This window comes from Fulmarus glacialis, unplaced genomic scaffold, assembly GCF_000690835.1.
Source record: "Fulmarus glacialis isolate BGI_N327 unplaced genomic scaffold, ASM69083v1 scaffold3770, whole genome shotgun sequence".
NCBI lineage: Eukaryota > Metazoa > Chordata > Aves > Procellariiformes > Procellariidae > Fulmarus > Fulmarus glacialis.
This window is the reverse complement of record NW_009186902.1, coordinates 1-64,884: the sequence shown is the minus strand read 5'-3', so window position 1 is coordinate 64,884 and position 64,884 is coordinate 1. Positions and strand designations below refer to the sequence as shown.

At 44.5% G+C, this 64,884-nt stretch overlaps 2 protein-coding genes across 2 annotated transcripts; one reads left to right on the top strand and one right to left on the bottom strand.

Moving 5' to 3' along the window:
• The first annotated feature begins 9,252 nt into the window (after nt 1–9,252).
• FAM179A (family with sequence similarity 179, member A) lies at nt 9,253–41,677 on the top strand. The gene is made up of 19 exons (XM_009573016.1): nt 9,253–9,280; nt 10,268–10,402; nt 11,257–11,466; nt 11,937–12,172; nt 13,750–13,922; nt 15,155–15,201; nt 17,079–17,269; nt 18,211–18,370; nt 19,580–19,744; nt 21,843–21,984; nt 23,621–23,726; nt 26,137–26,372; nt 27,600–27,758; nt 29,380–29,497; nt 30,439–30,542; nt 31,882–32,080; nt 33,300–33,516; nt 39,106–39,192; nt 41,433–41,677. The coding sequence occupies exons 1-19, from the start codon at nt 9,253–9,255 to the stop codon at nt 41,675–41,677; spliced, it is 2,958 nt and encodes a 985-aa protein (XP_009571311.1).
• Nucleotides 41,678–54,335: 12,658 nt separating this feature from the next.
• Nucleotides 54,336–62,400, bottom strand: LOC104069769 (chromosome unknown open reading frame, human C2orf71). Its single transcript, XM_009573005.1, has 2 exons — nt 58,616–62,400; nt 54,336–54,465 (listed from the first exon to the last, which is right to left on the bottom strand). The coding sequence occupies exons 1-2, from the start codon at nt 62,398–62,400 to the stop codon at nt 54,336–54,338; spliced, it is 3,915 nt and encodes a 1,304-aa protein (XP_009571300.1).
• Between the last annotated feature and the right edge of the window lie 2,484 nt (nt 62,401–64,884).

The following is a 64,884-nucleotide window of genomic DNA, read 5'->3' as shown; positions in this document are numbered from 1 at the left end:
GAATACAAAAGTTTAGCCAAATAAGTCCAAAAGGTGTTTCTTGAAATAGAGGCCATTCTTCATGTCTAGAGAAAAGGGATTTCAAGGCAATTTTTTCTGTTAACTTGTGAGAGATGATTGGATTGTTCTGTCGGGGGGACTGGCGGAGGTGTTTGGGGTGCTATGGATTGACAAGAGAGAGAGTTTGACCTCATAGTAAGGTTTATCCCATGGCTGTCTGAAGGAACGGCGTGATAGCTGTCACCAGGTTCACTTCCAGGATGCATGTGAGCACATGGACACTGCCCCTTCCCCGTGTAATGTAATGCGTCATTACAGGGTGTGCAGGTGACATAAGAGCACGGCCACATGGGTGACACTGCTGGAGGTGAAATGGATCTGACACAAGTTAGGCTCAGGAGGGAAGGGACTCTGTTCCCCAATTATGGCTGCAACTTTTTTCTTCTTTTTAGAAAGGATGAAACAAAACTTTGGCTTACTGTTTTTAAGGCTAAGCATGTAGGCTTTCAAGTTTCTCTTCGGTTGATCCTGTCCCATCAGCTTCAGTATTACTGAGCCAAAAGAAAAGAGTGTAAGCAGGTGCTCAGGGAGGGAAACTGAACATTAGATGCTCCTGGGTGGTCTTAGTCTGACCAGCTGACCATCTCTGCTCTACTTTTATCACTTTTGGTGATTTAACGAGGGTCACACTTTTCAGTGCTGCTAATGCTGTTTCCCTGTAGAAGTGCTCGTTTTGAGACACCCAGGAGCTTAACTTTTTCACTAGAGCTGAGCTGGTAGCTCATTGCTGGCCCCTTAATTAAAGGGAACGACTGAACACTGTATCGGGGAAAGTCCTTTGAAGAGCTGCTGCCACTACTATTTTATGGTAATGTCCCTACCTGATGGCTGGACCAGCTCTGTTAGATGTTGCACAAATGTGTAGGAAGAGACAATTCCCTACCTTAAAGGGTTTATTGCCTTAAAAGAAAATACGGAGAAAGGTGAACAAGCAGCATTTCTGCTATGCTTACTTTGCAGACAGGAGCTGGATTAAGTCTTGCCTGAAGCCTGCAATGAGGCTGAGGCAGATTTTTCCTTGTGTCTTCTAAGGTCTAAAGCAGTGCTGGAGTTTAAGGGCAGTCCTCTGCCTCTTGTTTGTAGCAAAAGGGAGAAGCCTTTTGGGAGAATTCTCCTGTTTCGTGCAGGAGGTGTCACATTTGGAGACCCATTTGCTGCAGTCAGCTCATTTTCTGCCATTCTGCGATATATAGGGTTGTTATTTTCTCACATATCTGATTACTCAGCCTTGGAGAAGCTGAGAGAATTGCGTGGTTTAAGGTGACTCATTGTAAGGCTGAATCCTTTACTCCTACAGAGCCAGTACCAACAGGGTGGCTCAACAGCAACAGGAAGATGCTTTCCTTTGGCTTTGCTGCTGCTTTTACCAAGCGAGGTGACAGTCACCTCCCCAAATTGCAACAGGGTGCGTGTGCTGCTTTTGCTAGTTGGAGAGGATTGCTAACTCCTGCAGATGGTTTTCTGTGTTTTTTTCACCTGTAGGAGCTGAATTACAGCTAAAAAGCCCCTTCCTACTTATCTGTTGACTTGCAGGTTGGGTACAATGGCTCAGGACTCGCTGCTTAGTGTCTGAATTCCTTTTTTCATAATACTTATGTGGACACTCTCCATCCAAATCATTGTAAAGACAGGTTGAGCTGCTGTTCCTCATGGTTAACAGAGAACCTCATGTAAGCCCTTGCACCTCTGCACAAAATTTCTCTCTCTTTTTGTGTGCATGGGTGTTTATAAAATAAGCCAGCAGTGACCTTGTTATGGAAGGTTTCAAAACTAGACATGGACATGATGAAAATATTATTATTTTTACATTATTATTTTTACAAAAGTAGCTTTTGAGTGAGCATAACAACAACAAAACACATGCAGTAACAAAACTGAATTTCTGCTCTGTGTTGCATATTGCATAATTATCCACAGCACAGGGGAGAGATATAAAATATTTGTAATGGGGGTGGTGGAGGATTGCAGTTTGGCAGCATTTAGTGGAGATTGCAGCGACTGTGGCCATGCCATGTTGGAGAGGACCAGGCTGAAGGAATTAGTTCTCCTTTTTTCCTAATCTTGCCCGAATGTGGCGCTTTCTACAGGGCTGGTATGGATGTACACCGATCTAACTGAGAGGGGCTCCAGGCTGACACTGCCCAGCTAAGCAGTTTACCGTGCAGAGATGTCATCAAATCCTGCAGCGAAGGGGGTGGAAACTTTCCCCTCCCTTTTATCAGTTTCCAGCAGATGCGTACTTTGCTGCTTGCTTGCACATTGTACACAGCTTTAGGGATGATTCTCAGGCAGTGGCTGCAAGCAGGCAGGGAGGGACCAGAAGCATGTTACAGTTCAGAGTGTGTCCCTGCTTGAACGTCTGGGTGCTGCTGAGGTCCCTCGGGTGCTTGCGGCTGCAGCACCCAGGGAGCTACCGCCAGCCCTGCAGGCAAAAGATACTCCTTGCATCTCGCGCTCAAGATTTCTTCAGAGAAGTGGTTGCTATGCAGCCTTGTTTATTCCTGGTATGTGACACTGTTTGCTTGCTGAGCTCGTACACCTGGACGGGGGAGCCTGCTGTCCTCCTGGAGAAGGGGTCCGGCTTGACAAATGGCTGTCCCTGCTTCCAGTTTTGGAAACACAGGGTCTGGAGCAGAAGAAATCCTCGTTCTCTTGTGGGAGGCAGCCCACAGTGGGGCTTCACAGCTCCTGGGGGGATTACAAGCTTAACAACATGGACCTAGATTTCCAAAGTGAAGGACACGCGTGTTTGTGAAGGAGGTTGGTGGATAACCCTGTCTTGTGCGCTGTTGCTTTCTCAGCAAGGTGGTGCTCCGGCAGGGGCTGGCGGGAGCCAGGCAGAGGGGTTGTTTTTACTGTGCTCTGGTGGAGGTTGCTTGGTGCCAGCGTCTCTCCCAGAAGGCAACAAAATCTGGGAGAAAGATTTGATGATTTTTCCTTTTGTCTTTCTCTTTTCAAAAAGTTGTTTTGAAAAGTCTTAAAGCCACACGAGGGAAGCTTCTGCTGGGTTACTCCAGCTGTGTGCTGGAGAGTTTGGGTGTCATTTGAAAGAGACACAGTCCTGGGAGGTGTGGAAGAAGAGCAGTGCTTGGGGTGGCAGACGGAAGGAGGGGAGAGGAGGACAGGTGGGAGCTGGGGTGGTTTGTTGGCAGGGAAGCTCCTTTTCATAATAAGAGCGACAGCCTGGCCTCTGCCATGCCATGGGAGGCAGAGCGAGAGCTCCCGCGTTGGCTCAGGTGCTGCCCTCGGGCTCCCGGGGCTCCCTTTGCTGCTGTGTGTGGGCAAACGGGGAAGTCCCCGCTCAGCTCCTGCTCAAACTCCCCTTGCTCTGACTGGGGCCAAAAAGCAAAAACTACACCTTTGCTCCTTCCTGGGCTCACGCTGTTATTTTCCAGGTAGAATCAAGGAAGGTTGAACTCAAATCAACTTTCTGAATCGTCCCCTGCTGAGGTTTAGGTCAGTGTTATATGGCTCCTGGGGGTGACAGTTCACCCCTGCAGGATGGTAATCAAGTCTGCTTTTGCCAGTGGTTTAAATTGCTGTGTTTCACTAAGTTTAACCTTGGCATCTCACTCCAAAGGATGTGGGCGACAAGTGGAATCATTTTACTCCGAGCAAAGAGAGGAGAAGTGAACTTTAGAGAGCTCACAGGCTCTCTGATACGTGAATACCTGGTCCCAAAACAATATCACTCTGACGAACAAACTTGCCTGCAGGTTAGCCTCTGTTTTCAAAGGGGTTTCTTACTAAAAGTACAAGTCTCTGAAAATTGAATCTGGGAAAGATGTAGGAGGATGAGGAGGGAAGATCCACAGTCTAACGCATCTTGAATTTCTTTTGGGGTGCGGAGATGCCAGTCTGCCACAGCAGCAGAGGGAGGACAAACTGAACTCTCTGAAGGACTGAGATACAGGGACTCTGCTCATTATCAGAGGTGTTTGCTGGTTACTTTCTCCCTCTGTTTCTCTCTTTCTGTCTCTGGAGAGAATGCCTTTGCTTCACTTTTTTTTCATTCCCTTTCTTCCTGGTAATATCCATGCTCCCTCACCCCTAACAATTTAGCAAGCTGGGCTCTGCTGCAGAGACCGCTGCAGTAATGACAATGGTAACTGCTTGTATTTGTGTAATATCTGTCATCCAGGGGCCTTTGAGAGCTTTGCAAAGCTTCCAAGCATCATTTGGGGTTTTTCAGTTAGAGATATTGACCTGTAAGAAACTAAAGTTGACTTATTCAAAATCTGTGGCCTGCAGAGGCCACATTTATATGCTCCTAACTTTTTTCTGGCCTTAAGATTTATATTTTTGGCCTAAAGATTTATATTTCTATTTCTCTGCAGGCCAGGCAATGAATCGGCAGCAGAGCTAGCCCTGCTTCTGCAGTCTTCCACTTTTCATGCTGTTCTTCGGCTTTGTTCACTTTCGGACCTTGGAAGTGATGGCAGCTGGGAAACGTGATGTTTTCTGTCAGGTCAGTGAGCCAAACCATTGCAAGGTTTCGTCAGCCAGCTCTACTGTGTTGCGTGTTCATATCTGGCAGGTCTTTTTTGTCCCCCTCCTTGTATGCATTGCAGTTTGTTGCAGAGACGGAGTATTACTCCTTTACCTCTTAGTGGCCTCCAGCTCACCCAAGGTAGATGTTGCCAGATGGTAGGTATTGGAAAATAAGCATTTGTCCACCTTGACTGAAGATCCTGCATTGGGTCCTCTGGGCACCACAGTGTGAGGCTCTGAGCAGCGGGTCAGATGCAAGACAGCCCCTGTGTTTAGCAGGCATCAGCCCATGGGCACTTGGGCACCCTAGGGATTTAAATGCCTGTGGAGTTAGGTGATACCTTGTAGGTCAGGTGAACGGAGGCTTTAAATATTTCAGTGATGCTTGAATGGTGGACTTAGGCCCTGAACAAGACAGAGGTGTTTAAATACTGTAAAGACCAGGGAATAAATTCTGAGCAGTGGGAACTGTTGTATTTCAAGGTTCATACAGCACTAAGAACAGTACTGGGACTTTAGTGGAATGGATATAAAAGTAATAAAATGGACAATTAAACTGGTGTCGTTAGAGGATATGCTTCTGCTTTTGCCTGTCAGCCCTGCACCTCATGCTCCCAATGCTTGTTACTCATAATGAAAAATTTCAATACAAAACTGGGATACCATGTTGCAGCTGAATGAAATTGCTTCAGATCATTGAGAATTTCCCTGCCTGATGATTACACAGGAACAGGACAGAGCCCTTAGGATGCTCACTTGGAGTTATCTTGGATTTATGCAGCTGTTTGTGGAAAGCTGCTGTAGTCAGAGTGCTTGGAGTTGGTTTGTGCCTTTATGAAAAATGCGTGGAACGGTATGCAGGGCCCTACCAGGAGAAAACTACTGGCCAGGGAACATATTTTAGTAGCCCTCTGGGATGGCTTCACACAGGAATATGGGGTGGGAAACCCCTTTCTCCAAAGCAGCCGAGGGAGACGAGCCAAATATTTCTAAGGAAAATGCTTTTACAAGAAACTGTAGTGAGCCGACAAACAGCTGGCCTAACATTTCAAGACACGGGCCACTGGTTGGACTTAATTTGAGGATATATTAGTTCAAGGTGCTGATTGTGACTGCTTCTGTACCCAAGCCCTGAGTGTCGGGTATCTAGAGCCTTTCCTGGAGTCCTTCATGGCAAAAATCCTACGTGCCATGAAGACCTGCTCTCAGAAGAGAAGCAGCAGCTGATTATTGCATGCTTTTTCTAGCACTAGCCCCCACACCGTTACTACTATCAGCTAATTTATGTTCATACAGTGTTAGCACTTGGAGGCCCCTCAGGGCAAGGACCTCTCTGCATGAGGTGTTCTGCAAACCCCAGCATGGGCTCAGGATCTTGCAGTTTCAGGGTCTTCTTCAAAGTGCCTCGATAAGGAGGGGAAACCTTTCAGTGTTTTTCGTCGAGGAGGCTGCGTTATGCTCTAGGCAAAGGTGTGTCAGTGTACTTGGCTCCTTCTCATCTCATTGTGTCCAGCAGTCACAGGAGCCCACAGAGCAATCAATCACCCACCTTTGGGGAATCACCTCCCTTGGCCGCAGCTCCAACGGAGACTGTCGCAGCGCTCAGTGGGAGCAAACTTGTGTACAGTACTCAAATAACCATGGTGTCCAGCACAACACCTCATTAGAGCTGGAATGAGGGATTGTTCAAGTGCTTTTTGAAGGAGATAATGAGGTTTGGCATTCAGATCAGCTTATTCCTAACTCTTGATTTGCTGCCCTGAGTAAGCTGCTGCTTGTGGTAACTCTTGTTTCATGGTTGAGCAGCCCTGCTCTTTTGAGAAGCAGTCATTGCAGGAGCTTTTGATAGGGGCATTGAACTTTTAAGATCTTCCAAATGAAAGCTCAGAGCAGAACTTGTAAAAAGAGCATCACGTGGGTGATGCTTTTCATGTTACATCTTTTGTCTGTTCTCCTTGCCATGCACAGTAAATATTTGAGGAAGCAAGTTTGCTGGTTCAGAAATTCCTCAAAACAGTAAGTTCAATGGCAAGAGAAAACAGATTTTGGATGTGTAATCTCACTTGGATCATTGTGCACTTCTTGTGAGCTGTGTGTCTAACCTAAGTGGCTTTGACACCAAGAACTTAGAAAAGTGGGGAGAGATGCAATTAGTAGCACAGGCAACTGCCTCGTGATTCTCCCACAGGCCTGGGGAAACTGCCCAGTTCCACTGGGCGATGGCTTTTTACTCTACATAAAAACGTCATACAGATGCATGAAGCTGTAAGCTGAAATCCACTGGCCAAAAAAACCCCAAACAACTGTCATCCCTCCAATGTCATTTTATCCTCACAACAAGCTTCTGGCTGGTGAGATATTGGGTTCAACCTCCACAGTGGCTCCAATCCTGATGGGTTCTGTAGGGTTGTTGGCATCAGCATGTTTCACATAACGATACTGTATGTTTGCTATGTTGGGAAGCCACCAGAGAAATAGCTTGTTAGTTGGGAAAGAAAGTAATGATAGCATTAAATAATCCCTGTTTTCATTTACTGAGTGCTAATGATCCAAAGGAGCTGAAAATCCCAGAGGATGCATTTCTTTTCGATTAACCCAGCAGAAGGATGACAAGGAGTACAGTTACTGTCTACTGAAACATCACCAGGGCCTGGAGCTATTCAAATGCAGCTGTGTTCCATTTTTTCCTCTTCAGAAAGCCATTTTCTAACGCTTTTTTTCACTCAGCAGTGAACCACTGCCACTGTTCTCCTCTGTACAGAGAATGGCACCAGCTTGTTTTCCATGCTCCTATCAGCAGTGGCAGAAGACGAATCCTCCATGCCCAGCGCTTCCCCCAGGCTGCAGGCAAATTGCTCTGCCATTATTTTTCCAGTTACAGTGGTTTCGGTGGAAGGGAGAAAGGGGTGGCCTTACATAGCTGTACATCTGGGGTTTTCCATATCATGTAGCTGGCCTGAATTAGGAACTATGCCCTGAATTTAGGCAATTAAGGCTTTAGGGGCCATGGAGGTGCCATAAGTAATGCCCTTCCTAACTACACTTTACAGCATGCTAGCATTTAGGTAGGACGGCCTGGCAGAGGAACAAAACTGAGACATGGAGACCCTGGCTTTGTGTTACAGGGTAAGTCAGTGGCAGAGGCAGCCTTCTATCCTAGCTACAGGATACACTCATTTCTGGTTCTTACTGCTTTCTCTCAGGCATTTTTAATACCTTAAGCAATGGGGCATGCTCAGCTTCATTTAGGAGGTGATCTTAACCAGCCAAAATTGCCACTGGCATATTTCTTAGATATTCATCCTATACAATGAGACTAAAGAAAATATACCTTAATCCCTGCTTTATGGCCTAGTCCCACTCACAATGATACCTCCATTCCTTGTTTTAAAGTACACAGTCCAAACAGACTTTGTATTTGTATTTTTAAGGGTATTTAGCGCCTGTCTTTCATTGAAAGTAATGGGAATTAGGCTCTAAAAACCCTCTAAGCACCTTCATTCCTTGACCTTAAGCTGTCTCTGTGGATTTATCTAGACTAACAAAAAGGGTGAAAGCCAGAAGTGGGTTAACTGTCTCAGCTAACTCCAGCCTTTCTGAAATCACTTACTTTACTCCAGATGAATGCTTTGACAGCTCTTGAGCAGAGTTAAATCTCTTGGGCAGGGGGTGGAGCAGTACAGGGCCTTGCTGCAATATGAACAATTTCTATTGAAATTTGCTTGAGGATACCATTTTATCTGATTGTAAGTTTGATTGATAGTAGGGTACCTAAAGTCCTTGTACAGGCATTCTTTGTTATTTGTTTTAAGCTTGCAGAACACATTAATAGGGACCTGCCTTTGCTTCTTCCATCGAGTGCAGAGGCATTTTTCCTTCCGTAATAATTTAACTAACTGAACTGTGTCTGTGATTGATCCTTCTGGCTGCACTTTGCTACCATGTGATAGTCACTCTGTTTGCAGAGCTTTAGAGGCACCTATGAATGGATTTTCAAAAGCAGTTCACATTGACATCCTTCTGTACTCACTGACGTTTATAGGAATTCTACTGCTGGCTTACTATCCTGACCTCTTATCCTAAGGTGTGCTCTGCAAAATCCCCTCTTACCTCTCACTTAGGCCATAAGAAATGGGCTAATAAGATTAAGGAACCCTTCATTTTTTCGGTTGTTCTTGGGGCAAGTCCAGTGTGACATTACAGCTCTTTGTTATCAAATGTGTGAAACGATGCTCCTGCTGCAGCGGCAGCGCTGAGTTCGGTGGGAACAACTCCAACGCACTGCGCTGGGTCCAACAGCAGTGGGTGCGGCAAGATACTTGCCTCTGCTGCTGTTTCCATACAGCCATGGGGAGAGCAGCTGCTGGGGTGGAGTTACCTTCCCCCATTATGCCAACAGCAGTCTTCCTCCAGCATTTGGACTTCGTGGCCATGATTTTGACAGAATGTGGAAAATGCATAGCTTGAATATATTTTTACGGTTTTTTACACCACCTGACTTGAGCAGTTTTGTACGCAGGAGCCCCTGTAGGCAGGGCAATGCCAGGGATTGCTGGCTGTCACTTGCACTAGCAGTGTTATTTTTCCATGCAGGTTCCTGATGCTGCAGGGGAACCCACCAGCAGCTGTATCAGGCCCAGCGACCGGCAGCACATCGAGTAGAGTCTCAAGAGGGGCAAAGAGCCCATCATCCCCCCCGCCATGGCAACACAAGATGATTTCACAGCAGGTAAAGGGCTGCAGCAGACTGGAGACTTCTTCAGCCAGGGCTTGTTGCAATCCCGTTCCTGCAGCCTTTGCCTGGAGGATGTTCGCCTGCAGCGGCAGTGCCGGTGCCCAGGAATGCTGCTCGGCTCAGGGAGGCAGAGCGTGTACAAAAGCTGCATTCAAAGCGCTGATCACGAGACCCCGGAGATGCCGGAGAGTGCAGCAGCTATTCTACATGCTGTAAAAGTGAGAGCCCAGCCTTAGAGGCTGGGTCATGGGGAAGATATTGGCCAGGACAAGGGGCAGGGAAACACACTGTGTGTAGTTTTGAATTTTCAGGAAGAGCCAAGATCAGAAATTTTTTGAGGCAGGCCATGTTTATGTTGGTTTTGGGTGTGTCTGCGGTAAAGAAAGCAGAGAATAAACCCCTGTCACAGTGAAGCAGAACAAAGGAGAAAATGTTTGGTTGGACAATTCTCATCCTACAGATACAGTAATCAAACAAGCCCACTGAATGTTGGGAACTTCCAATGCAGAGTGCAAACCTTCTTTTAGTTGTAACACCTGGTGATTAATTGTGTCCTAGTACTTTCTTTGTTGTGAAGAGAAATAAAAAACCCCAACAAAACCCAACCCAAAATTGAGTGGGAATTACAGAAACAAAGGACTTTCAAACTAGCTTTGGAAAGCATCTACTTACTAGACATTGTCAAATTCTAGAGACCATTGTGGGTTGCCTACCCTTTGAAAGGAGAGGAAAGAAATCCTGTAGTCGTGGATAGGCAATTAGCAAAACACATGCACTTTTGTAGAATGTTCAGCTGTCAAAGTGCTAGAATGCAAGTGCCTCACCAAGTGGAATAATGTGAGGTCCAACAGACCATTGCAGAGGCCAGGACTGCAGGTCACTACTGGTGTGTTAGTCTTCTGTGGAGAAGGGGTGTCTGTTTTTTCCTCACCATATCAAATGCTGCGAATCTGAGTCATTTGTATTGTCCTTATTTTAAAGCTAAGTACCATGCCTCAGTTGCTGTCTACTGTGGGAGCATTCCCAAATTCAAACCCAGATACACAGCTCTGCGAGGTGGGAGCATTGATTCAAACTTGCAGTTTTGTGGCAGCAGCTGGACCGCTGAAGAAGAAGGTGAGGATGGAAAGGGGTTGAATATGCAATGGTGGCCTCAGCCAAATGAAAAAAAAACCACCCTGATTTCAGGGAGAAATGGTCTTTGGAGGTCAGTCCTCATGTGCTGGCTCTGTGTCAGAGTAGGTGGCTGACAGAGAGCTGTAGATGATCCTGCCCTCCTCCAGTGGGGGCATGGCATCACATCTCTCTGTCATTAGTTCATTATGCTTTCTCCTTCATCAACAGTAGCCAAATCACTATTACTACCAGCCAGGACAGGGACTGTGGCCCAACATGGTAATGAGATGTGAGTTCTGTTTCTATCCTTGCTATCAATGTGTGGTCTTGCCATAGGTAAATTCCCAGTTCTTCCTCTGCTTGCCCATCAGATCTGACCTTAAGGATGGGATGGTGCTGTAGAAACACTGGCAAGGTCTGCTGTAGAAACACTGGCAAGGTCATCTCTTGCTGAGATGTCTTTCTGCTTTCCAGAAATACCACTAGCACCATGTGGGTCTTTTCTGGTAGTGTTCACAGAAGCCAAGTCCTGAAATGGGAATCTTTTTTCCCCTCTTACCAGTGGGGCCTTCAAGGTCTCTCTCCTGGCTTGCTATCTCAATCCTGTTCAGAAGAATTAAACTGATGCTAGTTTTATGAAAAATAAAAACAAACTGATCTTCTGAATGATTAAAAAAACCTTGAATGCCCTCACTCATTAAATGGGTTGATTGTAAAGGTGTGAGGTCAACTAACTCACTTCTTCCCTTTTACCTGATCTACAGCTTCTTTTCAGTCCATCTTAACAACCCACATGAAGAAGCAGTCTAGTTTATGGGATGGAGATGGAGTTGAGAAACCTCCATACCCAAAAGCCATCTCTCCCCTGGATGGCTGGGTCAGCAAGGCTAGTGTGCACGACCTCAGCGCTGGGGGTGGAGGTGATCTCTCCCACCTTTCTCACCAAGCCTTGACCCAGGACCCCCGAGAGAGGGAGGTGAGCAGCGCTGCCCCAGAGACCATTCAGAACAAGGACAAGCTGAAGACGAGGAGGATGTCTGAGGATCTGTTAGCCTCACAGAGAGGTAAGGTGGGAGCCTGCATGCTCTCCTGTGGGAAGAAGGGTCTTTTCCCAGCCTAGAGAGCTAGCGCACGTTCCCAGTGCACATTCTCCCTTGCATGTGCCCCCCCCCCCCCGCAATAACCTTCCCTGCTCTCAGTCCCCTGCGTAGCCCTCCTGTTGCTGTAGGGGTGTACAACTGCAGGGCAGGGAGAGGAGCAGGAGGGCATATGTGCAGGTGACATATTCTGGGTAAGCACACGTCTGTGGGCCTGTTGTCTGACAGGAGCCCAGAGGACCAGGGTGTTCCTCTGGTGGCTTTGTGGAAGTGGATAGGTTGTCCACTGGCCTGCTTCAAGTGGCTGCCAGCATGAGCATGTTTCCCCGTTCAGTTATTTAGACGTTTCCAAGAAATCTGTCCAATGAAATATGTAGCTTCAGGTGCTTTAAGTTTGCAGTGCTGCTTCTACTATGCTTTGTGTGTTTGCTTTGCAGGCCTGACTGACTGCAGTGACCCTGCGGGGGTGACCCTGAAGACAGTAGTTTCCAGGTCAGCTTCCCAGAGGCTCCTGGTAACCTCCAACCCTGTGCCTCCCATCCAGAACAGCCTTCCTTCCTCAGAGCCCAGCAGGGTGAGCGACGGAGAGCAGGAGCATGGGGAAGACGGCACAGGCTGTGATGACAGTGATGGGAATAACAAGGAGCTGATGTCAGAGGGAAAAGGATATAAAGTAAGGAAAACAAGCCAAACCACGTGTGATCCTCAGTTTACTTCCTGTAGGCAGAGCTCTGAGATCTTCTTTCCCTGTGGTGCAAGCCCAGGGAAGCAGCTGAGCCAAGGAAGAGCTCAGCTGGACATTGCGCTTCAGGCTTTCTTTGCAATGTGCGTACTGCAGACTTCATGTCCTCAGCATATATCAATAGGAGAAGAGGGCTTTAAATAGTTTCTGTGCTCTCTGGTGGCTCCTGCTTTGTTTTATGACTGAGAAAACACGAGCAACCAGTCGGAGCAACTAAATGTGTCTAATCTGGTCAAGCATATCCTTCTACAGTTAGTAAAATACACGTATCTGTGAACCATCTGTACGTTGTGGTTACTGTTGCAGACACACTGATGTCTTGGTGGCTTTTTATATCAGCTCTGTCTGGTTTAGGTGGAAAAAGATGTTTGCTGGAGCAGGCAGTCCTGCAAATTCAACTTTAGGTTGTCTCAGCTTTTGAGTTGTACAGCCATGTCCTTCTGCACAGTTGTCTCTAATAATATTTCCAGAGTTCAGCGGCCCCTGTGCAGCTTCATCCTCTTCCATGGGTGTGCCCAGGGGTAAGTGACGGGAAGTAGCAATTCTGGCCTTGGGGAATGGAGTCCAGACCCCATCCACTCAATTGCCTTTGCAGAAGGGACAGAAGCTGCAGTTGTTTTGGTTTTGCTGTGGCAGGCAGGAGAAGGCAGATGAATAACAGCTTTTGTAAACAGGATAATCAGTAAATAAAGTGTACTTGATTTCAGCCTTGCAGATACAGGGCCAAATGTATCCCTGACATTAACTTTGTTGGTTTCACTGGAGTTTGAACAGGTCCTGATTTGGCTCTTTAGCTATGACAAGAATGATGGGATACTAAGGAAGGGTGTGCATCTGCCCCCGTTCCCTCCATCCCCCTTCCTAGCTGTGGCATGGGGACCCTCAAGTAGTTTCAGCAGGCAGAGACCTTACACAGGGCAGCAGGGTAGGGAGCTCTGCTGAACTTAATACGTGACAGTGAGCCTGAAATGATGAACTGTGTGGGTCCTGGAGAGCACTGAGCATCCAGAGAGCACATTAGCATCTGGGCCGAAAGGCTGGTGGGGGAATGTAGGAAGGGCAGAAACAGAAAAAATTATGGGCTTGAGAAAAGCAGGTCTTGTCAGAGTACAAAATGACTTTGTGGAGACTTGGCTGGAGTTCAGCAATGGCTGGTAGGTGCTTTAGGGCCAGTGAGATGATAGTGATCTAAACCCATTCCCATACCATCAGAAAGGCTAATAGAGGCAATGGCACACCAGAACATCCTTATGCCAAGCAGACAGATGCCAGGTGGGAATGCAGCCACTGTCACAGAGGTGAGCGAGGGGAGGAAGTTGGCAACAGCGTGGGACACGGTCTCTCCCTCACCACTTCCGTTTCCATTGCCCATCCTAGACCAAGCTACTCCATCAGTTTGACTTTTCTTTTCCTGCCAAGTCCTAGCTAAGAGCATGGCTAAACTTCTCGTGGCATCAAAGGGGGAAGGCTGGATGCTCGAGCTGAGCACTGCATTTTACTGTTTCCAGGCTTCCCTGCTGCCCTTGTATTGCAGTGGTGGGGATGGGAAGAAGTCACTGGGAGTGGCTTTGATTCCCCCTATCCCCAAGTCAGCGAGACCATCTGATGGGGATCCTGGCAGCGCTGCAGTGCCTCTTGCAAACTCTCAGCACCTGGTTTTCCAAGAGGCCCTGGAGATGAGGTAAGCCAAGGTGTCTGTTTCTCCGATATGCCATTCACCTCGCACTTCTTGTCTCGTGAGATTATTTTCCACTGTCAGGTCTCCAATATATTCATGCAAACTTCTGTACATTCATCATTTTGCATATTTACAACGATCCAGCACAATGTCAAAACCAGCATCATACACTCTAAAAGCAGGGGTGGCGGGGGGAGGAGGAGGCAGGACTGAAGAGCACCTTAAAAGCAGGTCCTCTGCTCTACTCTGATACTGATTCATTCTGTAATCTTTGTGGTGCCATTTGGGAACTGTATTGCATGGATCTGAATACAGCATCTGGTTTTGCGCGTGATCTTTGGCTGCCAGTATCTGTACCTGCAAGAATATGTTAGGGCAATTATTGGCTATTGTAGAGCTGTCTACAAATTCAGTTGCTGCTGTCAGTCTTAAATTCTCTGTGTCCGGGCCTTCACTGTGAAATGAGAGCCCAGATAAATCTCGGTTTATAGATGTATAATCCTATAGATGTTTAATATTTACATATGGTTTTAAGATCAAAGGGGGCAAGGTGCTAGAGAACAGTTACAGAGCTGTAACTGATGGAAAGATATTTGCTTGGGTATGCGTGTGGAAATCTAGCTGTCAACCTTATCCTAGTTGTAACAATAAATAAGGAGTCATAGAAATACAGTTCCAATTTAAAAGCTTCAACATGGCTTTTAAAGTGCAATCTGAATATACTTACCTACCAGTTGAGTTGGACAAACCTTCTTTCTTCTTGAAAGAGCAGAGAGATGTAGTATTGTTCTCAGGAGACAGCAGTGGTATTACTGTGTGTAACAAGATACTGTCATCAGTTGAAGTCACGACCAGGCAAAGTTAGGCTTCTACAGCAGTATAAAGGCAGCTGCCCTCAGTACAGCCTTATGACTGGCTTAACATCTCTTGCTGATTCAGAAAGGATGTATCTAACAGTGAGAGCCACTTAGCTTCAAAAGGAGACAGCAGAATTGGATAGTTAAGGCCCAAATTGAGGAGTGACTCCTGTGTTTCATCTGGAGCTTGATGAGCTCTCTGTGACTCCAGCAACTGAAAGTTTAATGGCAATTAATCAGCTTTGCATATTGTTGGTTTTATGGGTTGCATCTCCTCCATCATCAAAATGACCATGCTAAGAAAGTTTGCCTCCTTTAATGCTATCCCCCTTCTCTTTCTATCTTCTCATATGTTCTTTTATCCTCAATTTTCTTAAGGCCAAGATCAGGCAGCAGAAGTGAAGAGAAGACCCTTAAATCTCTAGGTAGGTACAGGGCATGACTGCCCTAAAATGAACATAGGAGTCCTGACCATGGGTGCCATGGGTGGCACTGTGCAAGTTTGGTCGAAAACCATTCTGTAACTTTTTTCAATTCCTTGACATGCTCAGATGGCTCCCCCAGAGCCCAGTCACTGGGAAATGTGCTCTGGTGATCCAGCGTAAATGACTCCAGCATGGGGTTATGAATGGCAGGAACTGGAGGGGTACCTTGGGGCCCCGGAAATGCACAGCAGGAAAGGAAAACGTTCTTCTACCTCATGCTCATACCTTTTATCTCCCTCCACGCTCTTTAATGTCACAAAGATTAGAGAAAAACAAGTCATTTTGCATGAAATAAGAAACGTTCCCACTCCTTCCTCCTACACTTGAAGGAGAAAACCTTCCCTTGGAGCAGTTTCTGAACTGAACCCTTTGAGATCTGAAGTAGACTCATCAACATTGCCTGTTTTTGCACTGGGAGAGATAGTGAAACCTTATGTGATAGGAAGTCCTTGTGAATTTTCCATTTACAGAGAAAGAGACTTAAAAAAAAAGGATCCAGCCTGTGCAGGATCTGAGCTTTCTGTCCTCTTAAAGCACAAGACTAAATTAAATGCTGAGTAATGAACTGAGGTTCCCTTTTTGCAACTCATTTACCTCAAACCACATATGCTAGGTTTATGATTACAAATCTCTTCCCCTACTCTATCTGCATGTGTCAGTATTGCAAACTGAGGCTGGGGTAGGAGATGCCTACTGGCTTCTCCTCCCTCCCCCCCTTGCATTATCACTAGTAATAAGAGTTCCACAAGACAGAATGCGGTGTCTGGTGCATCTGTGTCAGCCAACACTTTTAAGCTGAAAACCTCGATGACACCGTTGCTGTCCCTTTGCCATCTGTGGGTTTGTAGCGATAGGAGAGATGAGAATTTAACAATAAATTTTGCTGATGCAGAAAAAGGGATAAGATCTGCTGGTCCCTCAGCTCAGCATTAGTTCTGCCAAATAATGCGCATGCCTCATTGGAATGATTCCTTTATTGCTGATATGTGGCTAGGATGCTGAATGCAACTAGGGAGAAGTATTGCTGAGTAAGTAAGGTGACATTTTTGCTGGATACATTCTGGACTAGAAATGAGCTATATCGTTAAACCATCTCTCTTTCTCTCTTTTGTTATTGACTTGACCATTCTGCAGGGGAAAAAATCCTGATTTAAGAAAATTATTCCTTTTTTACTGCTTGGCTATCACATGATTTTATCATCTCTGAAGCCATGTAAGGAATGATTAGTTCTCTGAGTTTTAACAACTCTGTTGGAGAGTATTTCAGAAAGAGCTGCACTGTGCTATTCCCATTAAGAAAATCAGCCTTTAGTCAGGCTGCCCAGAAAGTTGGCTGATCTGCTACAATTTAGAATGAAACTCCTTAGGGAAAATGAATTCTCTAGCTTCAAGAACACAATTCTGTTTCTGGTAACACTCTAACAATCCTAAGCTTTTCTTTAAATGCCCTCTAAAATATTCCAGCAAAGAGGAGGAAATGTTGATTCTTACCTCTACAAAGGCATATAGCTATTAAAAACCAGAAGTTCTTTTAGTAACTGGGAAGAAGACAATGTTTACTAAAATCAAAATGGATAGGAACAGATAAGAATCTTTTTGGCAAGGGCAATCTCTTTCTCTCTGCTCTTCTCTGTCAAACACAGCTGCTCACCAGAAGCTAAGGGCTGAGGCCTTTATCATGCAGCAGGTTTAAGTCTGATGGCCAACAGAGTAATGTCATCTCTGCTGCCAGTGCAATATGGTAGTACGCCATCTGTCTGGAGAGGTGACATGTTCCTTGCTGTTCCCATCCACAATCTATATCTGTGTCTTGTCAGAGCTCCGGACTCTGGAACCTGTCTTGCCTGTTCTCCAGCATAGTGTTGGTGGTGGCGTGAAATCTGCTGGACATTTATGTGAACCTGTGCCCCGGTTAATGGGCCTCCCACTCAGCCAGGCCAAGGAGATGGATCATCTCGGGAGCCCTTGCCTTCTGAGTGATGACGACTCGAAGGACAGCAATGGAAGGGTAAGGGCTAAGGAAAGGGGTGAGCAGGCTTCATTTTCAGTGACTGTTCAGTGCTTAGCACAAAATGTCACTGAAAAACATAATCTTCCTCTCTTGGGGAGCGGATTCTCTTGGGAATACATTTGACAGCTATAGAGCAATTGCTTGAGTATTTTCACTGGTGCAGAAGTCACTGGTTGGGAGATGGTGCTGAGGTTACACAAGAAGCATTATTTATGTACGAAAGCCAATTTAGAGCAGATCTGAATGGCAGAGCAAGTTACATATCAGTGAACATGTGCAAAGTGCACGCTCGGAAGCACAGAAGCAAAGATTGTAATGTTGAGTGTAAGCAAGACTGCAAAATAATATGGGAGAGCTTGCTTTTCCTTGGTTACCTTTCTTGTTATGTCTCACAGCCCTCTCATTCTCAATTTTTCTATTCATTAAGACCAATGTTTCTCAAACTTCTTTTCAACGAGTCCTTTTTTGGACTTGTGTTCTCAGAGAGCAGCTGAGTCCTTCAGAAGCAAGGAAGTGAGAAGCAGCTGCAATTACTGGCTGCGAGTGTTAAGAAACAGCAAATTACCTCTCATTGCTGGTTATTGCAGATGGTTTTTATTCCCCTGCCCTGGCCTGTAGGAACTGAACTTACTGATCACTGGTAATGTGAGCTCTTCATATGTCTTGGAGCACTCCTATGACTCTCTTGGTTCAAGCAGGGCTTCCTGACATAGATTGAGAAACAGTATCTTGGACCAGCGGAAGGTTATGGCAATGAAGTGTTATACATCAGTGGGTGTAATTGTATGCCAAGGTGAGGAAAAGAGGAATTCTTCTGAAACTATTGGAATGTATATGGAGCTGCATTAAAGACGATGACACTCTACCACTGTGTTCCTGATGAGGAATGATTTGTGTATCTCTCTTTATGCTCCATGATGTGTTTCCATTGCAACTAGATCCATGTTACCTTGTCCAAGTCAGCTCAGAAGAAAATACACCAGAAGCGAATGAGAGAGATGGAGCTTTTGCGGAGAGAGAGGGAGAAAGAGAGAGAAAACGAAAAGTCCTTACAGCTCCCTACACAGAGTGTTGACCCTGGGGATGCAGCTGAAGAAAGTAAGTGGTTGCTATAGTTGTGGGCCTTTTTGTTCACTTGCTTGCTCTTTGCATAGTGTTGCAAATGTCTATGACATCAGACTGGAAGGCTGTTACACTTGCATCTGAGTGGGAGTTCAAACAGGATTTATTTCTGCTTTCCAAAGAAAAATACAGAGGCATGAAGTGTCTTGCCTGTGGCCCACACTAAATCAGCCACAGAATATCACCTTCCCCCCTTCTCCTATAAAGTCTTTCAGACTAGATAATCCTGTCTTGCAAACTACACTGGGGCTTCAGACTCTCCAACTGAGAGTAGCCTCCAGGAAAGGTGAATGGGTGAGTCCAAAAGAATGTTTTTCAACCAAGGTGCAACCTGGAAGAAACAAAATTAAACTATTTCTAATTAAAACACAAAAGGTCTTGCTCGCATGATAGGACAGATTATCCTGCTCTCACCACTCCCTGCTGAGGAGCTTGCATTGCAGAGCCATGCTGGAGCCCTTAGCCAATGCTTATGTTTTACCCACACGAGCAAGCAGCATTACTGACTTAATTGCAGCTGACAGGCTCCAATTGTACTGCTGCACGCGCTACTATGAGTGCAGCGGCAGGGAACTTAAAGAGTCAGCACCCAGCCTAAGGACATTGGACAAGGTTATCTGCTCTTTTTCTTGCTATTATTTTGTGAAGTACCTGTGAGGAGTGCTGAGGTGGGAGCCCCAGAAATGTAACTTCCCTATCCAGCCTCTGAAACAGGAAAGCAAAAGAAAAGCAGTACTGAGTTTTCCTCATTTCTTAGGGAAAGCATCACTGCATTTGGTTTTAAACTAAAAAAGGGTAGATTTAAACGATATAAGGAAGAAATTTTTTACGATGAGGGTGGTGAAACACTGGAACAGGTTGCCCAGAGAAGTTGTCCCATCATTGGAGGTGTTCAAAGTCAGGTTGGATGGGGCTCTTGAGCAACCTGGTCTAGTGGAAGGTGTCCCTGCCCATAGCAGGGAGGTTGGACTAGATGACCTTTAAAGGTCTCTTCCAACCCAAACTATTCTATGATTCTATGATTCTGTGATCACTGGCCCGCGTTAGTGTGCAACTGTTATGCTTGGAGTTGTTCGGGACAACAAAGGGATGTTACCCAGCTCCAGAAGATTTCTAGCCCTTTCCAAGCCCATAGCGACCCTGTCCAGCACTCTCCACTTACAAGCTTCTTTTCAGTCTCTGCAGGCTTTGGCCCACCACCTGTCAATGGGACAGTTTCCATTTTCCCCAGCACGAGCAACGCACGCAGAGAGAGCGCTGGTACTGCCTTGAGGAAGCGGGTCAACAGGCCCTCACTGCCCAGCATCCCCGTCGTCAGCCAGGGTGGCAGCTTCCTGCGCAACTCCTCAGGTGAGCCTGCTCCGCTGCAGCCCCCACACCAGCTCTTTCCTCGCACAAGGAGCACAAATTGCCTCATTCCTCAACCACAGGTAGGATCTCGGGTCCAAAGCCTGTCCTGAGGATTGAGAGCAAACCTGCTTTGGATCCACTCCAGCTTGGTGGTACTGGAGCAGTTGATTCTTACAGATCCATTGGAAACTCGAGCGGATTAAAGTAGTGGTAAAGCCCTGAGCCTCTAGCTTTTGCCCATACTGATAGGCGAAAACATAACACTGGTGCCAGGAGGCAGCTGTAACTGAGCTCCGGTGCAGTCTGGCTGGGTGTGTGCTCACTGTGCACACATGTGTACCACCATGATCAATTAGCCGCTCACCCTGTTGGCCCGCTGCCTATGCTGCTGTCTGGCTCTCCAGCCAGCTTTTCTACTATCGCAGCAAGGGTTTTCTCTGCGTGGAAATTAGTGACTTGGTACAATCATGCACCTAGAAGTGCTTAACGGCTTCTAGGCTCTCTCATCCCACTGCCTGCAGTGCAAACTGGGAACAAGCAGTGCCTCTTCTGTCACTCCACCCAAATACGGTGGCCATGTGTAGCAGGTGACATACAGGAGAGGCTGCCTGGTGCTCCCAGGCTGTTTGCTACCTGCAATAAATATACAGCAGATAGTGATTCTCGTTTAGTGATCCATAGTGATTCTCGTTTCTCCTTTGTGGGTAGCCTATCTCATGTTATGATCCTAAGTAGTGTGAGTTAAGAAAAAGAGAGCTAGGAATGATACTTTGAATGGTCTTTTCTAGTGATGCTACTCAGATTTTCGAAATTGACCATTCATATTGGAGATAGAAGTATATATGTACATACTCGTGCAGTGACATCACTGATGTCAGTGACAGTGCTATTGCTGACATCCAAATTAGTCCCCATCTGAATATTTTTGATTTTACAGTTCCTCCATCCTCCATACTTTGTAGACCATGCAAGGTAGCATAAAAACCCTACAGAGTCCATAGCAGTTCATCTAGATTCTGTGCAATATTTATACTCAATACTTTTAGACAGCTCAGATGTTTTCATCTACACTTTAGAAAATGAGCTTTTGAGTGCAAGACATGAAATTTTTGACCTACAGTGCTTTTCATGACAAATAGGTTTCATAACAAATGCATTTGTCATCTGAATTTTCTTATACCTTGTATATTTATCATCAAGAAAGTGTGTTTGCCAACAATTTGCATCTATATTTACATATTTTTATTCTCAGTTCACATTTGGAAGGCTTTTTTGTCACAACTATCTAGACTAGAAATTGCATTTTTCCACAAGAGAAAGCTTAGGCGTTGCACAGTTTGCAAACAAGTACATTTGATGACAAATAAATTTCACCTCAGCATCTTCAAAATACAGCCAGTGGGTACCTCTGAAATAGTAAATATTCATAACGCTTGGAAAATAGCAAAATCCATAAACTACTACTTTCCCAATAGTATGCTAAAATGTATGTGCACTCAGCTGCCTGCTGTCTAGAGTATTTGAAGTAAATGGAAACAGAGGCACTGGCAGATTTAGAGGGTCAGGTATCACCGTTCCCTGGTGGTTGCTCCTTGGGTATTCACCCGAGCCCAGCAGGACTCGGTTGTTCAGGCTTGGTGCTCACTGGGGGCAGCTGGAGGTGTTTCCTTGGAAAGTTACAGGGTGCCTCTGTCCCCAGTGCTCCAGGTAACAGGGAGGTGATACAGGGAGGTATGTACAGATTTCAGGAGCTTACTCCTGGGGTAGCAAGTCCTGCTGGGCGGCACTGGCTGCCAGTGAGTGTGAGCTCTGCGGCACTATGAATCTGCAAGCTGGTTATGGTACCTACATGGACATGGGAGCTGGCTCTGTGTGTGCAATTTTCAGGTTTACACAAGGAGCTGGTGCCCAGCTGGGAATGACTGGGAGATGGTTGGGTGCTGGGGAAAGCAATGAGCCAGACAGCAGGAAGTCTCTGAAGCAATGCCAGTTTGCACCTATATGTAATCTTGGCTGGGAGGTTGGGTTGCAGTCTGCTTGGTGGTGGGGTAGGTTGCCCCGGGGTATGTGATGCTGGTGCCTGACCCTCTCCTTACAGCGAACTCGCTGCCAGCCATTGCTCTGGACTTCCTGGAGTGGGGAGAGGAGCCAGACTGTGGGGACGCCTGGGAAGCCAGACCCTTCCCTCACCCACAGCAGGGGCTGCTCAACGCGCTCACGTGGCTCAGCAGCGACGACTGGTAAGAAAGCCCCCTGTTCATTCTTTCTCCCTCTCAGTGTAAAGGTAAGTTAGAAGACAGCCCAGATGTCCAAAGGGAACTAGTGAAACCAATCCAAAGCAGTCACAGTATAAAGATGTGAGAGCAGCCTTTTATTTGCCTTGGTCTGTAGCAGTGCTACAGCTGCAGCAAGTCTGTGCTCTTTCCTAGCTTTGCCTTCTGTTCCATGTAGCTGCAAATGAAATCCTCAGGGAAGAGAGAAAGTTGTGGAACAAGATGATTTGCTGGCTGAAGCCAGAAGCAGGATGGAAGTGGTCTTGAATTTAGATATTTGGGGGCCTGAGGTCACTGGCCCAGGTGGGACTGAGTAAGGATTTACCTCTGGTCCCGCTGCTGGCAGCGGCAGCCAGAGACAGGGCCTCCCTGTGACCTCCTGCACATGAGTCCCAGCAGCGCCTGTGGGGAGTTCCTATTTCTGAGAAACAGACTGAGACGTGGTGCAGAGTTGCTCAGCCTGTCATTTCTCCTGAGGGTTCGTGGCAGAAGCCAAGGAAAAAGAAAAAATCTTTTAGGAATCCTGCACTTTTAGAATTAAGCTTTTTCCTCCTCACTGCTTAATATGGGCCAAAGATGTTTTGTTGATAATTGCAGTGTGTCCTGAAATTAGACACAGATGGGAGGAGACTCTACAAATTTCAGGTGATATTGGTTGTCTTTTTGATTTCTGGGTCAGCATACACTCACTAGGGCTCTGTTCACACTGGGATAACCATGAAAAATCTTCTGTGATGCATCTCCTTGTGCAATTGCTTTGTTTTGCCCCTCTCCCCTTTCTCTTCCCTGTTCCTGTTCGGTGCCCTGTGAGGTGCAGAGAGCTGCTGCAGGTGTCGGGGGTCCGGGCTACACTCAGGGACCCCAGTGAGGATGGGTCCCCAGTCTCGCCCGGCAGCCCTGGTGAACCAGTGACTGCATCGTATGCCTTCATGTAGGTCAGGTCCTTCACAAAGAAAGTGCTGAAAGAAGCGGCTTTTTACTACTTTTAAATAACAGGTCGCTGTTGTGGGTGCTATTTTAAGTAGTGATTTTCTGGAAAATCCATGATTTCAGCTCTTCTTGCCCAGGTGTGGAATCTTTCAGGACATACTGCTTTTTTTTTTTTTTCTTTTTTTTTGGGGGGGTGGGGGTGGAGGGACAAAACTACATTGCAGAGTGCAAACTCGGCTATGGAGTGGCAGCGCAGACTCTCACTCCCGAACTGCCCTCTGGGGATGGCGAAGAGGGAAAATGCCCCAGTAACAGCCAGATGGGACTGTAGCTCAGGGACAGGGTCCAGGGAGGGTGCAAGAAACGGAAACATGGCACAGCTCCCAGCTTCTAGGAAGCAGCGACATAGGGACTTCGTGTGCCAGGGATTTCAGAAAGGCTGTCTTGTTTAATGGCCACAAATTAACCCATCCACTCTGAAACCATCTATTTGCCTTTTGAATTTATGTACACTTTTGACTGCCACAGCATCCTGTGGCAACGAGTTCCATGGTTTAATTAAGTGCTGTATGAGAAGCACCTGCCTTTGAGCTGACACCCTGATAATTTCAGAGGGTGTTGCCTAGTTCTTGGGTGGTGAGAAAAATCAATCTTTCTGGTAATTGCCTTTCAGGCAGCAGAAGGCAAAGGGACTCTTCAGTGTCAGACGCCTGGCTATCTGCCACTCAGAAGTCCTTCTTTGTAGACTTCATGATGTTTCCGTGGCAGTTACCAAAGAGGTAAGAACATTGTGTTTAATTGTGTCCCGTGTACCTTGTACATGGGGCGTAGAGTAGATATGTGCTTGTTCATTTACATCTGTGCTCAGTGTCTGCTTTCATTACTATTTTTAGACCTCATTTTTCTAATAGGTATGTCACCTATCTATATGATCTGTCTGTACATAGAGCTATATTTACTGGCATGTAGGGCATCTGTCTCTCTCCTCTTTGAGCTAGGTGTCATTATAATGCAATATACAAATGCAGAAACTGAGACACTAATCAGGTGAGTTGCCACAGCCCAAATCTCTGCCCAAGCTGTAATTAAACACTGCAGCTTTTACCTCCCAGGTTCCTCCCACTTCGTCCTCCTCCTCAGCATCCTCGCGGATTGACTGCAGGTATTTATTTTCTAGTGTTTCCTGATGATGTCTTCTCCTTCTTCCTTTCTGTGTGCTTTTTGGTAATTTGCCCTTTCCATTTATCTGTTGCCTCCGTGCACCAGTGGAATTTTGCACTGCAGCCACTGGGTGCTTGGAGCGGCCTGGCTGTGGGGTTTGCAGGGCAGTTGCGCACAGCTTCACTATCTCATCTCTCAGTTAACAGAGAGGTCTCAACCTAAGCTCCTTAATAACATCTGTGGCTCTATTTCCAAGTTGGCGCTTGTCTGTGGCCTGAACAAGCTGCCTTGTACTCTTACTACACGATTGCCAAATATATTAAACTTTCCTTTGCTTGCAGAAGACAGTAGGACTTAGCTCATTTCCATGAAAATCAGTCCTTCTATCCAATATTTAATGATGTTGGAGGCTTGAATGCCCCTTGTGTTGTTGGACTCTTCAAACCTTTCTGTTTAGATATGCAGGACTCAAATTCTCCCACTCTGAGATCAGGGTCAGGAGAAGAAGCCCTTTCAGCTTAGCTCATCTGATTTTTGTATCACTTTTATATTTCTGAGGAAATTTTCTCCTCTCTGTTCTACACACTCAGTGCAGAGACATCTTTCAGCTTTCATTTCACGCCAGTCCCAGATTTTGTTTTCACAAGCACCTCTAGCACTTATGTTGTTCATTTTTATTAACAGGCACAACTAAGTCTGGCAGAAAGAACCACTGTTCTGTCATTCAAAGTATCTTTCAAATGAAGCACATGACTCTCAGATGCTTCTTCCTTACCCTTGTGGGATAGCCTTTTGGAAGCAGGGATCACTCCAAAGCAGCACTGAATGCTGTAAAACCCCACTGATCGCAGCTGTAATTGCATGTGATCTCCAGGATCCCTGAGTGCCTTGAGTCCAACAGCTAGGGTTCTCCTGAGTAGATGGAGCCGCAGATGGACTCACATCCCTGCTGTGAATTAGTCTGTAGACTTAAGCCCGTATTTTCTGTTTCCTGGTTGAGTGCTCAAACGGCCAGTGCTGCATTTTGGACAGGAGGAAAGTACTACTTTTCCTCTATCTTGTCTTTATGAATTGTGCCTTTATAGTTTAAAAGCAGCCCTTGCTTTAATTTTTGTTTGTTTGTTTTCAATAAAAGGGCCTAAAATCAAAGCAGTGCACATTATGGGCTAAGTAGCCATTTTGTTCTAGGTGAAAAAATATTTTTTAGGCCTGCAGTCTCGTTAAAATTGTATTGTATAAGAGGGCCTGAAGGCAGAGAAGTTGGTATCAGAGTAAGTGTGTTTCTGTGCTTGTGGTCTTCTGCTTTTACTGTGCTCTTATGTTCCACCTGGACACAGTGCGAAGCCTTGTTGTTTCCTGTGACTTTGTTGTGGTTTAACCCCAGCCGGCAACTAAGCACCACACAGTCACTCGCTCACTCCTCCCTGTTGTGGGATGGGGGAGAGAATCAGAAGAGTAAAAGTGAGAAAACTTGGGGGTTGAGGTAAAGACAGTTTAATAGGTAAAGCAAAAGCCGTGCACACAAGCAAAGCAAAACAAGGAATTCATTCACTACTTCCCATCGGCAGGCAGGTGTTCAGCCATCTCCAGGAAAGCAGGGCTCCATCATGCGTAACGGTTACTTGGGTTACAAACGCCATCACTCCGAACGTCCCCCCCTTCCTTCTTCTTCCCCCAGCTTTATATGCTGAGCATGACGTCATATGGCATGGAATATCCCTTTGATCAGTTGGGGTCAGCTGCCCCAGCTGTGTCCCCTCCCAACGTCTTGTGCACCCCCAGCCTGCTCGCTGGTGGGGTGGGGTGAGGAGCAGAAAAGGCCTTGGCTCTGTGTAAGCACTGCTCAGCTGTAACGAAAACATCCCTGTGTTATCAACACTGTTTCCAGCACAAATCCAAAACATAGCCCCATACCAGCTACTATGAAGAAAATTTACCCTACCCCAGCCAAAACCAGCACAGGGTTGTCTAGGGGAACTGATTTTCTTTACAAGGTGATTCTTACATTTCCCCTCCTGACTTCCCCAGGTGAACAACCTCCGCTCAAAGGTGTCTCGCTTTGCAATCAGCACTCTTGAAGAGCTCTTCAGGACCATGAAGAAGCACATGGACCAAGAGGTGGATGAGGTTGCTCGGGTCTTGCTCCAGAAGATGGGGGACTCCAGCGAGTTCATTCAGAAAGCAGCCAATCGATCCCTGGGGATCATGGTGGGGAGTGTGACTCCTGCACGAGCGATGACTGCTCTCATGGCTAGTGGAGTCCAGTATGTTCTTTTAGTGATATCTTTCACCTTAAATTGTGTGGGTAGGAGGAAGGGAGGGGAGGCAGAAGGGGAATGATGGGAGGGAAGGGTCCTTTCTCCTGCATCTTCTGTGAACTTGGTGATTAGATTCTCTGATCAACCTCGCTCCCTTCCTCTTGTCATCTACTTCTGCCCTACCTCAGCCTATTCGTTCTCACAGTCTGTCAATGCTGCCTAGACATGGTCAATGATGGAGAAGCGAAAGTCCCTGCAAAGGGTGGTGATACAGCCTTGTGGCTTTGCGGGAAGAGGGACAATGGCAATTCCAGCAGTGAGCACCCTTTGATATTTCACAACGCTAACCACAGAAGCGCTGGGAAAAACCATGCATCATCATTATGCCATTAACTTGAGAAATAAGGAGCTAATTGCTGGGACGCAGAGCACGCGGGGGAGAACCCGCTGGGCGCGGCACAGCCTGCACAGCAGGCGCAGCTCCTGCCGAGAGGAGTCTGTCTGACTGTCGTGTCCTTAGAGCTCCACTTTCTATTCAAATTGACGCTGCATGTTAGCCTTGAGATGGTGAGTCACTTTACAGACGCCTTCACAGGCCAACTCCTATGGGATAGCTGAAGCAAACGCTACCTTAAAATATTAGTGCTGTGCCTGATAGTTTCAAATAGGCACCCACTAGAAAGGACAACCTGGCTAAAACGACTGCTACCCTTTCCTCAGCTTTTGAAAAGGGTAAAACATTCAAACATACCTCTTGCCAAGCCTCAGAGAACAAACTGGCTGCATAGCTGGATATTCTGCAGCTTCATGCCCCACAGAAAAAAACCACAGGGTTTTTCCCCGTTTTTTTTTTTAAGGGTGTGCAGATTTGGAGATAAATGGGTAGAATAAGCCTCACTCCTGCTTCAGCTCTGTCTGTATAGTGGGAGCCCTCTGATGAGTCAGCATGAATTGTCTTTCATTTCCCTCTTTCTCAGACTTAATTTCGGGAAAGAAATTGAGTATCAGATAGTCCAGGGAGATTGAATTCCTTCCCCCTTCCTTGCAGGTAGTCCCTCTGTACAGTGCCAACTTTGTGTTTATCTGAGGACAGAATCTTCTACGGGTGACTAAAATTGCAGCGAGAACACATGCCTCCTTCTCCCAGCAATGACAGGGAGTATGCTATGACCGAGACCTGTGCTTCTGGCCTTCCTTGTCCCTCTGCTCCAGTGTTTGTTCTCTTGTTTCCAGGCACCGCAATGTCCTGGTGCGGAAGTGTGCGGCTGAACACCTACTGACTGCGATGGAGCAAATCGGAGCCGAGAAGCTCCTGTCGGGCACACGTGACAGTACCGAGCTGCTGGTGCGCACGCTGGTGAAGCTTGCTCAGGACAGTCATCAGGAGACAAGGTGATGACCTTCATTTCACTTCCTAAAATATGAAAACTGTTTGATGTCTGGCTATAAATGATAAAACCACAAAAGAGTGGAAGGTAAAGTAAATATTAAGAAAGTTACTTCACAGTGTGGAAAATCTTGTCTGGGGAAATGACTGTACTGGGTAACATGAGGTTGTCCAGCAAGAAGAACCATTGCCAAATTCCTGTGACTTGAATGATTCTTTATTCAGATCAACTCAGATTAGTCAGTCAAACAATTTTGTTTGGTCTTATGTGTGCAATGCAAAGCTGAAGCGTTGGCCACTGTCTTGGTTTTGGCTGGGATAGAGTTAAATTTCTTCCTAGTGCTGTGATTTGGATTTAGTATGAGAAGAATGTTGATAACACCCTGATGGTTTTAGTTGTTGCTAAGTACCCTACTAGTCAAGGACTTTTCAGCTTCCCATGCTCTGCCAGGTGCAAAAGAAGCTGGGAGGGAGCATAGCCAGGACAGCTAACCCAACTGGCCAACAGGGTATTCCATACCATATGATGTCATGCTCAATATATAAATAAGAAGCGTGGTCCAGGAAGTAGCGATCGCTCTTTGGGCATTGCTCAGTGGGTGGTGAGCAATTGCATTGTGCATCTCTCATTTTGTATATTCTATCATTATTGTTGTTGTTGTTATTATTATTATTATCATCATTTCCCCTTCCTTTTCTGTTCTATTAAACTGTCTTTATCTCAATCCATGAATTTTACTCCCCCTCCCCCCCTCTCCCCCCTAATTCTCTCCCTGTCCCGCTGAGGGGGGGTGGGGGGAGTGAGCGAGCGGCTGTGTGCTGTTTGGCTGCCTGCCGGGTTAAACCACAACAGCCACTGTTCATCACTGAAGGATCCCAAGCATTTATTTCCGATAACGTTAAGACTGTCCTAGAAATATGCCAGCTGTCTTTAACCAATGTATTCAGTCTTTCTAAACCTCTTCTGCAGATTTAGTTGCCTATGATAGTCACAAATTTTTCTTCCCAATCATTGTGTAATGTTGTCTGTGGCTGAACAATCTCCAAATTTCATCTTGAAGATAGCTGTAGTTTCACAGTAGCAAAACCAAACCAAACCAAAAAAACCTTACTTTGATTATTAATTTAAATTCCCATTTATAGATGCCAAGAACATATGAACAACTTGCTGCCCATGTGCATACATGTAGTGTAGAATAATAAATTGTAAGCATGAGGTGATTTGTCCTAGCTTCTCTGCCAGTTAAAGAAAGGTAAATTATTGTGCAATGGCAGCAAAACACTGCAAATAAGCCATGACAGCAAAGCAGGAGGTCGTCCTGCTTCGCATGTCCCATGGGATTCTTCGATCCCATAGAAGCATACCCACAATTTCAGAGTGAAATTGTATTTTCCCGTTGCCCTGTGTTCTCCTCTTGCCTCTTGTGTTCAGCTGCCAGCATTGTGCAGTGACGGCAAGTGGCGGTAAATATCTCTCTTTGCTGAATAGGTAATACCTTCTCATGAAGGTATTGCACATGACGAGTTTAAAATATCAGCTTATTCTATTAACACTTTTCCTCTGTTTATTCACAAGGGAGAAAAGACAGTAATAGTCTGTGTTCATTTCTCTCTTTCCTGTGTTAGGTGTTATGGACGGAAGATGCTGAATATATTGATGAGTCATCAAAAATTTGATAGGTACTTGAAACAGTCTGTCCCCTCACGTGACTTGGAAGACGTTATGGCAACACTTAAGCAGAAAGTAAGTGCTTGGCAGGAGAAATGTCTCCTTCATGCAAGTACTGAGATTGCTAATACGAGATTAAACATACCTAATCTTTCTTTATCTCATTCTTCCTCCGCTGAATCATTTTGCTCCTGGGAATGAACTGTTGATCCTCAGCCTGTTTATCTGCAGACAGTGAAAGAACTAGTATTGTTAGAAATAAAGTGGGTGTACTTTGAATATCAGCCACAAACAGGAAAGGGAAGTAGGAGAAAATGTTTTTTACCTTCAAGCATAAAAAACACTACCCCCCTGCCCCCAGTAAAGCAAAGAAGTGAGAATAGTGCTTCTGAAGATAATAGAGGCTTTGCAAAAGATGAAGGAAGTGGTAGTGCCAAGAAAATTTCCAAATGTACAAAAGATGCACAAGGCAATCATAATTAGTACATACATTGTCTGTGTTCTGGGAATACTGCCCTGCTGTCATGCACTGTGGAGCTGGAAGAAGCTTCGTGAATTTGGCATCCATGGAAAATCATCCCTTTTTTTTTTTTTCATTCCTCTCCAATTACATTCTAGAAAGGAATGTGCCTTTGTGCTGGAATAGGGAGAGTGAGTGTGAACCAAATCAGCTCCCAACACCATGGACCAACCTGCAGAGAATCCAAAAGTTTCCCGCTATGCCCTTTAAGAAAGCTTGTTCCCTACCAGTTCGCATTATTCCCATTTGTGCTCAAGACTAATGAATTCAGGATTTTATACTGCTGCGCATTATGGTAGCACGTATAACCTGCCTTGGGTTATTGAAAACAAATAGTAGACATCGCTGAATCTCTGGCCTGTCTCCCTCTCTAAGTTATGAAATGTTTTCCTAAGCCTTTCTTGGTAGCAGTGATCCTGGTTATAACTTGTGTTTTAAACAAGTAATTTACTATTTTATCTTCTATAGATTCATGTTTTTTTATATATATATGTAGGGGATAGAAGACCATAAATGCGAACCTCCATCTGCCAAGGACCCCAGGAAGTCTAGGAACAGTGGCTTGATGATGCCCCAGGACAACTTGCCTTCTGATGGAGGGTACTGAGCACTTCTGTTGTATCTGACAAAGCACATGACAAGCTTTACATGTCTCTTCCTCAGTAAAATCTTTCTGGTGAAGATGAGCTGTGCCAAATACTGTTTCCTTGCCCCATAAATCTTCTATGATAAAAAATGTCTACTTCTGCATTAGGCTTGAACACAAGTTCTCTGGAGGATTTTCCACAAAAATTGAGAGAGAGGAAGAGACAGCCACCAGCTGCAGCTCAGAAGATCCAGTGCAGTGGCAAGGACAGTATTGTGGAGGCTGTGAGAGGGTCGTGTCTCTGCTGTTTGACTTGGGACAAGTAATTTCAATCAGGGTATTCTTATCTAAGTGGAGTCTTTTTTAGATGGGTGGTTTGATGAGAAGTCCTAGTCTAGAACCAAGATGCCATTCCCAAAAACAGCACTTTCCATGCATGTGGTTTGGCCTGGCTGAATCATGATTTTCTGACCAGTTCTGGTCAACAGATGTCTCAACGTGGACTTTTTCTGTAGCTATTCATGTCATTCAGACCCACTACTGGTTGATTGATGGACAGCATGTTTTTTCCCCCTGTGCTGCAATCAGCATTCAAGATAGGCATTTGGTCCTTGCTGTCTTCGTACGCCAATGGGACAGCTGCTTGTATCTGTTCTCCTCTGATAACAGGGTGGATTTATTTAGCTCTGTTGGGCTCAGTGGTGGCAGGAAGGTGACCCCACGCCTCACTAGCATAGTTAGGATCTCCCCATGCTCATGGCAGAGAGAGGTTGATCCAAGAGAATTGTTCCCATTGGGTTTGTTAAGCTGTGGATCCAGTCCCTAGGGAAGCAATTAATGTGAGCATAGTGGTGGGATGGCTGGCTTCTGTTTTTGTCTCTGTTACTGATCCTCTGGATCCTTTCAGATATGTCCCTTAATCTCTCTGGGTAGGATTCATCTGTTCAGATGCATCTGAGCTATTTATCTAGATTCTCATACCTGTTGTAGAGACACTTCTCCAGAGTAATTAATTTCCTTATAATACAGACACCTCCCATGAGATGAGGCATTTAAACTTTGAAGTGGTGCCTATTTTTCCTCACAAAGGGATGCTAGATAAGTACCTGGGAAGACATCTGAAGATAAATGAGATGAATCCCAAACTTGGTGCCTTGGTTTTCCTGAGCACTAGCAATAATGTTACTTGCAGATTGTCTCCTGTAATGATTGTCATGAGATCCAAGTTGCTTTTCAGATCAGGATCTAGCTGAAATCACATCATTAGGAAGTCTCCTCAAGATGTTTTCCTCACAATTAACTGAAGTTTTTATCATCAAAAGGTCTTACCTTGTTTTTATTTTCCAATTTGAGGTCTGGCTCTGATGTACTCATCTTACCCCGTCAGACAGTCCGTCGCACGTCACTTCAGACTGTGGAAGAAACTGAACAGCTCAAGGAGCTTTACAAGCTCCTGACAGCCAAGGAGTTTCAGACACGAATGGAGGGCGTGGTGCTCCTCCTAGATCACTGCAAAAGCAGACCCCAGCTCATCTCCACTAACATTGTCCAGGTATGTAGGGTATCTCTATTGCTCCTTTCCTGTTAGCTCCCTTCCCAAGCCTATACCCGTAAAGTTAACTCAGTGTGTCTTGGCACTACATGCTAGTTGTTTGGGACAGGCTGGTCTCTTCTTACCCAGAATAATTTAATTCAACTCCAGGCTTCAGGGCAAGTAATTTCAGTCCAGATGTATTTCTCTGGCAGGTGCCTACTGGTGCTGTTCATGAGATGATGACAGAATTTACTGTTGCTCTAGCTTCTGCTGTCTCCTACTACCATTTAGGTTGAAATAAAGGAAATCCAGCCACTGAAAGCTTGGCAATTATTCTTTAGAAGAAAAATGGGTTGGGATGGGGGAAAGAAGTATCAGGCTGGGTTGATTTAAAAAAAAAAAATTTTTTTTTTTTAAAGGATGCTTCTGTAAATTTTATCTTGTCTTGTGCAGATATGATTGCCTATTCCTCTGCCTAGTCCTCTCCTATGAGGACTTCCATCCTCATCCCTTTCCTGCTTGGGAGAGACTGTTCTCACCCTTCCTGGGGGTCCTTTTTTCTCTTTGGAAAGAGGAGAAAAATGTCTAGAGACAGATCTTCTTTTCTTCCTCCTCCCAGCAGCTGCTTTTTTCCCTTTTCAGAAAATGGTCCCTGATAATGTGGCTGTCAAGGGACTGAACCTGCTCTAATGAGAACTGCACAGCACATTAAACTTCAGAAGTCTACCTGTTAGCTAGACAAATGGTCTGGATCCTGAAGAGTTCATCAGCATCTGCACTCCTTCAGATGCAGGTTCTGAGACAGATAAAACAAAACTTGGATCTCATCCAGCCACAGTTTTGGCAAAATCAAAACTACTCTCAGTACTTGAGACAACTTTATGGAAAAATGGGCATCATAAATACCTGTTTTCATACCTCTATACCAAAGATACTATTTTGCATTATTAAAATGGGATTAATTTAATGATTTATAGGTAAAGAGAAACATCATATGAACTATCCTGTCCCCACCCAAACCTCTTAATAAAATATGAAAATCTTTTCAAGCAGCATGAGGTTGTGGCAACCACTACAGTGAGTAGCCCACAGAAAAACAGTGAAATTGTGCTAGCAAGTGCTGACCTGACAGAAAGTATTACATTCATCTTTTATATTGCTGGGTACTTGTTTCTTTATCCCTTCTTGAAACAAAGACATTTCAATCCAGCTTCCATGTTGTTTGTTTTCTTAACAGATTTTTGATGTTTTTGTCCTGAGACTTCAGGATTGCAACAAAAAAGTGAACCAGCAGGCGCTGGAAGCGCTGGCTTTGATGACACCCATGCTCAGAGACGCCTTACACCCAGTGCTGGTCTCTCTAGTAGCAGCAGTCACCGACAACCTGAACTCAAAGCACTTGGGAATTTATGCTGCAGCTGTGAAAGTGCTGGAAGCATCCATTGCTCACCTAGGTAAGGCTAACCTCTGACACTGGCTCTCCTCAGCTGCGGCTTCTCCATCTCGGAGTCCAGTGAACACTGCGTCTGCTGATAGCTGTTGTCGTCTGTGGAAATATCCCGCTGCTGCAAGATGTTTATGAAGTCCTGCCTGCATTCTTTCTATCCCAATCTGTTACATCATGTTGTTATGTGCAGTTGAATGGATGCTGCTTATCACCTGGATCATATGTCTGATTGTTAATTCAGTAGAGAGGACATTATAGGGATTATTTTAAATTGCTGCCAGAAGAGCATGAGGGAAGTGACTAGCATCTGTCGTGACTGTTTTCCCCCTTTCCTCCTGGGCATGCATTTTGTTTTTATTGAATTGGATTTCTAAGATGTTCATTTCTAAGATGTGCATTCTGTTAAGTTTACATCCACTCAAACAAGATGAAGGGGATGTGCTTTTTCCTTGAAACACCTGGTGGGAAGGGTGGTGGAGGCTCTTTGTTCTCGCTGGGCTTTGTTCCACACTCTGGCGGTGGCAGCTCTCCCGAGCAGATGCGTCTGGCCCTTGCTGACCCCAATATGACAAGCTTTGAACTCAGTTACTCATTTTGCAATTTTAGGTAGTAGTTTGGCTATGTAAAGCCCAAAGGAAAATGTCCTTTTGAATTCACAGATTGAGACCTTGAATTTAATAAGATCCTGTGTTATGGGAGATCAGATGAAGGATTAAATGCTTGTTCCATAGTCAGCCTGGAGGTCTCCACATGTGTGGGGTTAGAAATGCCTTGGCTCCTTTCTTCCAGAAGGGTAAGGAGCCCATTATTGTCCCCTTTTCTGGATGCTTGAGCATGGGGCCGCAAGTATGCCTGTTGATGTAAAATATGTACCTGCAGCAGGCAGAGGGTGAGGTCCTGATCTGCCCCGTGTCCTGAACTATATGGCCCACAGCAAGTTGTGCAGCATGTCTTCTGCTGTCTACCAGGGTCATGCTGAAGCTCTCAGGGATCCTCAGGCGCATTTTGGCTGGAAGCACCTGCCCTGCAGAGTGCACCTGCAGCCCATCCCTTATCGCTGTCCAAAAGCTATGTGTTTGCCTGCTGTGGACTGGCAAATACAGTGGCATGTTCCTTCATGGGTAATACTACAGCAGTTTACATTGGTGTCTTTACAGTTCATCAAAACTGCTTTTAACAGCTACTTTTTGGTCAGTGTATTTGGAATTATTCTGTTGTGATCTGCTCTAGAAACTGATCGTACGCATTGTGGGTAGTATGTATTTCTTAAAAGCATATGGAGATACTGTCCTGAAATTAGCTCCCTGCTTTCCCTCACCCACACCAGGTTTCAATTTGCCTTAATTTGGAGGCAGTAACCTAAAAATAAGGGAGTCAGAAAAGCAGAAATAAAAGGATGGGAGTAAACTAGAATGGGATTATACTAAGATTTTTTTTTTCTCTCATCTCAGTTTTATGGTTGATATTAATGATTCACAACAATGAATACAAGGATAGACAACTAGGTGGCTCTCTAAGTGAAGAAGGGGCTGGTAGGGTTGGTTGCAGTCAGGGGACACAGTTGAAAATCAGACCCAAGTAGCAAGTGTTGTTCTCTGTGATTCTTAGGTTATTCTTAGGCACTTTATTTAGGCAGCTGGATCCCCTGGAGGATCCAACTGCAAGGATCTAGTGGAGAAGTGTTGACATTGCCTGGTTTTGTTTTTGCACACATTTCCATCAGGGAGGGAGACCCAGGTTGCTCTGTGTAGCTTACTGGAGGAGTTTACATCTGCCACTGAAACCTCAGTGAAGTGTTTAAAGTTTGGTGAGATGAATCCAGGCCTGAATTTCCCTCTAGATCTTCTGGTGTAGATTCAGAAACACGCTGGCAATACTTGTGCTACTCCTGTCATTGCTGCAGCTGTGACCAGAAGTTTCTGGTCCCTGCGGCTCTTCATCTGCTGTTTACCCCAGCTCTGACTTCTGTTGAAATGTGAGATGAGAGCTGGTGTGTGCATACTTACGTATGCAAGGAGTTTGGTTTTGGAAAGATGAATGCCATCAATAAAAGTGTTCACCAGGAGTTTTTTAACACTGATTAAAATCTCCTGCAGAAAAGCAGGTTCCACACAAAGTGTTTGGGTTCTATGGTTGATGCTAGGTTTGCAGATCACTTGTGTCGTTTATGCTTTTTTTGCTGACTGTAACTGGTGAGCTGGGTAACCAGAAGCTGTGGTGGTGCAGTCCTTATGCACCAGTTCCCAGACAGGTTTGAATGTGTACCAGTATTTCCCCAAAGTCCTGGGAGCCTTTGGCTCTGTGCTGCTTGTCTGCTTTGGTACAGAAAGAGCTGAACAACAAATCCTGGAGTACAACTTTGCTAGAATTCAGGGACAAAGGGATTTTTGGAAGTTGTTTGGGCCCAATTTGACTTCCCAAATGAATTGCTTTGCTATTGGCGTGAAGGGACACTGGCCCATCAGAGCTTCTGCAGAACAGCTTCCTGGCAGGCTCTATGTTATAAGCATTAGCTGGTCTTGTCTATTTTCCACCTTTCTTCTTTGTCTTCTTTTTTTGAAAGGGAACTTATGATTTGCCAAGTTCATTTCTTTAGAACAAACAAGTATAAATCCAGCTGTAAATGATGGCTTGTGCCACATGTTGTTCTGCATGGGGCAAGATTGCTATAGCCAATAACTACATAGCCAAGGTCTGCTGTAAATTCCCTTGCCATGTAGATTTATGTCAGCTGTGAAAATGCAGCACTGGGTGAATATACCTGAAAAATTTAGTTTTGAAAAGGCAGGTCTTAAAGGGGAATTAACAACTTTCTCCACATCAGCTGATTTGCAAACTCAGTGAATTTGCTGACCCGCTGCCTTTCTGTGTCCCAAGTATAGGGTTGTTCCTGATCATGAAGTGGGGAGAAGGGTGTGAGACCTGTACTGCTCTTGGCCCTTATCCATTTTTTGTGGTGCCTGGGAGAAGGTTGGGGAAAAGTTGCAGAATCCTGCTAACAGAGGATGCGGCAAACAGATCCCTTCAGGGTTTTGTATGGAGCTTTCTGTCGTTCCCCTCTCACCAATTCTGAGAGACCACTGTAAATTTTCCATGCTGGCAGATGTCAGAACAGGAGTGAGGCACATCTGTCTCTCATCATACTGACTTTACCCAGAGGCAGGTTCAAGCAAACGAGGTGAGATATATCTTTTTGGTTCTGCTCATTTTTATAGGCGTTTGCAAAAATTCGAACAGGCAACTGAATCACAAATATTTCAAAATTCAACACTTAGGGCTTTAGCAGGGGAAGGAAGGCTCTACTGGAAAAATGCTTGAGCGAAACTTTCCATACACTTTAAAATTGTCTGCCTTTACAATTTAAAATCAAGTGGCAAATGACAAAAAAACAGTAAAACTCTAAAGGATTGTGCAATGCTCCTAGCTTAGAGTAAGTGAGCGCAATGTCTTCCCCATTGCTCCACTGAGTTTCATAGCTAAGAGCCCAGCTATTGCTCCGAGTCTCTGTGTTGACGTGCTTCAGATTCTGAGTTTTAGGTGAGACTTCCTCATCTGTCACCTTTAATGACCCATGCAGCAATGCAAGCTGGTTAGAAAATTGCTTGATCACTCGATGTAAAAACAAAAATACCCCCCAAAAACAAACCAAAACCCCATCCCATCCCCGAGACCAAAATTCTACCTATAAACAAATTAATTTGCTTCCAAATAATGCCTGAATCATTCATTTAGCTTAACCCTGGCATTGGCTTGGATGTCCCCAGCTGAAGGCCACACACGTTCATTAGCTGTGACCTGGGATCCTAATCCCACTCGAGGGAGCCACCCTGTAGATGAGGGTGAATCAGCAAATCAAGCCCAACTGCAACGGGACCAAGACATAGATCTTGCTCTCCTCTGACATCTGTCCTACCCTGTCCTCTGTCATGAAATAAATACCATTCAGATGGCCACAGCCTGACGCCAGGGTGTGGAGTCAGGCCAGCAGCCCAAGTATCTCCCACAGAAACCAACCCTCTGAAAAGGGGGAAGGGAAATTTCCCCTGTAGGTGTTAATGTAGCAAAGAGGGGACTGCAGTGAAAATGAGAGCATGGAGAAGCGGATTCTTCTTTTGCTCATATTGCAAATGCTGGGCTGTCTGTTCTGTGGCCAATAGGTTTAGCTAATATGTAGTGCAGAGAATTAAAGCTGAGTTAATAAGAATTGAACTGCCTGCCCCTTGTTTTCTCTAACAGCCATTAAAAGCTCCTTTGTCTTTAGGTCTGTCAAGGCAGCTAAAATAATGGTTGGGTAAAGTTGTTATTGACTCAAGCTTTAGTGTTTCAAAATGCACAGGGCATTTGAAACCCTTAAATTGAAAGGTGAATAGTGCCTATACACTTAGATTCCTAAAACCCAAGCAAATAAACAATTCTCCCTCGCCCACACAAAACCCAAGTGTTCCCCTGAAAATCTGTGTAGATACCGATATAAACGATTAATTAATATGTTGTGCTCCTTCAAGATCTCCAGATCTCAGGGCGTTTTTTTCAAAGCAGCAGCTCTAAGGTAACTCTCTGGGGAGGAACAGCAAGTGTGACTCAGTGTCTGCCAACACTGCAAGAATGTGAGGCAAAAAGTGAAGTGTCTTTTTAAAAAGGTGAATGAGAAGAGTGTAATTACCAAAACAGAAGCTTAATTAGGATAGCAGAATCAGTTCTTGACTGCACGCTTGCAAGAAGATCATTAGGGACTTCCTTTTTATATCTCATGCAAAAAGGAGCACTTAATAGCACAGTGCTACTTAAAACCACTTTGGGATTTGGCTCTGTAGTGGTTCACAAAGAAGTAGGTTGCCACTTCTGGTGACACCGCAAGGTATCGTAGCGCATCCCACGCACATTCTGCCTCCAAGAAAAGCTTTGCTTGGCTTATCAAAGTGGTAAGACTGGAAGCTTGCAGACCAATCCAGGCAACAGTTTATAAATTAAAACAAGACCCCAAATCAACAACAGCCAGCATAGGAAAACCTAAAATACATATGACAGTCAAGTATTGGGAAATCAGTTTTGTTTTCTAGCCTCTCTGCCAAGATCTGATTTCAGAAATGTTACAAGAGCCCCCAAGAGTGGATGGTGTTGGCAATGAGCAATAATTCTCTCTTGTAAGAGTAACTTGGAGTCTTGTCCATAGATCCCAACAGTTAACTTAAAGATTTAACACCAGCTTATCCTTGAAGTGTGAATGGATGTGTGGACTTTTGAGCCTTCTCACACTTTTCCTTAGGGGAGGGAGGAGGTCGCTTCTGCAAAGCTCCGGGACGCAAAACCTTTTCACTACTTACATGTGATTTAAATTTTGAGGGCCCTGATGTGAAACGTTTAACACAGCTGCTTGTACAGCAGTCAACTTTGTATTTACAAATGTGATATGAGAGCTTTGCTGTTTGAATTTAAAATCCTCCCAAGTAAGGTGGAAGAAAAGAAGAAGAAAAGGACTCAGAAACTGGCAGAAGTTTACTTTATTTTACAAATTGCCCTTTCCCCTCCCCCCTTTTCTTTTTTTTTTTTCTTATAACCTCAGAAGAGTGAGCAGAAATAAATGTTTCTCTTTCAGATAACACATTGCTCCTGCAAGCGTTTGCCCACCGAGTGCGTTTCCTCAGCGGCCAAGCTCTGCTGGATGTCACAGAACACCTCTCAGGTATCGCCAGCTTCAGCTAATCTCCACTTCTAAGTCAAGAAGTCTTCAGAGGGAATATTTAGAGGGAATGCCTCTGAATAGACAGTGCAGTAGCAACCTCAGAAGGTCCTGAGCTTGTCCTCCAAAATACACATACTAGGTACATTTGGCAGCGGTTTGCCTGGCTGCTGCGGAGGCGTGCAGCATGTGAGATGAGGACGGCGCTCAGGCTCCAGTGCTGAGCTCTCACTGGGGTATCTCAGGAAAGACAGGGGCTAAAAATATCCTGGCTGGCTCCTCTCTTTGAAGGACAGTACAGTAAAGGTCATGGAGGTCTGTAAGAGGTCCCTTTTCTAAAGCGAATGACCATCCTCTAGAAAAAATTGTGGCAACTGGTATTTCTGAGAATCAGTTTGTTTTGTCACAGGATTCTTGTTTTCCTGTTGGAAACTTTTGAGCCTGAATCCTGCAGAGCTTGGGGGTCATAGCGTAGGTGAAAACTCAACACACATATTACAGGCAAGGATTTTGTGCAAGGCAGAATTTGGGGGTAGAGGGGCAGAAGCGGGCAGTTCAGCCCAACCCTCTGAGGCTCCCTGCCTATATTGCAGATATGACATTGGACTCTGAGCATTTCAGGACGTGCAAACAGTCTATTTCTATATCAGCGGTGTCCGACACACTACAAATGCAGCTGATAATTGATTTATAATAGTAGCTTGCTATGTCAGCAACAGCCAAGGAATGGAAAAAATGATAATCTCAATATATACTAGAGAAGACTATTTATAGCTGTGCTTTAATTAGTGCTAAATCCACTGCTAATTATGCCAGCATCTTTTAATCCAAGGTTTAATACACTTTGCTGCTTCATTATGAATCTCAAAAGGGCGTGTTTAGCCATAGCAAATGTAAAAGGACCTTTAAAGATAATGTGAATAAAGTAAATCTCCATAAACATAGAATTTAGTTTTACAGTTATTTTAATGTCTTTTTCAAATAAAGCATTTGGACATAAATTGGGACTACTTTAGAGAGAGCAGATGTTCTCTCTGGGATTTAGTAGGAACAGACAGCTTTTTCTCTTCTGAAGCTCCATAGTGACCGCTGTGTTTAATAGCATTTAAACTCAAATTAACTCCCATTTTAAAATAGGTACCATAACCCTTTTCCTGCTTACCAGAATTAGTTTTAGGTACTTTCAGGAGCTGTTTAAATGTTGATGACTGATGCTAGATTAACAGTGTAGAGAAAATGAAGGTGCTTCCACTACAGAATAATAAATGGTTACTGCATAACATTTCCACTTTACAGAAAATGAGAACTCTGTCTCCAGACCATTTCAGATTTTGATCTCTCAGCAAAATCTGCCATGCAAGGAGCCTGTTGGTAGTAAATTTTTGTTTGTATTTAATATAGTTCAGTTCAGAAAATGAGCTGAAAGCAGACTTCAAAGAGAATGAGAATTGGTTTTTGGTTAAATTTCAGCCCCCTGTGTAAGATTTTTCTCTCTCTATTCCCCTATTTCATGGAACATTGTGAGGGTAAATGCCATTAAACTTGTGAGATGCTCAAATGCCATGGCAATGGGGTCTGGATAATTATCTAAGACATCCTGAAGTTTGAAACAGCTGTTCATTAGAAGCCACCAAGTATGAGAGGAAAAAAACCTCAGATTAGACCATTCTGCCAAAGACATCAGTTAGTCACTGATGTTTCTAATAAAACTGTCGAGCAGCACACATCTTTTGTGGGCTGGAGTTTTGAAGTGTGGTATAATACTGCCGTTTGCTGTGTGCCACTGAGCAAAGGGAACTGCCAGATTAGGCTTTTGGCATTTTTCATCAAAGGTCACAAAAAAGTAATCATCCTTTTTACTAGAAATCTTTCAATTACCTCTCTAAGCTGCATTTCAAAATCTTCAGCAGCTGGTTTAAACAACTTCTTAATGGAAATAAACAGCGATTTGACATTTTTGTCATTTGTAATGCAGAAGCGGACAGTGAAATGATTTACAAAATGTGTATGATTCACTTTGCTAAGTCTATCACGGATACAAAGCCTCTGATTTGGAGAAATTGAGGTCCTCAGAGGTTGGTTGTTCTGTTCAGTGGATGATCAGCCACTGTTGCCTGTTTCTGGTTCATCGGGCTCTTTGTGCTTGCTGATATTAGCCAGAAAAGGCTTCCAAGAACCAAAAATAAAGGTAGGGACTTGTTTGCATCAAGGTTGTTAAGAAGCTTGTCTTTCTCGCCCGGCAGTGCTTGTGGCATCTGTTTATCCCCAGAAACCCCAAGCCGTCAAGCGCTACGCCCTGCCTGCGCTCTGGTTCTTCCTGGGAAACGGGGTCCTGCCTGTTCGAAGCGGCAATGTCAGGGCTGTGATCGCCAAGCTTGCAAAGAGCCTCTACCAAGTGATGGGCTCCAGGCTGAAGGAGCATGCCGCCAGCCAGCCTCAGCACGTGGCAAAAAACCTCTGGGACATTTTGGACCTGAATGTCGGGTGAAGGCTTGGTGTGCGCCAGGAAGCTGGTGGAGAGGTGCTGAGTGGGACAGGTGGAGGCAAAGGTGGACGTGGCGGTGGCATTGGTTTTATTCTGCGTGTTTGAAGAACGGTATTTACCCTACAGAGTTTATAGCTACAGATGTACATAGTATATTTTGGTGTAGGCTTTTAAAAAATAATAAAAAATAAAAGGAAGTATTTTTCAAAAGTTTTATATCTTGAGCTCATGTTCCCTAAGAAGCTTGCATAGATACCAAAAAAATAAAAACCCATGTGTAAATGCAATTTGTAACTGTAAAAAGGAAAATAATATATTTATATACGTACTTAGAAAGTAAGAGATGTGCATGTATATGTATATATATTTAGTTACAAAGTAAGAGATGGGCTTTGGAAGCATTGGGGCTATAGGATTAGATGGCTTGACTCAGGAAGCAGAGAATGAGAGACCAGGAGCTGCTAGCCCAGAGGATATGTGGTGGGGTTATCGGAGGATGTGCAGCTCACTGTATGTGCCAGTGTATGCCTTAGGTGCCAAGCTACCAGGTGGCCCCTTTACAAGTCTCTGGTAGCTGCTGGTGCAATGGCAGATACCTGAGATGTCCAGGTCAAGCTCAGACCCCCAGTCCCATGACAGCAGAAATCTCCCCAACTGCACTGAAATTTTCTTCCCATTTCAGGGGATGCATCTTGTCTGTAGTCCCCTGTGCTCTCCCATGCAATGGACTGATGTGGCGAGGTGACCGGTGCCATCCGACTGCCTCCCGGCACCTTGGGGCACCCCCAGGCAGATGCAGGAGAGGGGCTCGGGGCAGGGGGCTGTGCCACCTTGCAGGGCGTGCTGGGTGACACATGGGGTGCTGGGCAGTGAGTGGGTTGAGGGTGTCCTAGAGAAGCTGAGGAGAGGTAAGCTGTGGGCAGGCATCGTGGGACAAGGTATAGTTTTTAAAAATACATAGATTTTCTAAATATGTTTTTTTCCGTCTTTTGAGAAGTGAAGCGTTTGCCTTATATGCAGACCAATAAAGCACTTCTGAACCTGAGATTCAGGAAACAGAGTGAGGAAAAGATGTGCCAGTCCTTCACCATACAAAGGTTTGGAAGCACAAGGGGAGAAATGATGAGAGAAGAGAGGAAAGGCCGAAAGCCGCAGATGTCAGTGCATCTCTGTAGTCAGATATGAAAACAGAGCAGCCTGATCTATGTTCATATAATCCTCAATATACTGGCAGAGTTTTGAAAGAAAGAAAAATTGAAGTTTTGGGGAGAAGAAAAAATAGGAAAATAACAGCATGAAACTCATTGGGCCCATGGAAGGTTAGAAGAGCCTTGACAGGTTCAAGGACCTTGTATAAAGTTGGGAGGCCAAAGAATACTCTAGGGAGATCTTCCCATCCCAGGGGGCTTGGGGTCTTATGTTTATTTCCTGCGTTCTTTGGTATGTCTAAAGCTATACAGGACTCCAACTTGCCACATACTATTGTTGCACTGGGTCTCCTCTTAAGGAATCTCTTTTTCTTTTTAGTACAGTACTGAAGTGGCAAAATTATTTAGTAGATTTTTCTAAAATGTTTTTTTGTTGCTGTTTTTTGTTTTTAACTCCCAACTTTTGGTAGCAGGGAGCACTCAGGAACTCACCTCTGTGAAGTCTTGGCATGTGATCTAGGCCAGGGACCTGGCTCTGAAACACTGGTGTCTCTGGGGATCCTGCAGAGCCTGGTGGAATCCATAGTCCTTGCAGATCTGCTAGAGCATTTTGGAGTTTAGCATCTCGAGAAGTTTTTCTGACAGCTTACCAGAAACAGGAACAACCTGGTAGCGTGCAGTTGTTTTGCACGCGTGACAGGGCTCCGCAGAGTTATACGTGTGTGCCCAAATGCTAAGGGTGAAACGCTGGACAATGTTAGAGGGTGGCTGAGTTTAAATAGCAGACCTTGAACTATGTGTCCTGGTTTCAGCCGGGATAGTTAAATTTCTTCCTAGTGCTGTGTTTTGGATTTAGTATGAGAAGAATGTTGATAACACCCTGATGGTTTTAGTTGTTGCTAAGTACCCTACTGGTCAAGGACCTTCAGCTTCCATGCTCTGCCAAGTGCACAAGAGGCTGGGAGGAAGCATAGCCGGGACAGCTGGCCCAGCTGGCCATCGAGGTATTCCATCCCATGTGACGTCATGCTCAGCATATGAATGGTAGGCGTGTTCCAGGAAGTAGCGATCACTCCTTGGTTATCGATCAGCGCGTGTGGTGAGCAATTGCATTGTGCATCACTTATTTTGTATATTTTATCATTATCATTATTATTATTATTTTCCCTTCCTTTTCTGTTCTATTAAACTGTCTTTATCTCAACCCACGAGTTTTTTCACTCTTACCCTTCTGATTCTTTCCCCATCCCACTGGGTGGGGGGGAGTGAGCGAGCGGCTGTGTGGTATTTGGCTGCCTGCTGGGTTAAACCACGACACTATGTCACTTTGTTAAGCACCTGCAGTTTGCTACTGCCTGAGATCTATTTTAACAGGCAATTTTTTTTTTAGCGGTTGGCATCTCTAGAGGGCCTCCTGGTTTTGCTTCTTCTACCTCAAAAGTTGTTCTTGCCGTTTCCCTCCTCTGCAGCTCTCTCCTGCTGGAGCCCCGTAAATGCTGCTCTGCACAGGCTGCTTTTGCTGGGCTGAATAAAAGCTCTTTGGTTTTACTTTCTCTTCGGCTGTGCTCGGGCCCTTGGGAATGTGGGGGGAAGTTTCTGCACTTGGGAGACAAGCTTTTGTGCATGTCATATGAGGCCTCCCACAACCTGTTTTTATGCATTTAATTGTAGCACTTGCAAAGTAGATTTGAGAAGTAACACATGTAACTGGTTTCTTAACTCTATTGGCCTCGAGTGGTGCTTTCATGCATACGGTTCTCCACAGTCGATAAGAATAAAGCATTGCCTGTCAGTACCTATCTCCTGTCTTGGTGGTTTTTTTTTTTTAACTCTCCAGCTGAGACAGTTTCCCTGTGAGAGGGGCACTCCTACAGCAGTGAGATCAAATTTAGCTGACAATGTGACCGTCTGCAGTGACAAGCAGAGGGGTTAATGGGTAGGAGTTAATTCAGCTCAGGTGAGCTCTCCTGCCACATGTTTGCACAGGTGCACAACTCAGAAGTTATTAAGAAGCTGCTAAGGTTTTTGGATGACACAAACAAAAGGGAGAGCAGTGTTGGACCTTCTCCCAGCACTGGTAAGAATTTAAATATTTAATTTTTCTAACTTATTTTTGTTATAATTTTATTACAGAAGTCTCACCAGAGAGGAGACTGCAAGCTTCACTTGCAGGGCCAGTTTAATTCATTTAATTATTGAATTTAATGTGCAGTGCAGCTGCTAACCCACAGAAGTTAGTATAGCAAAAGAAATGTATGGCAATCTTGTACATGGGCTTACTCTTACCCTACATCCTGCCAGAGCCCCAAGACAGACCCTGGCTGTCACAGATGGTTCCTCCTGCTTGCTGAAGGTAAGAGTTGTCATCAAGAGAAGATGGGGGAGAAAAGGTAACATGGCTTCTACCATGAAGGAGTGAAGAAAGCTTATGTTCCCCTACAGAGTAGGAAGAGAGCGGTCTTGTGCCTTATCCCTGTGCAAGGGGGCATTGCAGCTCTGCAGTTGCATGAGCAGAGAGACTGGTGCTATGTACTCTGAATCCAGCCTGCAAAATTAATCATTTCCTCAAATGGGCATTTTCTTCTCACCAAGAGTCAACGCACATGCCTGGTGGCATTCGAGTGCTTGTGCCATGCAAATGTGTTAGCTGGACCCTGAATCTCCCTGTGGAAACGCAACCACAAACCCCTGCAGGAATGTAAATGCATGAACGTGGCAGTGCCAAGAAGACTTTGGGGATGGGGATGGTATGGAAAAATGAATGACAAATAGGGAGGGTGGCTGGGGAGGGAGATACGGAAGGAAGGATGGACCAGAAGTATGGTGTGGAGGCTGAAGGCTCCTGTTGTAAATAATGTCGATGCTGCCTTGTGGTGCTGCTGTGAGAGGTGGAGCCGAGAATTAAAGAATGCACCTGAAGGGAGCTGCTTTTGCAGGGGTGCAGCTGGGTCATGGAGTGTAATAAGGTGATTCTGGTAGAATTTGCTCTTGCCAAGGTTAAAGGTGGGCTTGGGAGCCAGCTGCTGAAGTCTCTCTCGAGCAGAAGGAGGGGGGCTGCATTGAGGTGGCTATTTTCATCCTTGTTAAATAGTGATGATAGGAATAAAAGTCATTGCATTGCTACCAAATCTCTGACAGCTGACACTGAATCCTGATACTGTGATACTGCCTTTGATACAGCCAGAGGTGAGAAAACCACTGGTTAAAATTAGAGTTGACCTGAACTTTTAAGCCTCCATTCTGCCTTGGTATCTTTAGCTGAAAAAACCCAGTAACTTTGGCCAACAAATGTCCCTGCGTATCCTTAAAAGCCCCCCCAATAATTTTTGAATGCAATTGGCGGTGGTAAAGGAGCTTGTAAAGCCTCTCTCTGTGCTAATAGCTGTGCCCTGGATAAATGAAGGCTGTGCTACTTTCACAGCCGTTCAGCATGTTTCACCTCTGCCGCATTTGAGAGCAGAAAGTAAAAACTGTCCCCTTTGGAGACTGCGGTGGAGGCTGCAGGATGTGCAGGTCTGTCACTGCCCGCTGCTGGGTCCTGGAAAGGACGTGCCTGCCCAGCGGCCGGCACTGCAGTTATGCCCAGGCTCTCAGGCAGAGCCTCAAATTTCATGTCCCTTGTGGTTTGGTTGCTGCTGCTCCGGCTTCCTCTACAGACGCGTGCACATCTATACACACGTGTCTATACATGGAGACACTTCCTCTACGCAATAGTCCTCCTCCGTGTATGCTGTCAGCGTATATAATATTGCAGGATATAAAACTGCTCAGTGTTGCACATTTCTGTCAGTGCAAATATTCAAATAGTAGTACGTGTTATTTCAAGAAGGGAAGTTTGCTATCCTAATAAGATGACTTTCACATGGATATAATTGTGCCAATACTAGGACCACTATTGCTTTGACTGTTGTATTATTCTGGCAGTTTTTTATTTTCAGTATCACCCAGTGCAAACAAAACCTGCTCCTGTTTCCCGAGGGAACAGCCGCCCTCCAGCTAACTCGGCCCGACGGCTCTGGTAGGTGCCCTCGCAGGCTGCGCCTCTGCAGCTGCGGGACCTCCCTGCGCAGTCTGGCAGCTGCTGGCAGGTACTGCTGTTCCGTTCTCCAGTGATCCTGCAACTAATACTCCATTTGAAGGGGATGGTAGCGTGCCCCTCTTCTCGTCCTGCTCAGGGCTGACAGTAGTTCAGGTTTCATACCCATAGGAAGCTTTTTTTTTTTTTTTTTTTTTTGCAAACTTACAGATTGCTCTTGGCCCAGTAAGTGTTGGCCTAAAATCTTCCTTAGTGCAATTCCAATAAGGAATAAATCTGTCTCACCATATCCTTTCCTCACTGGCCCTCTCCTCCTCTTCCTCTTTTCCCAAGACTTCTTTTGTCATCTGCTGCTGCTATTGATTATTCAGCATTACGATGGTGTCATTTATTTACGTGTTTGGGGGACAATGTACCTGAGAGGTCCCGTATAGAATAAAGTTTTCTAACTAGACGTATTCTGTGCTCACAATAGGCCTGAGCAAAGAAAACTTGGCCCAAATCCAAAGCTTTGCACATTTGCAATCCGAGTCATTTCTGGCTTAAAGCTGTCTTCAATCACAATTTTATATGCACGAAGAGGAAACGTATTTCACTGGGAAAAGATGCACTGCTTTTGAAAAGGCATATATACGTATATTTACCCGGGACAGCAGTCAAGTAGTGTTGTCTGTAACTTGTTTGCAGAAGGATGAGTTGACCGTGAGGCCAACAACAGGTGAGAAGGTTTCTCAAATCTATTTATACTCCAGCCTGGGTGCCGTCCAGCCCAGAGCTACGTGATAATTTATTGCCGTGGGCCAGTGCTTGCCAGGGTAATGAATTCCTGCGTAGCTGGAACAAGCACTTCTGGGTTCAGCTCCGACTCTTGGTGAACTGCGTGATCATTGACAATGCTGCCTTTTAAGAAATTATTTAACAGTTTCATTTCATAATCATTTGAATCTGTTAAACTTACATTTTAATTTGTAGCTGCCATTATTCCTCTGCCTCAGGGAAAAACACTTCACAGCCCAGTGCAAACGATAACATTTTGACAGCAAAGCCTGCACGGTTGCCAATTTCTGATGTTACAGAAGAAAATGCATGTGTGATGTGTTAATTAGGCTTTCCGAAGGAAAAAATCTATTTTATGTGGCCGTGTGTGTTTGCGTAGCTATGGATCTAATCCTGGCCTCTGTGTAAAACCCAGGCAGGGTAGCACGTTGCAGGGGAGAACAGAATCCCCACTTCAGTCCATGAGCTTATAGGGTTACCATTACCAGCACAGTGAATGTGTCCTTCGGGGTTTTCCTTGGAGACAAAATTAGGGAAACAAACTGCCTGTTTACCCCCCTCCCCACCCCAATATTCTCTCAGCTCTTTTTAATACATCGTAGTAAAGACAGTGAAACTTTACACCTACGTGCACACCCACTGTTTGAAGGGTGGCATTTTTTTCTCTCCTTAAAGTCATCGCTCTTTCTTAGTCTTCAAACATGGTGATAAACAAACGTGGATGATGCATGGTCCTCCTGATGATGCTTCGAAGTACTGATAAGTGCTTGGCTTACAAAACTAAATTTAGATATAGCTTGGGGCTTGGCTCAGTTTTGTGCAAATTTAAGAGGAAAAGAAAATTTGAGATAGAAAACTCGAGATAATTGGATCCATTGGGCCCTGTGCTAGCTTTCTGCTTACCTTTTTGCCCGACTGGCTTGTCATCCCCAAATAGGTGGGTGGGAGATTGTCAGCCCCAGCGCTGCTGCTTTGTACTTCTGGAGCATATCGGTCTCCTGGGAAGCATCAGATGAAGAATAGAGAATCTCACACAAGTCCTAGTCTCCTTTTCGCTGCAAGGAGCCTAAATTAAACCTATCAAAGGACTCTTAAAGTTATTAGTACACTGTTTATTTAAAGAAGTATTCTTCTATTTTTGCTGGTTTGTAAACAACCTCTGAAGGGGTGACGACAAGCTTCACTGTGTGTTGGGAGTAGACAGGCTGCAGAGCCATTGGTCAGCCAAGGGAAACTGGGAATACACCACGCATCTAAATGCCTACTGCACTCCTCATGCTGTGGTGTTTCTAGTGGCTTTTTTTCCTGTGGAAAAGCTTAATCTAGCTATTTGGCTGTCAAGGGAACTCTGTGGGGCTGTAAATGGGAAATTGTTGACTTGCCAGGGCTAGCAGAGCTCAGAGATGCAGTACATGCTTTCTCCCTCTCTTAGTTATTGGTAGAACTGTAAATAGTTCTGAAGTACTGAGTTTTTCAACATGAAGAACGTAGTATTGTTTTGGGGTTTTTTGGTTTGTTGTGGTGTTGTTTTTTTTTTTTGTCCATGGTGTTTTCTAGATTATTTCTTTATTTTGCATCTTGGAGGTACCCTGTTACCAACTGTTGCTAGTATGCTATGTGGATTGATACGAAATTTGTCCAAGACTCAGAATTAGGTAACTGTTTACCAGGAGTCCTGTGTCTCACTAGCTGCTCAGCTGCAGAGCACTGTGTGACAGCAGGGCATCCCTGATGCTCTCCGTTCCCTGGCCTATCCACATAAAAAACTCTGCTATGGAAAGCTACTTGTATGCCAGGTCTCTTATGATAATTAATGCATGTATGTATATGCATGTGTTTTCTCTGAAATATAAAGATGAAAGGATCTGCATGGATATCAGTTTATTGATAAAAACCTCAGTATTCAAAAAAAGTCCAGAAAGATGCATTGCCTTGTGCCCTGATTGTCCACGTGTTAACTATATATACAAGCAAAGAGACACAAAGCTTCAAAGTGGAGGAGTATGTTAAAAAAATTAAAAAAAACCCCAACATTGTATTGTACTGGCAGGTTTAATTCCCAGTTTGGATGTAAGAGATATTAAACTGATATTAGTTATAAGAGGGGGTAAGGCTGCAAGATGGAAATTGCCCCGTTAGGTTGAGTTCTTAGAGTCACATTTAAAAGCCAAGCAGCTAGTGAATTTGTTGGTTTAGGTTTTGTCTGTAGAGTCATCTCAGCCTTGCTACGTATCTTTGTGTGTCTGCTGGAATGCCTGGGAAGTTTTGTTCAGAGCTTTACAGTTACCGCCCGGGGGAAGGACAGGTCTTTGTTAGCATCCTTCGGCTTCAGCTTTCGTTCATTCATATAGTAAAGACCCAGTGGTTCAGTAGTAGTAATAATAAATGAAGGGCAGCCTATAACATTGAAAGCTTTCAGTTTCTCTTTAATTGCTATATAATCAACTCATCTATGCCTCAAGGAAAACTTTATTAAAGCGGAAGAGATTTATATGGAGTAAGATAGGCTTATCGCCCCTTTCTCCTTTAAAATAACCTTGATGAAGGGTGTACTCTATACAGTCTAACTTCGGAAATCCTCACAGGGTTACTTAATACAGTCACAGAGTTGTATATTAGTAAAGGAAGAGAAAAGAATATGATGATGAGAGGTCAGAGGCTAGATTTTGAAATTCAGAACGTCAGTAAAGTGGAGAGCAATTAAGGACGGTGAAGGCTGTAGATAATTTTGTGCTAGCAATGGTGGAACAGGATAGATGCAGGGCGGGCAGATGCGAGATGAACGGAAATGAGGTCGGAGGGATGGTCCTGGGTCTTGATCACCTTGCCCTGCCGAGTGTTTACTGTCTGTATCTACACAACTTTTTTTGACATGAATATTTCCATTATTCATCCAGAATGGGCATTGGGCAAGAAATGCAAACTTGGGATCTTTGCCCCCAATTTTCAGATGATCCAATATACCGTTGTGAGTTTGTATTAACCTTCTTGTTTACCTGAGGACAACATGGAAGTGAGCCCCTAATCCGTACTGCAAGCATTATGAAACCTTCAGAATCTTGCTCAGGAAGATCAAAATCTCAGTTTGAAGTTCATACTTGTAACATGCATCTATACATGCTGTCGTCATGATGGCACTGAGTGTATCTGATATGGAAGGATTAATGATTTGCTAATCTAGAAGGATTTCTCTTCAGGAGATGTTGGCAGCTCCTTACTGATGAGACATGACAGTAAGAGCTGTCCTGTGATTTCTTTCCTTCCTACCTATAGCAAAGGGGACAGCTTCTCAGAATATTCCTCTTAATGATAAAACTTCATAAATGATTATGAAATGCTTTGGCTGTTAAGAGGCGTGGCAGTGCAAACACTGTAATATACTGGTTTTATTGGTAATCTGCATAGTAGTGTCAACTGTATTGCTAATATCTGGGGTAGTTCTTGAAATCAAAAGAAGTAACCGGAGTATGTATAGTGCTTTCTTATTCTAGTCATCTTCAGAAGCTGAGGGTATAAAATGACATGTCCTTTAAAGGTTTGAGATTTGAACAGTGTCACAGGAAGCAAGGGCAGCTGTCAGCTTGTTAAAGGTCTGCAGATAAAGTGCAGCACGGAGCTGCTAGCTGCTGCTTTCGCAGCTATGAAGCCCTGGCTGGAAAACTGATACTGCTTCATTCTGTGCTCAACCCTTCTGCGATGAGACTCCACTGCAGCGGGTGCACTCTGGTTGTACATGGGAGCTCTACCGAACCAAGTACAAAACTGCCAGGTAGCTCAAGCTTAAATCAGGGCAGGGGAAGGGTGGAAGCACAGCTGACCTATGCTCTGGTCCGTCAGTGTTCAGGACAGATCTTGTAGCCTAAAAAGACATATTTGCTTAATGGAAATGCAACCTAAATTAATTGATGTACCAGTAAAACATAAAACAAGACAGGCTTGTGCTGTGGTGGGGAGGAAGCAAATGGACTTTTTATAGCACAGGGCACTTAGTTAGTGCACTAAGGAAGGAATCAATAGTGTAACATTGGGCTAAGATTTACGCTGGTTGCATATAGAATGTAAGAGAGATCAAACTCATACCTTGCATATAAAAACTCTGATTTATTTACATCAGTAAAAAATAAATCTTAAAGTTGAGTATGGTCTTACAAAACAATTATATTCCAGAAATGTTGTATTCATGAAAAATGGAAGTGTTGTCCAAAAAACCTGTTAAAAAAAAAAAAGTATTTTTTTTTTTTAAAAAAGTGGCCAGCGAAACTATCATTTCCTGCATACTAAGTTACTCTTAATCTCATACTTGCAATACAAATTGAAGGTAAACACCTTATTTGCATTAGTCCTGTACATTAACTGTACTGAAGAGAATCCATTAGTCGTATGTAGTCATGAGTTCATATAACAGACTTGCAGATCACTCCTGGAGAAGCTCTGTTTCTTTAATATAATGCTCAGTTTGCTGCAGCATCCTTAGGGCAGCATCAGAATCCTTCAGCAGCTGCAGTGTTTAAGTGGGGTTGTGTTTCCATTGAGCCTCCCGATGACCACAGCCTTAGTCAAAGCTGGGAGAGATGCTGTGGTAGGATGCCAGCTCATGTACAATGTCTTCAGGGGAGCCTGGTTTTTGGGGAAAGATGCTTTGGCTCACTCCATGCCCAGCTAGCACACATGTGAGGAGGTTTCCAGCTTCACTGCTGAAATGAAGTGTTGCTTGATGTGCTGCTGTAGCTCCTATACCACAGAAGAATTTGGCGCTTGAGGGATATAAATAAATACTTTCTCTTACCACCCACCATGGATGCTGGGAAATTTCAGCATGAAACCATAAAGAGATAAAATGATTGTAGTAGCTGTGCAGAAGCTGTCCTCCCACTCTGTTACATTTTCATCTTCAAAGCTACATTTAGGGATGCAAAGTGCTGGTTTTCTGCTGTCGCATTTCTGGTTTGTTTCTATTCTGGGTGGTTACTGCCAGCAGAACAGGCAAACACAAAATGCCTGCAAATGTATTTGTATTTTTATGCAGCTGGGAGAGAACTATACTTCCGATGAGGGGGAAGATAAGATTGGCCTGCAGAGTTTGCCCTGCTGATGATCTTTGCAGTACCTCCTTTGTGATTTCCCAGTTTAATATGGGATGGTGTATCTGCCTGTGTGATTACAAGGTGGATCTGTTGACATCTCCTAGCTGTACACTATGGCTATGGCTGCTTTGCCGCCTCAAGCTCACAAACCTCTGGCGATCCAAAGCATTCAATTCACTGCGAGTTACTTTTTTCTATTCAATACCTCACCTTAAATATGACAATTAAGGTTTCCTTGTGTCTGTGTCATAAAATGGCACTGAGATAACTGAAGAAGGATGGTTGTGATTAAGGCACTAGACTAAAACTCAGGAGTTCAGTATCCAAAGGAGTCCCTTGTACAGCATAAGACAAGCCTCAGTTCCCGCATCATGAAGGTGGGCAAGAAGGATTAAAAATCCTGTGTGAAGGTGAAGTGCCCAGATACCACCATCATGAAAACTGTAGGAAAAATTAAAACTATTCCTATCAAAATAGGACTACAAATGGCTTTTTTTCCGGATTTTGTTCTGTACTAAAGTTGCATTGAAAACATGTCAAATTAAATTAATGAAAATTACATAAAGTTGCATCTTAATTGTGATGATAAATTAGTTAGGTGAGCAAGAGCCAGTAAATTCTGAAACTATATTCCAGTGGGAACTGTAAAAGCCTAGGATTAATCGACTGTAAATAACCTGTGTTTTTATTAACAAGAATCTGCCTAGACTCTTCAGTGAAATTACAATAAATCCCCTCAAACTGCATAAATCAGAAAGAATATAAACTTGTTTTGGGGAGAACAGGATTCTCTATGCTAGCATTCTCTTCTCTTAAAAAAAAAAAAAAAAAAACACAAAAGGGGGGGGGATACATGTCCTTAGGTGCCTCAGGATTTATAGTGTTGTTTGATTGGGCTATTACAAAACTACTCTAATCAGGATTAAGCCTTGTACCCTGGAAACTAGAGGTGATGAGACTACATGATAATCAAAGGTGATTTAGAAGATCAAAGCCTTTTTGAGGGAATAGGATCCCTAATTTTATTCCTTTAAAAGGGGTTATTTTGTTTTAACTTGTATTTGACTTTATTCTCTCTCTGCATGTTGATAAATACCTAGTGTAAAGATGTGGCTTTGCTGAAGCCATTGATGTTTTTGCAATAAAACTCAATTGGTTCAGGATTTTACCTCCCCCCGCCCCCGGAAATGTCACAACAGCCGCTTTTTACATAACTGAAACCGCGGTGCCTCCTGAATAAATAACATGTCAAATAATGATCATTTCTGAAAGTTTTTTAACTCCGTTAGCTAAACAGTGAAACAAAGGACTTGGCTACCTGTCTTTATCGAATCAGTTTGTCTCAGACTCACCAACTGCAAAGTATTTCTTTCGCTCAATGTAAATCTTTGAGTTAAACCATGAAATGCAATCCAAAGGAGAAGCAGCTGGCTACCACTCTGCTGAAGTTTCCTTAGGTTGTTGGGGCCAGCTTGGGTTTTAAATGCAATGCCATCATATTGTTTCCTTGTGAGGAAAAAAATGAAGCCATGTTTTGGAGGCTTGGGTAAGGCTGCGTCCTCCCTCTGGGGCCTCTGGCCTTGCTCGTGCCTCTGCCTTTGTGGGTGCTTCTGCTGTCAGTCCCTCTGCAGCCCCTGGCCCACGACATAGAGCTCAGGGTGGGAAGCGGATCTGTTGGACTCCTTGATTTCGGGGACGCAAGGGCTGTTCCAAGAGTCGCCGGCTTTTCTAGGGCTCTCCTCCAAGCTGCAGAAGGAAAGGTGCTTAAGTTAAGAGTCTAATGAATTGTGACTTTTTAAAACAGGGCTGATTAGATCACGTTAACCCACAAAGCACAAATGCTGCGCAATACTACGTCATTCCCTGTCTCCTCCCGTATCTATGCTCTTTATATGCACCATCCAGATTTTATTCTTGTGATGCCAAATGCACTGTACTGTCCCCTCCCATAACTCTCTTGGGAAGCAAACATTTCGTATGTTTAACAGGGGATCAGTATGAATCTGGGTTCACTTGCAGATAGAGACAGATTTGAGAGAAAAGTCTTGTTCCAGACTCCGCTGGAGGAAAGGTCTTACCTCTGTTACGCATCTGCTTAGCGTGCTTACAGTGATTTCGAATATGCCAACGTGGCCGAGGGATGTGTATTCTGGTGGTATAAATCTGCCATTCTGGAGGCAGGACAACGGAGACACAGAATGTGTAAATGATGTTCCTGAGGTCGCGCTGGCAATCTCTAGGGGCACAGGGACTTATGAATCAAGAATGATTATAGCAGTGGAGCTAGTCATGAATATCTCATGCCATGGGCCTTCGTGCTGAAATGTGCCCTGTGTTGCTGCAACAAATTAAAGTGGTTTAAGCTCAACATGAGGAAATATTCCAGAATTATCTGGGAATCATTATTGTATTTTAAGTACATAAATTGCTAAACTGAATTAGCTTTCAACTACAGACAAGCTGTTATGTTCCTATTCTGACTGCTAGGACTTTAATGATTTGAACTGCTGAATGAAGAGATTTGTGATATGTGACCAGTCATGAAACTAATTCAGATTCAAATATCCCCCAATTGCAGAAAGTCTCACTTGGGCTACTTGCTTTGGGCCTGATTCAGTCAACCCAACATTCTCAAGCCCTCCTTGAACAATATCTTAAAGGCAATAGCGTTTAATCTTCTATCTCTGCTCTACCTCTTGGGAGATTAGCAGTCTCAATGAAATATTATTTTGTTTAACTGCATACACAGGAATCCTATTACAGACTAACAGGATTTCTATGGGCAGAGCAATTGTACGTGTTATGCCTTGATAAGATGCCAATAACTGCTGATTGCTGTCAAACGACCAAGCTTAGAAACCAGCAAAGTTAGCTCAGTCTATCCATCCACAGGCTGTCCAAATGGGAACCAGTTGTACTGACTTGAGCGCTGAAACTGAAACTCTTGTCCAGGTACCCTAGACTAAACACAAAAGCTCTAACTCCAGCCCTAGTTAGGGCTAAAGATGTTTTAAGTCCTGATATTCCTTGGAGCATGGGATGGGCAGGAGACGTGCTTGGGAAAGGAGCACTTTTTGCCTTCTAGGGGAGCACTGAGCATGCAGGAGACACGCAAATCTGCGCACAGCACTGACACTTAATGCCTGGCAATGCCAGCTAGCAAAATGAGATGGAAGTCACCTCTTTTTTTTGGTGTTTCTGCTAAAATGGGGTGGTGGGAGAGGGCACCCAGCGGCCTAATGAGGAACATGTTGCTTGTACAAGCTCCTCTCTTTAGCAATCTGCTTCTCAGCAAATGGATGTTTTAATTGGGCATGGAAAAAGTGGAGGGATATATCCCGGAGTTTGGGAGCATGGGAGAAACTGGCTAACTCACTGATTTTCAAAATATTTCACCTATAAAAGAGGCATGCTATTGCAGGTTTGCCTCTGTATCCCCTCCCTCCTGTGACTAGTGCTTGAAGCTGCTAATAACACACAAAACCCCCACACAGACAAAAAAAAGGTATTGTTGTATTTGGAGAGGAGACGTAGAGCATGGTAAGGAATGAAGGAAAGGAGACTGACAGCTGGGTGGGAATAGCTTGTGAATTTGAGACCAGGTACAAACACGTCCAGAATGAGGAGGTTTAGGTATACAACATCTGGTTGAGGGAGACATTTTGAAATTTCCCTCTGTCAGCTGAATGAATTGCAAAGCAGAGGAAACCCTGGATGCTTAATGAACTTGAAGGAGAAAGATGGATCAGAGTGTGGTGGTTTGTCTGTTATGGCATCTGCTGTAAGAGCAGCGGTCAGCATCTGCGCATGGGGATGTGGTGCTCACAGCTGTGGCAACTGCTCCGGTCCTCAGCGGGAGGAGGCGACCAGCAGTGATGTGAGGGGCTCTCAGAGCTTTTGCCATGTGCCGATTCCTAAAATGGTCCTTCTCTGCCTTTCAGCACATTTGCTGTGATATTCATATTAGGTCATTCAATGCAAGGTCTGTAAAAGTTTACTCCAGGCAGCTTATTTTAAGTGTAAGAAAACACACAGTAGTGTATGGCATCTTAAATCACTGCATGTGGTAATTAATGGGCTGAATTTCCCTTTTGCTTATATTGATATAAATTTGGACTAACTCAGTAGGACTACTTTTGATGTCCATTTGTATAAATGGTAAGCTGAATTTGACTCAGGATATATTTCATTCTTCCAAAATGCTGTATATCATAACACTAGGATATATAATTTTTTTCATGAAAAGGATGATTTTATTTACAGTGGTTTTTTTATATTACTCTCTATGCTCTGACAGACTACAATAGAAAGATAACACACCCCATTGAAGCATAAATTAGCTAACAATTTATAATAGACTGTTTTTAAAATTGATCCATAAAACTGCCAGGGCTTTTGCCTTGCAAGGCTTGACATAAAGTCTCTTTTGAAAACATTTATTTCTGCTAGCAGTCACTGGAGTAGACCAAGCTGACTTCACACAGTATATAACAACAGAAAAAAACCCAGAAACAACATACACAACTTTTAGGAAATCTTCAAATGTCAGAATATAATGCAGCATTAGAACTGGGAATGCAAAACGGTTTGCATTTCCCAGTGTTTTTTGTGTGTTTTGTTCAGCATGTTCCTCTACTGTCAGTGTGGGAAACCTGGTCCTTATTCTGTCTTTGGGGAAGGAATGCCTGGACACCTGAATTCAGTATCCGCAAGTGTCCCTGTACTCGCCATGCACGGAGTGCTTGTGCACTTACAAGTGCAATTTTACCTCCTGTTAAAGTTGGTCTTGCAATCCCTACTCATGGGGACAATTCATGTGATTTCAGCTGTTCTGTGGCAAGAGTAAAAATACTCCTCACGTGAGGAAATGTTACCTGAGAAGGGTCTTAATCCTCTTGCGTAGCTTAGAGCTTAATGGACTTAAACATCATCCTGAGATGCTAAGAAACTAGAATAACAACACTTTATACTTCCAGGCTGTTACGCTGATCTTTGAGTATTCCCAAATACCCATTTCTGTTTCCTGGCTGGTTTTGTGATTTTTTTTTTTTTTTAAGTGGTAGCAAAAATTTAAAGCTAAGCCCAGATTTTTTAAAAATGGCCACCAGTGGTTGCAAACATGGAATTGGTATGTGTTGATGCTTCAGTTTCTTTAAACTGACTTTTTCAGAGCAATAAATCTCCAGTAGCCATGAGAGGTTTTTCCACTTTGAAAACTGGGCTTGGGCTGTGGACCCATCAGACTTGAAATCAGCACCTAACTCCGAAAGCCTACGAGAGAAGCTCAAAATTTCAAGCTATAATTACGTCCATACAGATCCTTGCCTACACATTATCTGTCCGTCATTCTTGCCAGCTGATTTGAAACATTTTAATACAGGTTTCAGCTGAACAGTTTACTGGCTTAGAGGCTGATGTTAGGAACGATACCCTTCCTCTTGGTCCAAGCTTACCTTCTCATGGTTACTTAAAGATGTTTATAACCTGAGGGTTACTTCAGAGCTTTTAAGAATTAAATGTGGATGTCCTTAGCCCCCACGCAAATAAGGGGAGTTCTGTGCCATGAAACCAACACTGAATTTTCCCTGGGGTGCCTGTCACAGCAGATGTGTACGGCTTGAGCAAGCCATGGAAAGTTAACTCTTTCCTTTATTCAGACCGGTAGTCTACTGAAATCTGGGGCAAGACAGTAGAATAGAATAGAAAAGAACATTTCAGTTGGAAGGGACCTACAATGATCATTTAGTCCAACTACAATGTTATCTTTGCCCAGCCATCCGTTCTGCACATGAACAGGGCACTTTTCTGGGAAATCTCTTAATGACATTGGATTCCCATCAGGAGTTTAGAAAGCCAACACAGTGCTATACTCAGCCTAAAGTGGAAAGTTTCTTACCTTGCTTGGTTAAGCGCAGGTTCACTGCCAGCTGTTACGGGAGCTGGAAGACGAAACTGGACCCCTGGTCGGCGGTCAGAGAAACTTCTCCTCACGAACGGCTGAGGATTGGCGGCGCTCAGGGACAGCTTTCTGGCCCGGTCTCCAGGCTGCCGGAAAAGCAGACTGCTCTTTTGGGAACGCAGTGAAGCTTCAGGCTGGCTGGTCACCTCCGCAGAGGGTTTGGTGGGTACCAGTGGAGGTCTGGCTTCGAATAAGGAAGAGGTGGCCGGGCAGAATATCGAATGGACATTGCTGCCCCTTTTGGAGGAGGAGAGCTGGTGCTCGTCTCCAGCATCCAGCCCAGCTCTGGGACCCTTGTAGGAGCAGGATGGGGAGGTTGGTGGGGAGGGGGCGGTGGGGAACGGAGTGGGGCTTGCATCTCGGCGGTAGGTTGGGGAGCCCAGCAGCCGGTACGGGGTTGGCGAGCTTTGCTTGTGCCCCACGGGAGGGCTGAGTGGTTTTCGCTGGGGTGGTGGAGAAGGCAGCTTCTTCTGCAAGGGTGGGCTGGGCACCCTGGGACTTGTGGGGGGACTGGGTTTCCTCTGCATGGTGGGTGAGCTCGGTTGTGGGTTGCTAAAAGCCTGCAGAGAGTGTCTGTGGTGTATTGGGGGGCTGAAAAGCCGTTTCTCTGTTGGCGGAGAAGAAGGAGGAGTTCTCGTTGGGGAGACCCTCCTGGCAAATGCTGAGCCTTTTTCGTTTCTCCTGGGCAAATCGGGAGAACCATACTTCTGGTATTGCACTGAAGTCGCAGGTGAATTGGGCTCTTTGCTCTCTGAGCTGTTGCTGTGTGGTTTTGAAACCCCACTGGGATTTTGAAGAGGAATAATTTTATGGGTTTGCTTGTACAAATCCGCAGCCTCTTTTCTCTGGGTTGCCAATATCTCCTCCTGGCTAGGAATGTGCACGTTGGTAGGGTTCAGCTCCAGAGAGTACCTCTGCAGTTTCTCGTCCCCTGCTCCAGTATTACTTAGACCTTTATTAGTGATCGCACTGGGGCCGCTGATATTTTTACTTGGCAATAAGTCAATGGACTGAAGGGAGGCTTTCATTTTTGGGGAAACTTGTGCTCTCTTAGTAGCATGAAATTCTGTTTTGGCGGGCTTTTTGGCATCTTCTGAAGCGTGTCCTTCTATTCTTAGAGTTTCTTCAGGCTCATATAAGTCAAAAGAAGTGTCCATTAACATTTCAGGTGGTGGTGGTGGCAGGTTCTCAATGTCTTCATCAGTCTCTTCCTTTGTGTCCTTCTTGCTTAATTCTGCAGCTGGTGCAGGAAGAAAGGCATTTGGAAAGCTAGAAGAAACTCCATTGGTGTTTGAAGGGTTTGTGTCTTCTACTGGTGAAATACGATGCTTAAGATTTAAAGGTCCCAGGCCTCTCTGAAAGGGAATGGTGGGTGGAATGACTGGAAGTCCAAATTTTCTGATGCACTTTATTGGTCCTAAAGATCTTAAAGGTGCGGCTTTTACAAGATCATCAGTAGGACTGAATGTTTCAATAAGCTTTTTGACAGACTGTCGGGGGGCACAGCTGCTGCCACTGAGCATTTGTGTTCCAGGAGGCTCCTTTTCTTTGCCTCCTGATGTCTCCTGGGTGGGCACAGTAGCTCTTAAAGGCTTCCTGCCTCTTTTTTCATCCAGCTGATTGGCAGGATTTTGATCAACCATGAACAAAGGGACTTTATCCTGGTTAGGCAGGATGCTGAAATTTTTTGAGAGGCACGCCTTCAGTTTGCTAGAGGACCTAGCTGTAACTTGCTCATCCTGTAAATAAGGTGCTGTTCTTGATTTCCAAGGCTCCGGGTTGTTATCTGTATCCTTCTTCCCATAAAATGTTTCCAGCCTTTTGCTGAGCTCTTTTTGAGTTCTCTGAAGCTCTAGGAGGGTCGGGTCCTCTGCCTGGCTTCTGAGGGACTCCTCTGACCTGGACCGTCGTTGTTTCCCGAAGGTTTTCTGGCTGCCCGTTGCTGTACTGGGCCTTGTTGTTAGGACTGTTCTTCCACTCTCATCCTCTATCCATTCTTTACACCCGGATTTAGCTGGGACGAACTTGATTTTTTCACTGATGGCATCTTTCATCTTCAGAATAATTTCCTCTGTCTCTGCATTCTCCGTCCTCTTGATGGACTGCCTTTGTGTGTTATCAGTGACCGCAGGCGAAGACAGGGGCCTCCTTGGCAGGGCATCCTTCCCCATATCTGATAAACTTGTGTTGTCGTCATCCTCCCCCAGGGTGCTCCCTTCATCATCATCATCGTCATCGTCATCATCATCATCAGGAAAATCTGTTGATTCACAGATTTTGAAATGTTCACCTTCCTGAGTAGAGTCAGACTGGACGGAGTTATAGGAACGGCTTTTGCTCAAGCTTGCGTATCGGGGCATGGTGGAAATGCCTTCTGGTACTCCACCCTGACAAGAAGTCGCTTCCCTACTCTGCATGGATGAATAAAATGTATTTTTAAAATGCCTTTCAAGTGCACAGTCATGCGATGCGGCTGTGCCCGGTGACATTGTCCCATCAGGCACGTCCTCCACTGTTCTGGCGTGCTTTTGGTACAGATGTCCGTGTGGACAGGAATCACAGCTTGCTGGTCCTCCGTGCTGGCTGAGAGCACTGAACTCTTTGAGGGATTCGTTGTCCACGCCAATGCCACTGTCCTCAGAATAGAGAGTCCTGTCATCACCCTGGGACTGAGAGGATCCCGCTGTTGAGGCTTCAAGCAGCCTTACCGTCCGTAGCAGGCGCTCATCAAAGCTTTGTTTTGCTTTCAGTTTTTCTTCCAAGTTGCTTGCAGCAGACTGCAGGTAGCTGCATGTCTCCTGCAGGGCGCCGGAGGTGAGGGAGGCCAGCGTCCCACTCACTAATTGCATTTTATTGACCGTGTACTGCAGTAGTTGTTGCAGAAGATCAGGGTGCTCCTTCAAATCACCTTTTTCTGCTGGCCATGCCAGATTCCCACCTACGTCTTTGAGAAGATTTTCTCCATCATTGGCAATTTCTTCCAAGAGCTGGTTGATTTCATCAAAGCGAAGCACGAGAAAGCTTACCATCTGCTGTAGGAAGAGTTGAGTTTGGGTAGCCTGGTTTGCCATATGAAGCATAGTTTCATACTTCGAGAGGTTGGGATTTAAGTAGGCATATGCACTCTGATGAGCTTTAACAAGCAGTTCTGGGAAATCTACCTTTTTCTCTGTCTCGCACGGGGGCAAAATGGACTTTTCCTTAATTTTGCTAGGTCGACCTTGCTTTGCCAGCTTATGATTTTTTTGCTTCTTTCCTTTCTTTGGGATTTGCTTTGCATTGCTTTCATTCTTGTCATCCCAAATGAAAGCTGACGCTTCTGATTCACAGGAGCTTTGCTTTCTGATCTGTATGGCCTCAGCGATATGCTTTTGAGACTCAATCAGTTTGGACATAACAACTTCAGCATCTGTGGCTGTCCTCTCAACTCTCTTGTCTTCCTTGGAAGTCTGGGCATCTGAATGAGCCTTGGAAGATAACTGCAAATTATCATTTTTGTCCTGCTCTGATAGTTTATCCTCCTTTGCTCTCAGGTAGTCTTTCCTCTGGATCCCATATTGGTGGAATTCATCAATATTGTAGCAAGATGAACCTTTAACAAGCAGTGGGATTCCTTTATCTTCTGGATCAATACGCAAAATACTTCTGGGTTTATTGAAAGCCTTAAGACCACTTCTTGCAATAGTATTGGCAATCTCACTGTGAGAGGGTGTGCAGCCCATCCTTTCTCTGTCTTTGGCTTTATTTTTGATTAAAAATCCAGATGAACCAGGCAAAATATAACAAAGAATCAAACTCACTGTTTCATCCTGAACTGCAGACCGGCCTTTTTCTCACAAGTTTTCCATCACGATCCCAGTTTTGTGGTCAGTTTTCATTGTTGTTTGCCTCAAAATCTCACGTGCTTACTGCCCAGGATCTTCTCTTGAAGTTGTGCACTGTCCCATTGTACGTTCCCACTTAAGTTTTCTTCTTTAATTCAAAAAACGAGTGTGAAAGCTCTGCTGGATTTAGAGCTAATGGATTAAGAGGACTTGCGTGCCTCACTTCTATCTTGACAGATGTCCACTACAAATAAGATTTTAAGCTCATTAGGGTAAGCACGCACCAGCCAGTCAGCACCCGTGTTGTATTTATAAATGCAGATTTTTTTCTGCACTATATTGGGAGGCAGACGGACTTGGTACCTGTCCCTCCTTTTTTCCCTTGTTGCAAAAATGTAACATACATTGAATGCAGAGATCCAAAGGAAGAGACTGTATTTTAAAGCCTTTTTGAAGGGAAATTATTTGAAGAGGTGCATAAATGCCACTAGATACTCCTTAACCATGAGAAAGGTGACCTTGATGGAGTACGTATCCACTGGAGGGTACAAGACACAAAATCAAATGGGTTAGAGATGCCTGCTAGAGTTCTGCCTTGAGGGTCTTCAAAATTTTCCCCTACTTGCAAGTGACAAGCTGTTTACTTTTTCCTTCTAAGACTTCCAAATGAGATTTTTTTTTTTTTTCTTCCCTTCAGGTGATCATTCTTAGAAAGTATTTTTTTTCTCTTCTAGATAGCTTCCCAACCTGAAAAGCTGAACTGCACAATAACAGTAATTGTAGAGTAAGTTTTGCACATGTTGTTAAGATGGTGTCTGCATCTAGTGGATCTAAACTGTAGAATTTCAGATTAAAAAAAAAATTAGAAGAAAATTCATTTTTTTCTTCCTCTGAGTGTCTTGGGATAAAACTTGAATGTGTTTTTTGCAGTCACAAAAGTGACTTGCTCACTTTTATTTCTTTTTCATCGGCTAGGGATTAGTTCTCTTAACTGCAAGACTTTATAGGTTAAAACTCTAAGAAAAAAAGCTAACAAATTAAAAATATAGACCTATTTCTGGGGAAAAAAAAAAAAAAAGAACTGTTGTTTGAATCACTTCTGAGGTCAGGACAGAATAATCTCTCTCTGAAAGAGAAATTAAAGAAGCCAAAGTAGGAATTGGATGAAGCAGAAGGTATTTATCTTTTCCAAGTATTTATTTAAGAAGGGCAGCATGTGGATGAGGGTGATAATAACAATCACCCCCCCCCAATTTCCCTTTTCATTACTCAGACTGGCCTAAATGGATTCATCTTTTAATTTCCGGATAGAGCTTTTCTACCGAAGGTGGCCATTTCTCAGTGTCGCAAAGGTTACAGACAACAGTGGCCAACTCTAACACTGGCTAGAAGCCTACAGCTTCTCTCTAGCAATGTGATTTCTAACTGCGTGGTCACGGGTATCTCGTCTGATTCCCAAAAATCTTTGCATGCTGCCAAGCCTGTAAAACATTCTTAGACTTTAAAGAACTACGTGATTCATTCCTTGGTGCTGGACTGCAATAGCTGAATATCTGCATGGAAAGTCGTTATTCTCTGTAGCCTTGTTGTTTAAATCTCTTTTTCTGTTCAACAGGGGCAGCAAAATTACCTTGTTTTACAGGGGACAAGGCATGACAGTGATTCCCAGAAAAAATTTTAAAACTCTATGTGCTTTCTCTAAAGTAATTTTTCTAGAACACATACATGATTGCATAGTCATTTCCCTCAATGCTTTTCTGGAAACCATCAGGTAATTACTTCTTGGCTCTGCTTCTTGCAAGTCATGTAGCTCTGGCTGCTTCTGTGTCTCGCCATGGTGTGGTTTCCACACGAAGGTCCCAGCTCCTTTTGCATTCCCTTTTAGGTACATATCTAATGTGTTCAAAGTGGAGAAATGGAGCAGATTTAGGCAGCTGCTTCATCCTAGTGATCCTAACGGTCAGGATGCGATAGCCCTCCACAGTAAGTCAAGGAAAACACAGTAGATCAAGCAACTAGCCTTAGTGCTCCTCTTCCGTTTACAGTGGGAGTTGACAGACATCCTTATGTAGCTGCTTAATAGTCATACTATAAAATCTCTTGTGACTTTTCTTCAAAAAGCAGCTCTAACAGTTCCATTGTTCCCACTGGAAATTTTGACAATTAACTCCATGTGAGTTGCTTGTTGTATTTGCGAAGTTCTTTTTCTTCACTTTTTCCTTTGATTTTACAGTCATGTCACTTTTGTTTGGTTTTTTTCTGGTTATTTTCAGGCCATGCATTAACATCTTGCAGGAAATACATGCATGGTTAAAAAAAAATCCAAAATCCTGATTTATGATTATTTATTATGTATTCATTTATATTTTAAATATTAATATT

Excerpts from the sequence above, each read along its gene's own strand:
- FAM179A (XM_009573016.1), top strand. The coding sequence starts at position 9,253 with ATGGCAACACAAGATGATTTCACAGCAG. Across the intron at positions 15,202-17,078 it reads GAAGACCCTTAAATCTCTAG|AGCTCCGGACTCTGGAACCT; the intron begins GTAGGTACAGGG and ends GTGTCTTGTCAG. Across the intron at positions 23,727-26,136 it reads CCGTGGCAGTTACCAAAGAG|GTGAACAACCTCCGCTCAAA; the intron begins GTAAGAACATTG and ends TGACTTCCCCAG.
- LOC104069769 (XM_009573005.1), bottom strand. The coding sequence starts at position 62,400 with ATGGGCTGCACACCCTCTCACAGTGAGATTGCCAATACTATTGCAAGA. Across the intron at positions 54,466-58,615 it reads CCTGCGCTTAACCAAGCAAG|CTTGGAGGAGAGCCCTAGAA; the intron begins GTAAGAAACTTT and ends TTCCTTCTGCAG.